Source organism: Clupea harengus, chromosome 25 (genome assembly GCF_900700415.2).
Source record: "Clupea harengus chromosome 25, Ch_v2.0.2, whole genome shotgun sequence".
NCBI lineage: Eukaryota > Metazoa > Chordata > Actinopteri > Clupeiformes > Clupeidae > Clupea > Clupea harengus.
The window spans coordinates 2,877,600-2,942,334 of record NC_045176.1 but is presented as its reverse complement, the minus strand read 5'-3'; the positions used below and the strand labels follow the sequence as shown (position 1 = coordinate 2,942,334).

The window sequence follows — 64,735 nt, the reverse complement described above, 5'->3', positions numbered from 1 at the left end:
TCAAATACAAATTTAAATAAATTAATACAAATTTGAGTAAAAAAATGTAATGAATAAGATAAGATTAGTACAACTCAGCTGGCGTAAATGAGATACAAGTTATGTTCGGTTGTGGAGTCTGATGGCTACTGGTACAAAGGACTGGCCAAGGCGTTTTGTGGTGTGCCGAGGAGGGATCAGTCTGTGGCTGAACGTGATCCCCATCTGAACTAGCTCGTCATAGAGGGGATGGGACGGGTTCTTCAGGATAGAGTCCAGCTTCCTCCTCGTCCTCTCCTCCGCAACCACCAACCACCTCCAGGTTGTCCAGTCCAGTTCCAGTGGAGACAGGCTGGGGTGTGGTCTGGGGGGAGGGGGGGCATGCTGCTGCCTCCTGGGGTAGGGGGCTGGTGGTGGGGGGAGACAAGGTGTCAGTGGGGGCACTGGTGGTGAGGGGGGACTGGTGGAGGTGATGATGGGGGCACTCAGGTGGCGAGTGGTGTGGATGGGGGCACTGGTGGAGGTGTGGATGGGGGCATTGGTGGAGGTGATGATGGGGGCACTGGTGAAGGTGTGGATGGGGCACTGGTGGAGGTGATGAGGTGACCTCGCCTCCTGCCACCCCCAGCCCACCACCCCAGCCTGCCATGCTGAGCTCATGGGCGTTGGGAGGTCAAACCTGTTGAAAAACTGGTTCAGCTCGTTAGCACGTTCCAGGGTCTCTTCAACGGCAGTTAAGAGGGGGGGCTCATGTTTGGACAGAATATACAGTAGCCTATATGTTAAGTTTAAGAGTTAAGGGGGCGCTCATGTTTGGACAGAATATACAGTATATGTTAAGTTTAAGAGGGGGAACTTGAAGGAAGTAATCAGTCTGCCTCTATATCAACACACCAAGGGTTGGATATGAAGCCTGGATATGAATGCCTCAATCTGGTGAAACCTTTAATTAGAATAGGAAGGTGCTGAAATATTCATTATTTACCTAAGCTGGTGGAGTGACTTTACCTCCTCAGTTGTCGGTCTTTGGCTCGGCAGCTCCTGGTTGGATCTGGCCGTTTGAAATTACTAAAATGTCTCAACTCAAATGCCTGGCTGTATAATGTTGGCTGTAGAATGTTGGTTGTAGAACGTTTGTTGTAGAATGTTGGCTGTAAAATGTTGGCTGTAGAATGTTGACAGTAGAATGCTGGCTGTAGAATGTTGGTTGTAGAATGTTGGTTGTAGAATGTTGGTTGTAGAACGTTGGTTGTAGAATGTTGACAGTAGAATGCTGGCTGTAGAATGTTGGTTGTAGAAGGTTGGCTGTAGAATGTTGGTTGTAGAATGTTGGTTGTAGAACGTTGGTTGTAGAATGTTGACAGTAGAATGCTGGCTGTAGAATGTTGGTTGTAGAAGGTTGGCTGTATCAACAAGGCCCGGGACCCCCACCTGACGTGGACACGTATCCCGCCCCCACACCTCAAGCCTGTGTTATGTTAACACACACTACTACATTGCACACTGCACATTGCACATCCACGTTTGCACTCCTGCCCTGCTTTTTGTATTGTAGTACTTATTGTGTTTGTGTAGTACTTATTGTGTTTGTATGTTTTATGTTCACTGTATGCACCTATACACCAGAACAAGTTCCAGGTAGGTGTACATTTATTTGGCAATAAATACTATTCTGATTCTGATTCTGATGTTGACAGTAGAATGTTGGCGGTAGAATGTTGACAGTAGAATGTTGGACTTACACTAAGGGCCAATAGACCGCAGAGGAGCTCACGACTTTACAAGACACACACAGTAACACACAGTATATATAAACACACAGGCATACACGGACACACACACACACACAGGTGCACACTCAGGCAAGTATATTTTCAAGTATAAAATGGTTTTGGATCTCAAACGTAGGCCCAGGCTCTGGCAGTACCTAGGCAGTTATAAAGTGCAGGCTCTTCCTCCCCTGGACTATAAATGGCTTGTTTGAGTAATGCCTTGGGTAAAAGCAAAGTAAATTGCATGGATGCCCAGAGGAAGGCAAAGTCTGGTAGATCAAACCGGGGCTTTTTCTGGGCTCTCTATATGCCCCTTTCCCCCGGGCAGAAGGACAAGGGGCCTTTCACTCAATTCAAATCCATTCACTTCAATTTGACCTAGTGCTGCTTCTCCACCGTATAGCCTGCAGTGCAGCTTATTAGTCTGGGGGACCTTCAAAGGCAGATCAAAAGAAACACTCTCCTTGCAGAACATGCCGGAAACTCAGAGGGAGACAGGGGGTCATCTATCACGAGCGCGCTGTACTAATGTGTGTGTGTGAGTGTGTGAGTGTGTGTGTGTGTGAGTGTGTGTGTGTGTGTGTGTGTGTGTGTGTGTGTGTGTTGCAAACATGGCACAGTGAAACACACTTCTTCAGGGGACACTTCTCTCTGGAAATGGGGGTGGGGGGAGTTTGCAGGGTGGGTTACCCCCTACTTGAGCTACAGATACTTCAGCCATTCTGAAAATAGATTTCTCTCACCAGTACTTTCTATGACTCTCCAGTGATCTTTGGATTGTGAGATAAAAAGTTAAGAGGCTGATATGAGAGATGTGCCTCATGATACGAGATGAGTTGAACATGACGTAATGTCTCCTCTTGTGCTTTCATACTAGATTTAGTACACCCACCTGTGGGCTGGTGATGAGTAGGCTTTGAAGTCTTTTTATTATTATTATTATTTTTTTTTTTTTATAAGTATGTTTATTGAGCATCGACGATACAGAATGAGGACATAAAATAGATACTGAACAATGCTCACATTTTTCCAAATTTACAGTAACCCCCCACCCCCAGCCCCCCTCCCACACACCCACACACACACCTCATACCCCTGTAGAGGTCCCAACCCTACCTGTCTCTAGGTGAAGGGAAAAGAAAAAAGAAAAGAAAAAAGAGAAAAAACTAAAAACACTAAACTAAAGAAAAACTAACATTTTGGGAAAGTTTTAGTGGTACGTCAGCAGAACTCAGATATCTGATTCCTCAGGTGTAATATCTAATGAGTCTATAATGAACAACAAGGGGTTCCAGATTTTGTCAAATTTCCTCAGAGTGCCCTTGAGGGAAAACCTTAACCTCTCCAACTTTAAGTTGTGTAGAACTTCCTTAACCCATCGAGTATAGGATGGGCAAAAGTTGTGCTTCCAGTTCAGCAAAATAAAGTGCCTAGCCAACAGAGTGCAAAAGGCCATAGAATGTCGTGCCTCAGCCGTTAACATGCTGTTGTTTGGGATACCAAAGAGGGCAGAGAGGGGATGGAGGTCAGCCACAAAATGGTAAGCCATTTGAAGGGTATCGAATATTTTGGACCAGAAGTCTGTAAGCTTTGGAAATGACCAAAACATGTGTATGAGATTGGCAGGGAACTGGTTGCATCTATTACAAGTGTCAGCTACATTGGGATAGAATTTCGACAGTCTATGATTGGTGTAGTAAGTCCTGTGTATGAGTTTACATTGAATCAGCCCGTGTCGGGCACAGACAGAAGAGTTGTGGACCAACTCAAGGACATTGTCCCACTGATCTTCTTCAAGATTGAGCCCTAGATCCTGTTCCCACAAATGTTTTGTGTGTTGTCGCACAGGTTTACCTGCAGGGAAATGTTGATATTGCCTTATCCAGTTTAGCAAAAAACTTAGTTTGAGGTAAGTACAGGAATATGCTGGAAAAGGTAAAGGAGTTTTGGCAGAACTGTCATTTTGATGAGGTTCACCCTACCGGCCAATGATAGAGGCAAAGTAGACCATCTATGAAAGTCCTCCTCAACTCTACCAAGCAAGGGGACAACATTTGTATTGAAAGTATCTTTTAGAGACCTTGTTATAAGTATACCCACATATTTAAAACAGTTATCCACTCTTTTAAAAGGAACTATGTTGTCTGGCAAGTCACCAACTAAGTTATTAATTGCAAATAACTCACTCTTTCCGAAGTTGAGTTTGTAGCCAGAAGGTTGGCCAAATTGCTTTAGGATGTCCAGAACTATCGGGAGAGATGTGGATGGATTTGATACATAGAGAAGTGAATCATCTGCGTACAGTGACAGCTTGTGTAGTGATCCAGAATTTGAAGTCTAAGAAGAGAGTTACAACTCCACAATAAACTCCCTCTTGAATTCAGGTGCAGGGAAAATGAAGCTTTGCCTCCCCTAGTGATTAATTTGTGCAACAGCAGCTGTAACACCAGACATGTCATAAGTGTAATGAGACTCATTGGTGAGCTACTCTAGTGTCATCCTGCTGTGTCACTACTTTAGTGCAGGTATTGCAAAATAAGTTAAAATAAGTTTTACATTTCAGTCTTTGATTAATTTACCTAATAAAAGACAGGATATGACATGGTTGAAGTTGAAGCTGGGCAGTGTAGTATGAAGGTGGGCATCCTATTACAGACATGTCTTGTAAGTCACATGACTGCAAGGAAAGTTTAACATAGAACACCACCCCTCCACTGTACACTGTGACCAAGTGTCCCAACCATATTATGTAAATGCAACTTAGGCTAGAAACGCATAACCTAATAGTTTAGTTACTGGCTACTATACCGTCAGAGCACTGGCATACTTCATTTGACCAGTAGTTCGTTAGTTATGGTTAGTTTTCGTTCTTAAACCGCGCCCCCCTTAACGTAACTCTGCAGCCGATCGTTACAAATAATTATTCAGAACTGCTATAACCGTAGTTCGGCTCTGCTAATCGTTTTGTTAGAAACATCAGTTTCTCATCTCATCTGGATACTTTGGGTAAGTGTTTGCTGTAAATGTCCTAAATCAGAAGTTTTCTGTGTACATTTTATGTAAACGGCTCAGTAGGCAAGGGGGTTTCACTTTCTAATCGTGTAATTTCCGTCTTAGAATTTCACTCGATTTTGGGCGATTTTCTCGTCAAAGGTCCTCCTATTAACTTTCAGTCTGTCTGCTCGGGTTTACGACCGTACACTGTAAAATTTGATAAGTTGATCTTACTTAAAGGAATTTAGGAAACCGGTTGCCTTGAACAAGTTAAGTAAATTAAACTAGAACTTCCAAGTTAGGTGTACTCTATGTCTACTATTTATGTTTACTTAAAAACATTGTTGTAGTCACTCAATTTATTTGAGTTCATACTACATTAAAATGCATGTTAATGTAAATTTTAATTTCTAAGTGTTAGCTACTCATACAACCCAAGTTAATGTGCTACCCCTGGTTGCCAGATGAGATGCACCTGGCCAGGTGATCAAGCAGGAGTTAAAGACTCCAGTTTCCTGCTGCAGGAGAGAGGCTTCTAGCTTGGGGACTGCTGGTCTTGCTGCCACTCAGCCTGGGATTTTGTTCTACAGCTATTTTTTTAATATGGTTGTCTTGTAGTAGTTGTATTTGTTTTATATTAATAAATCCCACGGATTTGGTACTTTTAAAAAGGTGTTTTTAGTAGTTAATTTGGGTCAGTGGTGGAGTGTCTGTTCGCCCCATAGTGCCACCAAAGGTTGGGGAGTAACAGTAGCATTAGGGCTGAACGATTTGGGAAAATAATCTAATTGCGATTTTTTACCAAAATATTGCGATTGCGATTTAATATGCGATTTTTTTTTTATCCTCTTTTTTTCCCCAACAAAACGTAATGAATGATTTAAATATGACCAACACAATATTAGATACATTTAGTGTAAAATATTCTTTCCCACATTTTACATTTTTATTTAACTGCTCATTACAGAAACAAGAACAACAAATCGGTGGCTTTGCCACTGTGCATTTAAGTAATTTTAAAAAAGTCATTTTAAGTATAAACACTAGGCATGCACTTTTTAAACACTCTGTGCAAAATGTACCATCTTAAAAAAAAAAAAAAAAAAATTAAATTTTTTTTTTTTTTTTTTAGACCACGTTTTTTAATCGCGAACGTTGCGGTTAGAAAATCGCGTTCTATCATATCGCGATTAAATCGCAAATGCAATTAATCGTTCAGCCCTAAGTAGCATCATATTCTTTTGCATCACATCGTATAAGATTGAATCACAATAGGGGTGAATTGTATAGTATGGCATTAGCAGTTTATCATATGTATCCTTAATGCTTCAGATCATTCGTCCAGATGTGTATTGCAACCTCGTTCTCGAAGCTCAGTGATGGAGATGCACATGCCTAGTTCCAACTGTGCCTGGTCTCCCCTAGTGATCACTAGCACCCGGGTTCCCATAGAAAGATGTGAGGGTTAAATACCAGGAACGGAGGCAATCACATCTCTCTGCATGCTGCCCTTGGAATATATATGGCCTACATGTTGCCTCCGACACACAAGGTTTTTTAATGTTGTATTGCATATTATCCACAACAGCAAATCCCAGGGGAAAATAGTGTGAGATCGTGACGCACTCACACATCTCGTTTTATTGAGCATGAGTAGATTATGAATTATGGCACTTTCACTGTTATTGCCCATCCCACCATGGAGACGTCCAGGAGGAATATGATCTGATGACCCTCAGAGCTCATCCTTTGCCAACTTTGCACCAGGGTTGACTATAAGCAACGGCATTAAGGCGAGCTTTTGCAACCCTGCTCATCGGGTAGCCTACCTTGAGTTTGTAACGACAGGTCAACGGGTTTGTATCCGATTAAGGCAGCTTAGCCCTTTGCAATGATTGCTGTTACAACCCTGGTCAATACGGGCGCATTATTTTTGGGTCGGGTTTAAAGTAACATGACATATAACATATTAACATGATTCTGATTTGAGCCTTTTATTTCCTAAAAAAAATTGTATGACTACTGATCCGGTTTTAATCCATGCCCACTGCACGTCTCAAAGCTTGCCTTCTTTCTTGATGAAACCCTTGCTTCCCTTGATTCCCACCCGGTGGTCGTGGATTCAACTGACTAGTGCATTAGGTTAGATAATATGGGTATAACTAAACCCACTATTGTATGGGGATTTTCATGTTTTATGTTTCAATGTGTGTCTCATATTTTTCTGAAAATATTAATTTTATAATTATTTTCTGTGTTCACAGGAATGGGTGCAGCACAGTCGATTCCGGTGGTCGGAGAAATCGTCACTGCTGTTGATAGCAGTGTGAAGATAGTTGTAGCAGGTGGTTGCGCTCTTGCAGGAGAGATACTAGACGACCAGGATGCTAAAGATGCTGCCAAAAAGTTTGTAAAGGATGCTGGGAATTCTTGGGTTGAATATTCCGAGAGAAGTCTAATTGTTGCTCCAGTTCGTGCAGCTGTTCATAGTGCTGCTGGTGACGAGGCTGAAGCGAAGAGAGTCCTGAAGAAGATGGGTAAATCAACTGAGCAAGTTATTGACAGCACTCCAGTTGTTGGGCACGTAAAAGGTGTAGTTCACTACGCAATGGGGGATAAGGAACATGGTCATGATTGCATGAAGGGTGCCAGTCGCACATTGGTTGTGGTGGGAGCTGGAGCTCTAACTGGTGGAGTTGGAGGAGGATTCGTTCTTGGTGGACTAGCAGGCGCATCAGGTGGTGTTGCGTACGATGGAACGATATCTGCAATTGAAAGTAAGCCTTATGGAATTGTAGAATCTATCGACCAGGCAATTGAATCTGATAAAAAGAGAGATGGTCACGGTTTCCTCAACTCAGCAATAAATGTTGCATACTCTGTTACCGGAGATTTTCTTACCGGAGCTACTGCGGCAAAGGGCACCAAGGAGTTGAACAAAGCTTCAAAGCAAAGGAAAGTGTTGAAAAATGAAATTGGAAAAGACGCCGCCAAGGATGTTGTAGACACTGGCAAGAAGTTAAAAAAAGTAATGAAGAAAGTAAATGGAGATGACCACGTTTGCACGAAAGCCAAAAACCTGGAAACAGGAAACGAAACTTACGGGACAAACAAACGGTGCAGACAAGAGATGAGAATGAATGAGTATGCCTCGAAAGGTGAAGCTAGTGGATACACCAGTAAAACAAATGCTAGGAAAGGACATGTCGGTGAATTCCCAAGAAAGGCAGGAATCCTTGAAAAAACAGCAAATGAGATGAATATGGATATTGAGCCGAAAGTAAGCAATCGAGCTCTAAATGCTTGTGCTGAACATCATGCCATTGAGAAGCTGGGTACTCACGGGCCGAAACTAATATCCGTACAACTACTGTCAAGTCTAGTAATGGGCATATCACAGCTATAAAGAGATGCGACAATTGTATGCAGTTCGACCCTCTGATGGGAGATGTGCCCACCGATGGTATTCATGGGATGCCTGTACCTACACGTCAGTTCGTTCTTGATACGTCCCTGCCCGCTGTAAAAAGCGCTGCTGGGTTTGCTGCAGGCGCAGTTGCAGTGTGTGTTGCCTGTGGAGAGAGTGATGACTGTAGCTGCGTACAATTTTGACTTGAGTTGTGCTGCACAAAACAGGAACTAGATGTATCCTTTAGTTTCCTGATATTGTCCTACTCTGTCTCTGGATTATTTCCTGTTGGCCCCTTTTCTGCAAACGTGTGTCCTAGACAGAGCCCATTCTTTCAAAAGGCATGTCCTGTTATGTAGAGCCCAGAGAAGTACAGTATACACAGACAAATATATTTTACACCATATTTTAGCGATTTTTTTTCTATATGATTTATTTTGTGTGTATTTCCTTTAAACAATGCAAGATCATACATTTGCCGAAATATTATCGCATATAATAAAGTATTATATTATCATATTTTACAGTGCAGTTAAAACACAGGGACAGTTGTAACTTAAAGGTTGAATTCTCAACTTGTGACAACTTGTGAAGCTCGCAGACAACATGTGTGATGGCATCAGCAAGCTATGTTCAAAAGTTCAGCCTGTGTCTCAAGACTGCTCCGAGTAGAGACAGATCACTCACACATGCTTACACAGAGGGAGAAACACAAACACACACACACATACAAATTCACACACATGCAGACTGATAGACACACACATACACTTACGTGTTCACATACATACTGCATTCTGGTAACAAGACAAGATCAGGAAACTAAAGGTGTCCTAGACAGAGCCTATTCTTGCAACACATGTCCTGTTATGTAGAGCCAAATTAAGCAATAGTAATTAAGTATTTGTGAATCATAAGTAAGTGTAGTTGAAAATGCTCAGAGAGTGAACAAAGCAGAACTAATTGAAAACACTGCGTAAAGGAACACTTTATTCTAAATAAGAACAAGGACTAGACTAACACGGATATATTGAAGTTCAACGACTACCTACCTGTCTAAAAGCATTTATTTTTTTCAATTTTGTACATTTAATTTGCCTCCATTTGATCACAAATAAAACAAATATTCCTTTGCACAGGTTTGACCTGTCTTCCTTCTGAAAACACAGTGTAACTTCATGTTTACGCTTGACCTGACTTCCTTCTGAAAACCAGTGTAACTTCATGTTTACGCTTGACCTGACTTCCTTCTGAAAACCAGTGTAACTTCATGTTTACGCTTGACCTGACTTCCTTCTGAAAACCAGTGTAACTTCATTTTTATGCTTGGAAGAACAGAGCACTGATGGAGAGGGGCTGTGACTGCAGATCAGAATCAGGTTTTATTGGCCAAGTAAGTTTGCACAAACAAGGAATTTGACTTGGTAAAGTGGCTCTCAGTGTGCTTACACAGAATATACATCACAACACAAAACAATACAAACAGTGCAACGGTCTAAGAAGTCTAAAAAAAGTATATTCAAGGAGGAATGCCTATATACAGGAGCTGTGAATTGTAACACAACAATAGTGCAAAGAAGTGGAGGTACAGCACACATGCATCTTAATGTCTAGCCAAAAACGTCCACTTTCATCTCATCCGACCTCAAGTCTTTCTGCTACATATTTCCACATATTTCCACATATTTCCACCACCTTTCAAGCGATAATTTGCAAAAACTAGCAGGGATACATATTTGCCTTCTTTCAGTCAGGGCTCCTGTTTTGCTGCTGTTCCAGGAATGCCGATTTTGTGCAATGCTTTGGAGATGGGCGGTCCATGAACACCACTTTCAATTTCAGCAACTGATTTATGCAGCTCAGTCAGTCAGTGTAGCAGTTGGTATCCCAATAGCCTCTCTAACTAATGCCATTGTTGTGTGGTGAGCAGGTCTAGAGGGCTGTCTGACCTACACGCTTTTCCACACTGAAATATGACTGTGCCGTCTTCGGTAAGCTCTACGCTGACAGCCAGATAAACTCTTCCTACAAATCACGACTCTGAAGATATACGTAGTCCACAGGTTTAATGATAGTAGATAGGAAGTGTAAAACTGAAATTTACAAAAGACATAGACAAATCAATTCTAGCATAAACATATAGTCATTGCATACAGTTACAATAGGTTAAATAAACATATATTGTATCTCACAAAATTCACAACAAAGGATAAAACATACCAACGATGCCTTATTAAGGTCCAGATGTATGCAGGTTAGCTGTAGATAACACGAACATTAAATAATACGCTTGAATTGGCTGAACTGATTCGTTCGTTTGTCTTATTTATAGTTATAAACGGGTCACGCGAATTGACAGTTAAGGCTTAGTTTGTATAATGACAACTTGAAATAAAAACACTTATTGAAATGCACCAACCATAACGGAAACACAATAGAATGTTAAACTGACATTGTGACAAAACATCTATTCTCGCACCTCCCAACCAGACACATCGTAACAAAACAATGACGCTGAGTTGTTTTAAAGGTTTTCATTTGGGTCTGTTTTGTGACATGTTTTACAGTACAGTGAGACCTTGTAACTCCAAACACCTTCGGCAGTAAGTGTACTGTCAGCTCAGTCATTTTACTAGGACACCATAAACAATACATGTGAGAGACAAGTCAAAAAATATAACCTACAAATGGTATTCTTCTCGTTTTCCTGCTACATGCTATAAACATTTGATTTGACACAAAGAGAACAATAATGCTAAGTCTCAGCTCAGTGTCAAACATGAGCCTGCTTTGTTCTGCAAAGCTGTCAAATTTTGCATATGGTCGTCCTCGCCTGCCTCGCACAAGTATGGCAAAGCGAAATGGAGGAGAGGTTTTAAGGCCACATCTGAGAGGTGGGGGTATTCAAGGTCGCATCAAGGCTACCGAGAAGGTCACAAGGGAGCAAGACGCTAAAAGGTGCTTCAACCTGCTGCCACTCTTCAGCTCAATGAACTGTTACTGAGATATTTTGGTCCCAACCAATTTGCCGGTAACAGAGTGAACAGTCTGTCATAAAGAGATCAGAATGGCCTGCAGTGTGAATATAGCCTTAGGCCTAAACTGCATCCTAACAGCAGTGTGAATATAGCCTTAGAACTACACTGCATCCTAAGAGGAGTGTGAATATAGCCTTAGGCCTACACTGCATCCTAACAGCAGTGTGAATATAGCCTTAGCCCTACACTGCATCCTAACAGCATTGGACCATCCGACTAGCACGGCAAATCGTGTCAAATTGGTTAATATGCTCATCTGTGATCGTCGATGGCGGCGCTGGATGTGCCCTTATAGGACATTCTGACTGTAAACAATATGATCTGTCGGATTCTGTGGTTGATGCTCCCTCACGTTGATGTTAGAGATGTTGGTTGATGCTCCCTCACGTTGATGTTAGAGATGTTGGTTGATGCTCCCTCACGTTGATGTTAGAGATGTTGGTTGATGCTCCTCACGTTGATGTTAGAGATGTTGGTTGATGCTCCCTCACGTTGATGTTAGAGATGTTGATCGATGCTCCCTCACGTTGATGTTAGAGATGTTGGTTGATGCTCCCTCACGTTGATGTTAGAGATGTTGGTTGATGCTCCCTCACGTTGATGTTAGAGATGTTGGTTGATGCTCCCTCACGTTGATGTTAGAGATGTGGTTGATGCTCCCTCACGTTGATGTTAGAGATGTTGGTTGATGCTCCCTCACGTTGGATGTTAGAGATGTTGGTTGATGCTCCCTCACGTTGATGTTAGAGATGTTGGTGATGCTCCCTCACGTTGATGTTAGAGATGTTGGTTGATGCTCCCTCACGTTGATGTTAGAGATGTTGGTTGATTGCTCCCTCACGTTGATGTTAGAGATGTTGGTTGATGCTCCCTCACGTTGATGTTAGAGATGTTGGTTGATGCTCCCTCACGTTGATGTTAGAGATGTTGGTTGATGCTCCCTCACGTTGATGTTAGAGATGTGGTTGATGCTCCCTCACGTTGATGTTAGAGATGTTGGTTGATGCTCCCTCACGTTGATGTTAGAGATGTTGGTTGATGCTCCCTCACGTTGATGTTAGAGATGTTGGTTGATGCTCCCTCACGTTGATGTTAGAGATGTGGTTGATGCTCCCTCACGTTGATGTTAGAGATGTTGGTTCGATGCTCCCTCACGTTGATGTTAGAGATGTTGATCGATGCTCCCTCACGTTGGTGTTAGAGATGTTGATCGATGCTCCCTCACGTTGGTGTTAGAGATGTTGATCGATGCTCCCTCACGTTGGTGTTAGAGATGTTGGTTGATGCTCCCTCACGTTGATGTTAGAGATGTTGGTTGATGCTCCCTCACGTTGATGTTAGAGATGTTGGTTGATGCTCCCTCACGTTGATGTTAGAGATGTTGGTTGATGCTCCCTCACGTTGATGTTAGAGATGTTGGTTGATGCTCCCTCACGTTGATGTTAGAGATGTTGGTTGATGCTCCCTCACGTTGATGTTAGAGATGTTGGTTGATGCTCCCTCACGTTGATGTTAGAGATGTTGGTTGATGCTCCCTCACGTTGATGTTAGAGATGTTGGTTGATGCTCCCTCACGTTGATGTTAGAGATGTTGGTTGATGCTCCCTCACGTTGATGTTAGAGATGTTGGTTGATGCTCCCTCACGTTGATGTTAGAGATGTTGGTTGATGCTCCCTCACGTTGATGTTAGAGATGTTGGTTGATGCTCCCTCACGTTGATGTTAGAGATGTTGGTTGATGCTCCCTCACGTTGATGTTAGAGATGTTGGTTGATGCTCCCTCACGTTGATGTTAGAGATGTTGGTTGATGCTCCCTCACGTTGATGTTAGAGATGTTGGTTGATGCTCCCTCACGTTGATGTTAGAGATGTTGGTTGATGCTCCCTCACGTTGATGTTAGAGATGTTGGTTGATGCTCCCTCACGTTGATGTTAGAGATGTTGGTGATGCTCCCTCACGTTGATGTTAGAGATGTTGGTTGATGCTCCCTCACGTTGATGTTAGAGATGTTGGTTGATGCTCCCTCACGTTGATGTTAGAGATGTTGGTTGATGCTCCCTCACGTTGATGTTAGAGATGTTGGTTGATGCTCCCTCACGTTGATGTTAGAGATGTTGGTTGATGCTCCCTCACGTTGATGTTAGAGATGTTGGTTGATGCTCCCTCACGTTGATGTTAGAGATGTTGGTCGATGCTCCCTCACGTTGATGTTAGAGATGTTGATCGATGCTCCCTCACGTTGATGTTAGAGATGTTGATCGATGCTCCCTCACGTTGATGTTAGAGATGTTGGTTGATGCTCCCTCACGTTTATGTTAGAGATGTTGGTTGATGCTCCCTCACGTTGATGTTAGAGATGTTGGTTGATGCTCCCTCACGTTGATGTTAGAGATGTTGGTTGATGCTCCCTCACGTTGATGTTAGAGATGTTGATCGATGCTCCCTCACGTTGATGTTAGAGATGTTGGTTGATGCTCCCTCACGTTGATGTTAGAGATGTTGGTTGATGCTCCCTCACGTTGATGTTAGAGATGTTGGTTGATGCTCCCTCACGTTGATGTTAGAGATGTTGATCGATGCTCCCTCACGTTGATGTTAGAGATGTTGGTTGATGCTCCCTCACGTTGATGTTAGAGATGTTGATCGATGCTCCCTCACGTTGATGTTAGAGATGTTGGTTGATGCTCCCTCACGTTGATGTTAGAGATGTTGATCGATGCTCCCTCACGTTGATGTTAGAGATGTTGGTTGATGCTCCCTCACGTTGATGTTAGAGATGTTGGTTGATGCTCCCTCACGTTGATGTTAGAGATGTTGATCGATGCTCCCTCACGTTGATGTTAGAGATGTTGGTTGATGCTCCCTCACGTTGATGTTAGAGATGTTGGTTGATGCTCCCTCACGTTTATGTTAGAGATGTTGGTTGATGCTCCCTCACGTTGATGTTAGAGATGTTGGTTGATGCTCCCTCACGTTGATGTTAGAGATGTTGGTTGATGCTCCCTCACGTTGATGTTAGAGATGTTGATCGATGCTCCCTCACGTTGATGTTAGAGATGTTGGTTGATGCTCCCTCACGTTGATGTTAGAGATGTTGATCGATGCTCCCTCACGTTGATGTTAGAGATGTTGGTTGATGCTCCCTCACGTTGATGTTAGAGATGTTGATCTTTACTTAAATCACCTTTGCATTGCAGACTCCATAATAATGTCCTTCTCCTTTTATTTAAACTCAGTATCCATAAAGCATTGTAAACACATTCATAAATGGTTATAATGTATTCATAATGTCTCATGATAGTTGACATAAGGCTATATAACTATCTACACATAGTAATAACTGCACTCTTACATTATGATATTATAGTAGAAGCCCTTATTCATTAACATTGAGTACACGTTAATCACGTAATGCTACATTAACATTGAGTACACGTTAATCACGTAATGCTAGATTAACATTGAGTACACTTTAATCACGTAATGCTACATTAACATTGAGTACACGTTAATCACGTAATGCTAGATCTAGCCTGTACTCAGTGTCCAGTTAGAGTCCTTGGTAAACATGAGGAAGGATGGCGACAGCAGAAAAGGGTAAATCGATTGTTTCAAAGTTATTTGATAAAACAGAAAATAGCACATTTTCTTTCCCCAACTGTTGTAATGAAATAAACGTGTGTTGTGGGCAGATTTATCAAGGATGGCTCTAACATTGAGTCTGTCAAACTAGGGCCTAACATGTATCACCATATTGAAAATATCAGATTACAATAAAAATAACAATTATCACAATAATACGTATATGTAATATATATTCAGAATTTGAACATGATGTATTTGAGTAAGAGAGAGAGGTCTTGGGTGTTTCAAACCCCAGTGATAAAGGACACAGGAGCATCATTTCTCTTAATTGGCTGGATAGGTTTCATGGCCCTCCGAGGATAGATGTGATTCTGTTCACACGTTGGTGTCGGCGGTGGATGGAGAGTCTGCTGGGACAAACTGCACAGGGTGCAAAGCAGATATAAGAAAAATAAGAGATTTTACAATGCAAAATAATTTGAGATGGATTAGTGAAACTACCCAGGTATTTTAGTTTGATTACTTACATCTTAAATAATTTACATGTATTTATTCAGAAGATGTTTTTATCCAAGTTACTAACAGTACATATGTACATTTTCATCAGTGTGTGCTCATGCTGTCAAATTCACACACACACACACACACACACACACACACACACACACACACACATACACACATACACACACACACACACACATGTGCTCACTAATAGATACAGCTAAAACACAGTTCACTGAAGTACCTGAAGTACCGTCTGTGCAAGTACGGCAGTCCAGACTATTCTCATTTGTAGTTCCACGTTGGTGGAATGAACTGCCTAGCACTACCAGAGCAGGGGCGTCCCTCTCTACCTTTAAGAAGCTTTTGAAGACCCAATTCTTCAGAGAGCACTTCCCGTCCTAACTGGCATTTCGGCTAGTGCGTAACTTGCAATTACAGCAGTTACATTTCTGCACTTCTTTTTCTGCTCGTAGCTTGACTATTCTCTCCCTTGTACATCGCTTTGGACAAAAGCGTCTGCTAAATGACTAAATGTAAATGTAAATGTACCTGCTCAGTGACTCCTCGTTCCAGCCTCTTCACCCACCAGTAGAGGGCAGCACTGCACAGAGTCACAATCAGAGCACCTCCAGCAATTCTGATCCATGAAGACACTGGTCCAGGAAGAGATAGATCCTGATTTTGACCTGCAATTCCAAATCATTACTAGCATTGTCTTCTGTGAAGTGATGAACAATAGTAAAAGTCTCCCCTCTCTCTGGACCAATTACATCATCTCACTCTGAACTCCATAGTGAGCTCAGTGCAGTGTGCAGTGATTGAGTATTTTACCAGTTCTACTACAGAGTGCTTTGATGTCCATAGTAGCAATTTGCCAGCTGACTGGGTTGCTGTGGTTACAGGTGATGACATCAGCTTCAAAAGAGAGGGTGAGGGTGGAGTCAGTGGAATGTTCTTCCTCTGGACAGCAGGTGCTGCAGTCACAGGTGGAGGTCAGAGAGAGGTCACGACCTTTACAGGTCACCGTCACATTACAGGAGTCACAGCTGGTCCAATTATAGACAACGGGCAGGACAGGGGACTCCACTGGATCTGAAACACACACACACACACACACACACACACACACACACACACAAAACCAACTCAAAGACACATTTAGCACCTTATGATAGAGAATGCTACTTGAAACTTGTGCTGTGCATCAGGGTCCTGTCCGTCCTGTTGGGATCTACTTTCCCATACTTACCGGTGGACTCTGCATTATCCCTTCCATATTAAAATGTTTAAAATGTAATACATCATCAGTAACACTCACCCAGAACAGAGAGCCTGTATTCAGCCACAACATATGTTTCTCTAGCAATGATCTCTCTGCTGTAGAGTCCACTGTCATTCTTTTGCAGGTTCTTCAGCTCAAGAGAGAAGGTCTCTTTATTAAACTCCACTCTGTCTTGATAGGTGAATATGGTATTGGAGTCTCTCAGAGGTGCATATTTCATTATTTTTTCTTGACCAAAGTACCACTGTATGAGATCGACATCCTCCTTCTCCAGCTGCAGGTGTCCCTGGAACTCCAGAGTGACAGATCCTCCAGTGGGTCTGAACACAGACACAGGTGACCCAGCTGTGAAAAGACAGGGAGGATGTTACACAAATAATACGTTAGTAGTTTAATAAAGATTTTGTTGATCTTTTTAGATCTATCACAGTAGATTTCATGTACTTTGGTGTCTACAGATGACAAACGTGACTTTTCCTCTTTTGCGTAAAGTAACACTATGGAGTTTCTGGAGCCGCCAGGTAGGGGGCTACTTTCTGCTGGACTATTCAGTAACTTTTTGGCTGTCTTGCTTTGTCTTGTGTTGCATTTGCTTGATGTTTGACTGTGTTAGGAAAGTTGTTGGCAAGCTAGCCAACATAGCTATCACAATAACATTAGAAAGAAGCTGATGCGAGAGCACTTATTACTAGCATCAATGTCCAAGCGTGTTATGACAAGCTTGCTAACATCGTTAACGAGATGTCTTGCTAGCGGCTAAACTTAGCAAACCTGTTGAAATTTGCTTAATTTGTTTGTTACAAATGTTAGATTCCAGTGATATTTCTCATGTCCATATAGCTTGTGTATGCCCCTCCACCACTACCAGGGCCGTAGGCCCAAATTCCAGTAAGGTTAGAGTCCTCCTGGTGCCTGGGTTCTTGGGCTGAAGGACAGTGATCGACTGTCATGGTATATGTATGTGTATGTGTGTGTGTTAGAGATTGTTATGCATTTCATTCCGTTTACGTAGTGTATGTGTGTGTGTTAGAGATTGTTATGCATTCCATTCGGTTTACGTAATGCCACCAGTTAAATTAGCCTGTGCCGGAGGCTCAGGGAATCAGATCGGAGCGACGGGGTTCAGAGCAGCACGCAGAGGAAGGAAGGACGACCATCTCCTGGAGACGACCCCCGACACACATCCGCGTGTGCCCGGCGACTCTTAGAACTCTGCTCCACTTAGAATACTTAGACTCAGAAAAGTACTTAGTGATATTTCTTGTCTGACAATAAATATCTCTGGCTCTGATCCAAACCGCTCCAGCTTCCTTGATTGCAACAACCAACTAGACCACCCTTTAGAATTAAGTGTAATAGACTGAATATAGAAAAGAATCTTACACAAACTAGTGAGTCAATAACTTTCCTAACACAGTCAAACATCAAGCAAGTGCAACACAAGACAAATGACAAACATGACTTGTCATTTACATTTACATTTAGTCATTTAGCAGACACTTTTGTCCAAAGCGACGTACAAGCTATGAGCAATAGAACCTGGTGTAACAATAAATACTACTTTACATAAGAAATATATTAAAAAAATTAAATAGAAAGAAAAAGAAGTGCAGAAATGTAACTGCTGTAATTGCAAGTTAAGCACTTGTCGAAGTGCCAGTTAGGACAGGAAGTGCTCTCTGAAGAGTTGGGTCTTCAGAAACTTCTTAAAGGTAGAGAGGGACGCCCCTGCTCTGGTAGTGCTAGGCAGTTCATTCCACCAACGTGGAACTACAAATGAGAATAGTCTGGACTGCCGTACTTGCACAGACGGCAGTGCCAACCGAAAGCTCACTAGAATAGCGCAGCATCCTGGGTGTAACATTTGCCCTTACAAGAGCATTTAGGTAGGTAGGAGCGGAACCATCAAGCACTCTGTAGGCAAGTATAAGTGACTTGAACTTAATGCGAGCAACTAAAGGCAGCCAGTGGAGGTCAATGAGCATATTGTCATAAACTTGTCATAAACAAAGTAAGCAAATTTTGAATTTGAGCTGAAACATGGAACACACACACGGACAGATGAAATGAAGATGCATGCTATGATGTTCTATAACAATTTAGGCGCGTTTACATTTATATTTACTTGTGTTTTGGATGTCAGATGCCCTTATGTCTTCCTCAATTATCGCGGACTGTCTCCTTGGCTGTGGTGGTTCTCAAATGCTTCTCCCAAACCTGAGACATTTTTTATATTATAGTATCAAATTAGATAATGACCCCATGATAAGTTACCTATTGAGACTGGGAGATGACCAGTGTACGCGAGGGAGATGAGTCCAATGACAGGTAAGACTCCCTAATGGCCACAGAGAGAGCAACCTGGACACCTCGATGAAAGGTGTGACTCTGAGAAAGAAACTTGATGTGATGCTATGTATGGCCTCATAGCATCAAAGAGGGGACTGTAAGAAATGACAGTATATCCTGTGAGTGAACATGAGATTCATGATCAAGCAGCTGCTTTCCAAAATGGTAATCTTATCATGGTAACAAAGGAAAGGTCCCCACACTGGATTTGCTCAGATACCTGGGGTCAGGAAGCAAACTGAGGTGTGAGTGACTGCAATTAATCATAGTATGGGAATGGGGTAGGCCATTGAGAACCATCTCAGACAGCAAGTCACAGAAACCTGATTTTCATACAGAACAACGAAAGGTTGCAAGACCTGTTTGCATTATAAGGCTAGCTCATTTACATTAAAAGCCTAGGAGGTGTCTTAAACAGAATATATGGCTAGAGTTGGCGATGCTTGTTGTTCAGATCTGCACAGCTGAATCCGGAGTGGCTTCCACGTGCTTTGTTACTGAACTTTACTGGAATAAAGACAGATTGCTGCATCAACCACAAAAGAAACTTCCTTTTTTCTTACAAAGACAGATTGCTACATCAACCACAAAATAAACTTCCTTTTTCTTACAAAGACAGATTGCTACATCAACCACAAAAGAAACTTCCTTTTTTCTTACACCTTTCAACTTTTTCTTACACCTTTCAGAATTGAATAGAGAATTAATGGAAATAAATTCTACACAATAGCTCAAAACAACCTGTTACAGTCTGTTTAAAACAGCTGAGAGGTATTACCTACCAGTAGGACAGTAACAAGGGAGATCCCCTAACCCGACAGACAGACAGACAGACAGACAGACAGACAGACAGCGCCAGAGATCCCCTAACACGAGAGACAGACAGACTAACAAACTAATGACCATGTGGTCAGACACTTAAAATCAAATTAGAAGCCTGTCAGTGGCGACACCAAGCAGTTTACACAGATGGTTTCCCCATAGGATTACATTGTATAGCCGTGTTGTGGTTGCCAATTACAGCATTATGACTCAATACTGGACCGATTTTGTCTTTGTTTTTGTCCCTAGTAAAATTTTTGACTCAAACAGATGGGAAAATAGGGCCCAGATTTGCTGGAATAGGGGTGCAGGTGTAGGAGTCCACAGTCTTAAGAGTTATCCATAAAACGGGACTGTTTCAGAGGGAGGCAAAAATAAGCCATTCTTTCAGAAGATCCATATTAAGACATGAATGGAAGTTGCTTAAGATATGGAGAAATGTTTTTATGCTCATATGTGACCAAAATAGAGCTTTTTGGCCAATCCTCAAAGCGCTCCGAGGCGTAAATCTAACACAGCCAATGCCTCAAGAAACACCATCGTGAAATATGTCAGCGGCAACCTCATGCTGTGGGGATATTTCTGTTCTGCAAGAACTGGAAAACCTTTTCAGAATTGAATAGAGAATTATTGGAAATAGATTCCAAACAGCGGAGAGGTATTACCTACCAGTAGGACAGTAACCCAAGGCACAAGGCTGAAGCAACACTGAGTTGCTCAAAAACAGTAAAGTGAACACTCACCTGTGGCAAGGAGGAATGGTAGAAGCAGGGGGGAAAGCAAGCAGACCAGGTCTACGGACAGCATCACAGATGTAGGGAAAGTCCAAACTCTAGCAGATATTTAAGAAATGACTATAACCTGTTTGGACACCAACCAGAAGAAGCATCACAGCAGAAAGAAACATCTCCATTTTGTGCTGAGAGAGAGTCAACATGTGTGAAGGAAGACACATGGACAACCACAGGAAGTTAACCAGGAAACAGTAATGACCCACCAAATGACACCACATGAGTCAGACATCACCACCCCTGCAGTCTAATACCCATCCCCCTAATATGTGTCGAAATAAAAACCACACACATGAACATAATCATCAGACAGCATCGACTTACTAAAGTCTGTCTTTACCATCTTCTCTTCTTCAGAAAATAATATATATATACTGTATATACAGTGGGGAAAATAAGTATTTGAACCCCTGCCGATTTCGCAAGTTTGCCCACTTGCAAAGAAATGCGTGATCTATAATTGTAATGGTAGGTCTATTTTAACAGTGAGAGACAGAATTTCACAAAAACATCCAGAAAACTGCATTTTATAACAGTTATGAATTGATTTGCATTTGATCGCAGCAAATAAGTATTTTAACCCCTAGCAAAACATGACCTAGTACTTGGTGGAGTAACCCTTGTTGGCAAGCACAGACGTCAGACTTTTCTTGTAGTTGGTCACCAGGTTTACACACATCTCAGGAGGGATTTTGGTCCACTCCTCTTAGCAGATCCTCTCCAAATCCTTAAGGTTGCGTTTTCAATGGGAGGGAATGAGGTTCACGCCCAATATTCCACGGTACATGGCCCCATCAATAGTCCCCTCGATGCGGTGGAGTCGTCCTGTACCCTTGGCAGAGAAACAGCCCCAAAGCATATTGTTTCGACCTCCATGCTTGACGCTTGGGATGGTGTTTTTGGGGTCATATTCAGCATTCTTCCCCCTCCAAACACGGCAAGTCGAGTTGATGCCAAAGAGCTCGATTTTGGTCTCATCTGACCACATCACCTTCTCCAAATCCTCCTTAGAATCATTCAAGTGTTCATTTGCAAACTTCAGACGGTCCTGTACATGTGCTTCCTTGAGCAGGGGGACCTTGCGAACGCTGCAGGACTTCAAACCATTACGGCATAGTGTGTTGCCAATATATATATATATATTTTTTTCTCATTTAGCAGACGCTTTTGTCCAAAGCGATGTACAAGGGAGAGAACAGTCAAGCTAAGAGCAATAAAAAACATGGTGTAACAATAAAGACTACTTTACATAAGAATCAGAAAAACAACCTAGAAAGGAAAAAGAAGTGCAGGAATGTAACTGCTGAAGTGCAAGTTAAGCGCTAGTCAAGGTGCCAGTTAGGAAGGGAGGTGCTCTCTGAAGAGTTGGGTCTTCAAAAGCTTCTTGAAGGTAGTGAGGGACGCCCCTGCTCTGGTAGTACTAGGCAGTTCGTTCCACCAACGTGGAACTACAAATGAGAATAGTCTGGATTGCCGTGCTTGCACAGACGGCAGTGCCAAACGACGCTCACTAGAAGAGCGCAGCATCCTGGGTGTAACATTTGCTCTCGTCCTGCTTGACTTATCAGCTGCGTTTGATACAGTCAACCACCGCATCCTTCTGTCCATACTGTCAAGTATGGGCATTTCTGGCAACGCGCACTCCTGGTTTGAATCCTACCTCACTGGGCGCTCGTTCAACGTGTCTTGGCAAGGTCAGCTGTCTGTACTTCACCGCCTCACCACTGGGGTGCCCCAAGGCTCGGTGATGAGAGCACTTCTCTTTGCCATTTACACCACCTCGTTGGGCCCTATCATCCGCTCGCATGGGTTTTCCTATCGCTGTTATGCCGATGATACTCTACTGTTTCTGTCTTTCCTTCCTGAGGACATCAATGTCTCGGCGCGGATCTCGGACTGTCTTGCTGATATATCCACATGGATGAAAAATCTCCACCTTCAGCTGAACCTGGCCAAAACGGAACTGATGGTCTTCCTAGCCAAACGGTTTATCCACCACAACATCAATATCAATAATGACTTTATCTCTTGTTCCATCCAAAACAGCAAGAAACCTCTGGGTCATTATTGATGACCAACTGACCTTCACGGCCCACATCGCCTCTGTCTCCAGGTCGTGCCGCTTTGCGCTATACAACATCCGCAAAATCAGGCCGTACCTAACCCAGTATGCCACCCAGCTGCTGGTGCAAACCTTGGTGAGTTCCTGCCTTGACTACTCCTAACGGGCCTGCCGGCTTGCGTGGTGAAACCACTACAGATGATCCAGAACGCGGCGGCGCGTCTGGTGTTCAACCAACCGAAAAGGGCACACGTCACCCCGCTACTCATCGAGCTCCACTGGCTGCCGGTAGCTGCTCGCATTAAGTTCAAGTCACTTATGCTTGCCTACAGAGTGCTAACTGGTTCTGCTCCCACCTACCTAAATGCTCTTGTAAGGGCAAATGTTACACCCAGGACGCTGCGCTCGTCTAGTGAGCGTCGTTTGGCACTGCCGTCCGTGCAAGCACGGCAATCCAGACTATTTACATTTGTAGTTCCACGTTGGTGGAACGAACTGCCTAGTACTACCAGAGCAGGGGCGTCCCTCTCTACCTTCAAGAAGCTTTTGAAGACCCAACTCTTCAGAGAGCACCTCCCCTCCTAACTGGCACCTGACTAGCGCTTAACTTGCACTTCAGCAGTTACATTCCTGCACTTCTTTTTCCTTTTTTCTAGGTCGTTGTTTTTCTAATTCTCATGTAAAGTAGTATTTATTGTTACACCATGCTTTTTTATTGCTCTTAGCTTGACTGTTCTCTCCCTTGTACGTCGCTTTGGACAAAAGCGTCTGCTAAATGACTAAATGTAAATGTAAATGTAGAAGTCCTCCAGGCTGTGCTGGCTACATCTGACACACTAACCACAGACCCTCTCAAAACTGCAACTACATACTGCCTCAACCAAGTGTGAATCTTAACTTACCCTTAAGACTTTCAGAGACCTACAGGGACATCAAGCAGTCCCACCTGACGTAAATCTATTCTCTCTGTCTCCAGCTGCTGGTGTCCCTGGAACTCCAGAGTGACAGATCCTCCAGTGGGTCTGAACACAGACACAGGTGACCCAGCTGTGAAAAGACAGGAAGGATGTTACCTATGTTTATTGTTTTGGCACTATATTGATCAAATTGAAATGAATATTGATTTGCCCAAACCAAACATAACTGTTCTGATTAACAGACATTTTTAAATTATTCTACACACTGGACACGATGTGTATGATCACATGGGCCTATATTACTGAATTCTAGTCAAATCAGCAGAACATGAGAGTAATATTTCCACTTGTGTGATGAACAAAGACCAGTTGAACCAGCAAAGACAAAGTCCTAGTTGATGTCATGTTTCTTCACTCTGCACCCTGTGCGGAACAGAGATCAACTTCACTTCAGCGTGTCGGTTTGATTTCCTTCCTGTGACACGTTCTGAAACAGAGAGTAAAAAGAAAGTTAAAACCCTCTTAAAAAATGTATTGAAGTTCACACATTCAAGTAAATATTTTGAATGTTATAGAATATTTAAAAAATATTAACAATCTGTTTATTTCCTGCCCTCTTGCAGATGCTACAGGTCCTCCAGAGCAATGACCACACGTCTAAAGGACAGTTTTCTGTGTGTGTGTGTGTGTGTGTGTGTGTTCCATCAGGGCATTAAACTCAAATATGCACTAAAATGTGAAATTTCACTGTGCAATATTAACACATTAGTCACGTTATGCCACCTCAGTCACCTTATGCATGTGCAAAAATGTTACTGTATTTATTTGCAACGTACCTCAGGGGGAGTACTTGTACTCCATACCACTGCACTTTGTTGTGCTCTTAATCTTTTTTAGCTTATTGCAGTGGTTCCCAAACTTTTTACAGTCCCGTACCCCTTCAGACATTCAATCTCCAGCTGCGTACCCCCCGTTTTTTTTATGTTTGTAACCACCGCTGCCCCCCCCCCCCCATTGTTGTGTTGTTATATGTTGTCCCTCTTGGCACCAACAGGAGTAGTGCTCCACATTTCGTTGCATGCAAATACAATGACAATAAAGGCTTTTCAATGTTTTTATTTTTTTAATTGACATTATATTATTCACTTACAGTTATATTTAAGTAATGCTGAAAGATATACTGTACATTAAATGTTGAGCTACACTAGAGAGAGAGATGTAGGGAGAGAGAGAGAGACAGAGAAAACAACATGTGAACCACACTTTGCTGACAGAACCATACACACAGAATCAGAACTATACACACAGAATCAGAACCATATACACAGAATCAGAACCGCAATGAGCTAAGGCCTCTTCATGTTATCCCGCCTTCTGCACTCTCAAAGATCTCACCAATGGACAAACAGGAGCAATGATGATGCTGCGATATGAGTTATAAAGGAGGCGGTCATAAGGACTTACTCCCCCCATCAAACACCACGTTCATACTACTGTAAGCTTTTGCGCCACCCTGGCATTTTTTTGGCCAACCAAATTAGTACACAGGAAGAGGCATCAACGTGATTAAAGCCATTGTAGCTGCACTGGGGCCCCTGTCAGATGAGTAGAGGGGCCCTCCCATACATCAACCAGGCCCATCGAAAGACGAGAGGCTAACATTTGGTAAATATTAACGAAAATTGAGCACACGCCTGCCACTATATTCCATTTCGTATTTATACACCACACGCCTCACCCGGAAAGCTACCTCGATTGCGAGTGACACCAGCCACCCCGCACACAGTCTGTTCAGCCTCCTACCCTCTGGAAGAAGGTATAAAAGCCTCCGTTGCCGCACCACCAGACTCAGAAATAGCTTCATACACCAAGCTGTCAGGAAGCTAAATTCTCTCCCCTCACTCCCCCCAGCCATATCCGTCAGTCTGACAGGAGGCTGAAATCCCCCCCCCCCCCCTAAAATCACTCAGGACTCTGCAACAAAACTGTCTCTTGCACTTTTATCACTTACGTTTACCATAACCACTTACTGTTCTACTTGCACTGCTAATGTAACAAATACATCTTACAGGATGTTTTTTGCTGCCACTACCAAATTGCCTTTTTTTGCACTAGCATAACCTCACTTTAAAGAAAACTGCTGCTGTACGTGTATCTGTATGTTTATATCTATATGTAGGAAATGTCTTGTCTTATCTGTTGTGCCTGTGCACTTTATATGTTTCACCGTGGGAGAGTGGGAAACGTCCTATCGATTCCTTTGTATGTCTTGGCATGCAAAGTAATTGACAATAAAGCTACTTTGACTTTGATTTGGTTGAACCCACATATCATTACACTGGAGCAGGATAGGGCATAATAACCAAGACAGAACTAAAACTACAATGAACTTCAGTGTGCAGAGGGCAAGGGGAAATGCTGCCACCTGGTGGTGACTGTGGAGCTGAGAAAGGCTGGGATGCTTCTGCACACAGTTTAGGGTTCAGTCCTGTGTGACATCTTAGAAGGTTCATCAAATAAACCAGGGGTGTCAAACTGAAATACACAGAGGGCCAAAACTAAAAACTGCGTCCAAGTCGAGGGTCATATTTATATTTATTGGGGAAAAAATGATATATGTTCATATGTTTAACATAGCCCTATTGAATCTGGGACAAGCAGCCTAAAGCTTAAGCCTATTAGTTATTGCCTACAAACGCAGAGATCAAATTTACATTTACATTTCTAATGCCTCTCTTTTCTGCACATTGCAGGCGCTCCATCTGTGGTCAGTCCCACAAGTTTGTTTCAAGACAGCCCCATTTCATTTACACATTTGGATACCTCTTCAAAGAGATATTTTCCCGTAGTTGTGCCATGCATTGATTTCAATCCCAAAAGTTCATCTATAATGCACAGAGTCGAGTCCACTCCACGGATGAAGATTGACAGCTGGGCAGTATCAAATGGGTCGCTGCTCTCATCCACAGCAAGGGAGTATGCAATTAAATCTTTTCCCTTTCCCATCAGCTGATGTTGTAGATCGGTGTCAAGGTCACATAGACGATCAGCAACGGTGTTTCTGCTCAGGCTCACATTTAAAAATGCTTGCCTTTGATCAGGGCACATGATGTCGCAAACTTTTATCATGCAGTTCTTGGCAAATTCTCCCTCGGTAAAGGGGTCAGGCTGCTTTAGCGATCTCCGCTACTACAATAAAGCCTTCCTTCACAGCAGCCTCACTTTGTGATTTGGCTTTTACCAACACGATCTGCTGTGACACCAGCCTTGTTTTCAACTCCTCTACCTTTTGGAGCCTCTGTTTCATGTCCAGATGTTTGTACTTGTCTTGGTGTTTCGTTTCATAGTGCAGTCTTAAATTATATTCTTTCATTACAGCCACATCGGCTCCGCACACAAGACAAACAGGTTTGCCCTTTACATCAGTAAACATATATTCTGCCTCCCACCACTCTTGAAAACGCCTGTTTTTAAAGTTTTTGCGGGGAGACAGGCCACAAGCTAAACTTTGACTTCAGGCGATAGTGGCACGGTGGCTCAGTTGCTTGCACTGCTTGCACTGCCGCCTCACAGCAAGAAGGTCATGAGTTCAATTCCCACATGGGGCGCTGTTGGCTCTGGGGGGCAGGTCCTCCCCAGAGTGCACAGTGCTCAGGTGGGCTATCTCCCGGGCCTTTCTGTGTGGAGTTTGCATGTTCTCCCCGTGTTCACAAGGGGTTTCCTCCACTAAGAATCCCAACAGAAAAAACATGCAAAACAACAGAACACATGTCCATCCCTGACCAAAGATGGACAGTTCACTTCACTTGGTCCCCGGGCGCTACAAGCTGCCCACTGCTCCTGGGGGGTCCTTGAGGAAGGACAGTCCAGGATGGGAAAAAGCAGAAAATAAATTCACCGTGTGTGTGTGTGTGTCCTGTGTCGCCTCCATATATGCACGTGTGTGCCATTAAAAACCTGACAAAGGTCTTAATTATATGAGGCTGCAGATAGTGGGGCAATGGCTTGCGGGCCTAAATTGACATAGGCTACCAACACGGTGACAGTGCATTGTGGGATTTGCAGTATTAGTGGTGCGTGCGACATACCGGCAGCCGCGGCGGGCCAGCTCTGATAGACATCAGATAATATTACACCACGGGCTGGATCTGGCCCGCTGGCCTTGAGTTTGACACATGTGGTTTAGAGGATTACCAAAAACCACAGGACAGGCTGGGCCTTATCCCTAAACAACTGACATACTGTTAATCAACGAGTGAACAGAATCTTTGCCAAAATACAATAATACATCTTAAGAGCTCATTTTTCTCTGGTAAAAACATTACCAGATTTTTTTTTTTGGGGGGGGGGGCGCAGTTTGGCGGCGCGGTTAAAATAGCACTCCCCAATGAGAAGAAAAGAGTTTGAGTAGAATATAAAAAAAAACAAAGCTTTATTTCAACCAGACACAGTGCTCAACACTATCCAATAACAACCATCAACAAATTGTAACTTTGGGCATGAGAGGTTCAGAGCAGAATGGTTTCAGAGGTTTACAGAATAAAACAGGTGCCCACACCTTCACATGAAAGAGGTTTAGAGCACAAGAGATTCAGAAAGAGATATCACATTTTACATTGGGTGTTTGACAAGAGTAGGCCCCACTACTTGTAAAGAAATGTAGCCCTCCTCTCTTTCAAGTTGGCAAATATCTCAATAACTTTTCCCTCACAACAGCCAGCATACAGTCAAGAAGTTCATTCTGGACTGTTTTGGATGTTCCCTTAAACACAGTCGCGCTCTCGAGATGCTCTTTCAGTGCACTGTCAAGTGAGGCAACGACGTCCACCAAGCCACGGAATATCCCTGGGTTATCCGAGTTCTCGCTCTCATGACCACGCAGGGCCAACTCAAATGCACCACAGAACTTCACAGTCTATTTTTCTTGAAAGAATGTGTCTGTTTTTCCTTACTTCTTCATTGTGTTTTCGAATGCCAATTCGGTACCCTTCGTCGAGCTGCTTTGCTATACTCAATCTTCCAAAGAGGCTTAGCTTCAGGCTGTTTAGATGGCTGCGGCAAGATTCGCGCTTCTTACATTTATCGTTGAAGTGCTTTAGATCCCTCATCCCCGTTGCAGTCCAGATTGTTTCAGTCCCAGGACTTTGGAACAACAGGCAGGGAAAACAAAAAAACGCATCACTCACTGAACAACCAGCTAACCAGCTCCGGTTAGCATACAGGCTTGAGGGGAAGCTACGGGTGTACGTCCTCCCGCGGTAGATGCTCTGCTGCTGCATTTTTAAATCCGGACGTTCGAGTCCCATGTCTTTCAGTCTCTTCTTACCGACATCTGATCGTCGATTGAAAGGTGTTTCACGAAGAGATACCACAGAGTTTTCAGTCGCCATACTCACAGAATCAAAGTCTCTGCTAGCTATGTTGCTCTCCTAGATACGTGAGATTTATGTGGGATGTGAGGGAATGATAAAGGTCTCTGATTCGACGAATAGTCCAGTCGCGTTGAAATAAGAAACGATGTCATTGGTTAGGGCGCAAAATTTTGCGCCCCAGGATCGAACTTTCATCCGCCAATGAGAAGCTGTCCTTGCTCAAATGTATGTGAAAAGTATGAGAGCTCCCATTGACTTCCATTTGGCCGGCGCCCCTCCAGGGAGGAGGGGCTTATCTCAGTGATAACGAATGGCAATATATTATATTTGGTCACATTTAAGTGGTTGTTGACAGGGGCTTACGGTCTCCCACACACATTTAACGCGTTAACACTTTTCTTATTTTAATTGTTTGGTATATATGGTATATATGTTTTTTTTTTTCATCTCAAAATTTTAGGAGGGGCGACGCCCTTGCACCCTGTATTGACGCACCGCCACTGGTTAAAATGAAAGTAAGAACGAACAGGGCCGGCCCTAGCACATTTGGCACCCTAGGCAAGCTTCACTCCTGGCGCCCCCCGCCACCCCCCAAAAAAATCCCCAACAGTTCTACAGTAAAGTACTGCACCTTTATTCATTGCAAGAACAAGAGTGCAAAGTGCACACTACAGAATCAAAACAAATAAACAACTATAAGCTCGGTACACCAAAACTAACGTTGTTATAATTACTCAAGTTTACATGACACAACGAAAATGACGCAAATTGCGTCAAGCTGAACTTGCGCTATGTTTTGCTAAATATAGCCTGATGACAGTTTCGACTTAATGACAATAGCAAGGAACGTCACACGACACTGGCTAGCTAGAGTTAGCTAACTAGCAAGATTACATACAATCCATTCGCTAAAGTTGAAAATACAATACTTTGATTTTCACCAGTATTCCTGACTTGTTGTCTTCCTTAATGGGTGTGCTATGCAACAAGTAAGATATTGGTAGTGTTTTTGCACTAGCTTTTGGCTTTATCTGTGCGCCCCTGGTGTAATTTATGACTGGCTGGCCCTCAATATTTTTATCATGTCTTTTTTGCCTCTTCATAGTTTCTTTCGTCGACGTTGCTCGGACACACACACTCAAACCATAACCCCTCAATGTGCTAGCATGTTATGACAACATCAAGGAGGTTCATACCCCTTTCTCTTTCGATTTTTGGCTCATTTTTCCCTTATGTTCGATTTATTTTTTTAATGTCAAAATATTTGTTGGAGATATAGAAGGGGGCACAAAAAACTCTGCACTCTGAGGGGCGCCCTAGGCAACCGCCTATGTCGCCTGTAGGAAGGACCGGCCCTGAGATCGACTCTAGATGAGAACGGCTGTATGTGTCATGTGCCTGTGCTGAGATGGGTCCGTTTCTTACAGGAGGCTTTTCATCTTACACACACATTCAACAAACTAGCTGGAGACTCAGTCTCAATGGAAAAGGTATCAAAGGTGTTTACTTTACCTTACTGAAGTACTATAACATATCAAAGCATAGATGTAGGACATGCTAAGTTTGCATTGCAACAGAAGAAAACACAACACATACACACAATGAGCAGGGACAAACACGAGGAGCGAATAGTTTGGAGCTTGACAGAGGAGCAGTGATGTCATCAACAAGCTGTTTTTTGAAAAACGATGCTAATTCAAATCTGAGGATGTAGCCGGTTTTGTCTTTACCACATGTGACTTGGCGACAATGACTTGGCGATGTCAGAGTCGGGAAACAATTCTTTAAACAGCTCCGAAATTCCTTCGTTGGAGTTCAATGAGTTTAACTGCAGTGTTTAAACACCACAAAGCCTCCGCACGCAGTGTTGGTGTGGTGCCCATAGTCACCCGGAGGTCAGACGTAGTTGCTGGAGCCGTAGCGTTGGCTTGTACCGCGGCACTAGTTTCCGGTGGTGGTAGAATGAACTGCTCTCGCCGACCACGCATTCCATTTTTATGTTTAGTGGATTGCATAGGGTGACTAGATTTGAGTTTGTGAAAAAGAGGACACTTTGTCGCAGGGGCGGGGTAATGTATACTGGCATACAGATGACCCCGCCCCCTCCCCCTTGACGAAGTTTTAACATCTATTACACATGCAGATGACCCCGCCCCCTCGACGAAGTTTTAACATGTATTTCATATGCAGATGACCCCGCCCCCTCGACGAAGTTTTGACATGCAGATGTCATGTGCTCTTGTAAACAATGCAACTGCTGGAGGCGGCAAGGTGCTCAGTGTTGCCAGATTGGAAATGGCGTATCGTACCAAATGCTCAAAATAATCGTATTAGGAGGATAATTATCGTGCATCTGGCAACACTGAGAGGGCGGTCGACCAATGACAGTTCTCTCAGTCAGAGCTCGCGCAAGAAGGTGGAACGTAAGGGAGGTACCCCTTCCAAAACTTGTAAGGGCGTAAACAGTAGTTTGTGAAAGACCCAGAGAAACACAAATATCCCATGAGGCAAAATCCCGGACAATTTTGAAATCCCTGCCGGACGCATTTTTTAGGTCTCGAAAAGAGGACATGTCCGGGTAAAAGAGGACGTCTGGTCACCCTAGCATATGCGACCGAAGTGCATTAGCTCCCATCTAGTTGACATTGATGTTTTATTTACAAACCGAACAATAAGCATGACGGTTATTCCCTACTACAGGCCTGAGCCAGTCCTTAAATGCTGGGTCTTGCACCCAGCTGTCAGAAAACTTGCATTTGCTCATGACGACGACGATGGTTGTCTGGACGTTGAAGATATGCCTAAGCAAGTCAAACATGTAAGCCAGCCAGTTGGCTCCCCAGTTTAAGCGCGCAGTGTTTAAGATGTCGAACGACTACTGAATATGACGTCAGCATCAAACATACAAAGTTGAGACTTCAGGATTGAGACGAAAGATCTTTGATTATGTGCCCAGCTTTGCTAAAGCCTGCATTTAAACAAACTAACGCGAACTTTAGCAGATAGAATTTCAATCAGAATAGGACACTTGATAGTCTGAAAAAATGATACCTATTTTTTTTTAAAATAATACCTCTAAAACCACATTTAACACTTTTAATGGCCTTAAATTTGGCAATTTTGATTTATCACCTTTTAAAACCCTGCGGACACCCTGGTTTATGAGTTATCAATCCACTCCGTGTTGCCTAAGCAAGAAGTGTGGTGAGACATCGACTATTCACAATAATAATATAATATAATATCGATAATCATATAATAATAATCTTTATTTATAGACACCGTTTGCAAAGTGCTCCACAGAGGCAGCAAAATATAATCATAACATGAAATCATGAGGTTTTAAAAGAAACCAGATAAAAACAATCAGGTAGGCTATATAAAAAAAAAAATAGAGTGGTCCACCAATACAGAGTAAAACATTTTTTTAAGGAAATAAAAGACAGTTCAAAGGAAATTAAAACTCATGCAAAACCAGGAAAGGCTCTCCTAAGAAAGTGTGTTCTAAGAAAGGACTCTAAGGAAGTCACAGACTCTGCCAAACTGATTTGCTCGGGGTTAGGGTTAGCGTCATCTCCTCTGCGCGTGTAAGACTAAGAGATCAGAGATGTTGTTTCATTCCTTCTGTCTGTGGTGCAGTGGTCAGCGCCATCATTTGACAAAATACGATCTCAAAGTACGGACCGGCGCATGCAAGACTAAGAGATCAGAGATGTTGTTAGGAGAGAGACCACGAAGAGCCTTCAAAGTAATCAATAAAATCTTAAAATCTATTCTGAAAGAATTTGAAACTTTTGTGAAAGTGGCAACTGATGGATGTAAATGGTGTGGGACAGCAGTGGACTGCTTTCCTCCTCGGTGACATTTGGCCCCATATCTGGAGTCTCCTATAGTCCTGAATCTCCTGAGTGACATTTGGCCCCATATCTGGAGTCTCCTATAGTCCTGAATCTCCTGAGTGACATTTGGCCCCATATCTGGAGTCTCCTATAGTCCTGACACTCCTCAGTGACATTTGGCCCCATATCTGGAGTCTCCTATAGTCCTGACACTCCTCAGTGACATTTGGCCCCATATCTGGAGTCTCCTATAGTCCTGACACTCCTCAGTGACATTTGGCCCCATATCTGGAGTCTCCTATAGTCCTGACACTCCTGAGTGACATTTGGCCCCATATCTGGAGTCTCCTATAGTCCTGAATCTCCTGAGTGACATTTGGCCCCATATCTGGAGTCTCCTATAGTCCTGAATCTCCTCAGTGACATTTGGCCCCATATCTGGAGTCTCCTATAGTCCTGACACTCCTCAGTGACATTTGGCCCCATATCTGGAGTCTCCTATAGTCCTGAATCTCCTCAGTGACATTTGGCCCCATATCTGGAGTCTCCTATAGTCCTGACACTCCTCAGTAGGGATGGGAATTGAAAACCGGTTCTTGTTAAGAAATCTTAATATTTGAACATGCCAATGACAGTGCTGTTTTTTTTTTTCCAGTGTATTCACCTTGAACTAAAAATCAAACTGACACAAACAAATAGTGAAAGCTGGTTTACACAACCAGCTTTCACTATTTGTTTATTTCAGTTTTATTTTTAGTTCAAGGTGAATACACTGAAAAAAACAGCACTGTCATTGGCATGTTCAAATATTATTTAGCACAGCGGTTCTCAAACTCTTGTATATCAAGGATCCCTAAACTGCCACAAATTAGACCAGAGAGGGATCCCTATTTGATAAGATTCTTTTCCAGGCTCCCCCATCTGATAAGATTTTTAAGTTAAAATGTTTTATTAAAAAAATTGTATGAAACCCATTACCAAAATCAGTCATACATTCTGTTACTTATGGTTGGAATTATAGTCAAAACAAATAATTGTTTTCTTTGTTGGGACCCCCTGGCACCCCATCAAGGAAAAGGATCCCTAGGCTATGGGTCTCTGGACCCCACTTTGAGAATTTGTTGACCTATTCTTAGGTTTGTTTTTGGTTATTTAAAACATGTACATGTAAACATACATACTGTATATGCTGTGCATCATCTATTCAGAAAATATTATATAAAAGAAAATGAATGTAAATAAACCCGTTTGTACTTTTTTTTTCCCCCTTGCCCAAAAATAATCGATAAGAGAATCGATAAGGAATCGAATCGATAAGTAGGAATCGGAATGGACTCAGAATCGTTAAAATCTTATCAATTCTCATCCCTACTCCTCAGTGACATTTTTGTGCAGATTGAATGTGCGGCATGTGACGTTCAAGTATAAAAAATTAGAGTGAAGGCAGGCTTTCCTCCTCATCTGTTCAAGAGCCCTGAATCTCCTGAGTGACATGTAGGCAGTGTTGTGCAAGTTCACACCTCTCACAAACTACAGTAGTTCATAGTTCACGTTCATAGTTCACCATTTCAATTCTGAACTAGTTCATAGTTCAGGTAATTTCATAGTTTTAAGGTGGAAAGTGAGAATGAAAGACTTAACTTGTTTTTTAAAGACAACTTTATCCATCACTACCCCCTGCCTTAAACTGCACTTTATATGTATCAATTCCTAAAATAATTATTATTGCAATTTTTTCAGGAGGACATAATTTGCACAGAAAGGTGAGGTTTTTACTGTCGGACAGTGTGTAAAAATCCCGCACATAATACTAAGGTGCATCGGATGTACTCTCTGAGTCTGCGTCTCTGTTTTTCGCTTTCACTTGCCATTTTCATATGAGGCCGAGAGCTGTGGAATACGTTGCTTGTTTGGTATTATTCATGGGTAACGTAGTGCGAAGTCGAGTTACCGTAATTTCCGGACTATTGAGCGCACCTGAATATAAGCCTCATCCACTGAATTTTTTAAAAAATAATTATTTTTAACATAAATAAGCCGCACATGTCTATAAGCCGCTGGTGCCTACCGGTCCATTGAAACAAATTAACTTTACACAGGCTAAAATGAATATCAAAAGTAATACAATAGTGATGCATATTATTAGTTTTGCCAGTTACGATAAGTGCACTGTTGCTTTAAGAGAGCACAGTTGCAAGAGTCAATCAGAAGCTAGAACGTTAGTTGAAGACAGCGAGATAGAAGAAAGAAGCTAGCTTGAAACCAGTGAGCTAAAGAACTTGAAAAGACTGGATTTGTATTGTTGTAAACTTTTTTTTTATGTTTTGAGTTGTGTTCTGTCTACGCCGGTAGACTGTGGTTATTTCGACATTAGTTAAGTTATTGAGAGATACTGAGAAATCGTGTGGAGCTAAGCATCCATGCGGCTGCATCCATGCTAGCATCCTAGCTCCACAAAGCCACCGTAAACACAAAGACACCGTATACAGTCACAGGTATCATAATCCATAAATTAGCTGCGTCATTGTTTAAGCCGCGAGGTTCAAAGTGTGGGAAAAAAGTAGCGGCTTATAGTCCGGAAATTACGGTAGTTAGTTTAGGATAGGCTACATCGTGGAAATTATATAAGTACTGAGCAACGACATGGTGCAAGCATTCGATTTAGACAGCGTCTCTCCTCAGGAGAATGAAAACATTTCATAACATTTTAGCTAGACCTCAGTGGCACCGGACCTCAGATAATATGAACGTGTTCACCGTTCAAATTTATAATTTTTCATTAAGTTACATTCAGTTCATCATTCACATAAAAATGATGGTATTCAATGAACGAGTTATTTTGAACTAGTTCATGCACAACACTGAATTCAGACCCCCTCATTTGGATCTTCACACCGTGGTTGCAGCGCAGTTCGGGGTCATTTTCCTCACTACACTTACCACTGGTGTTAGTGCATTTCAACCTTCAAGGAGAAAAACAGAGACACAGAAACACATTAAATCTCCCCACAAACCTCACACTCGCCTACAGCTTTAAGGATAAAACACACAAACATCACAACTCTACACAAACCTCACACTTGCCTACAGCTTTAAGGATAAAACACACAAACATCACAACTCTACACAAACCTCACACTCGCCTACAGCTTTAAGGATAAAACACACAAACATCACAACTCTACACAAACCTCACACTCGCCTACAGCTCTCCATTGGGAGCATCTCACTCCATATTCATTACGTCTGTCTGATAAAACATCAAAGATGAGACAGATCAAGAGTCAGACAGACAGGTCAGTCAGTAAAAGTACACACCCAGTGAGGGTCACAGTGCAATCTGGGCGCTTATAGGACTCCTGCAGTAGACTGATCCCCTCCTCCAATAGGAGACCATCAGCCCAAGTCCTAACTGAAGCTTGTAACCTAAAAGAAAAAAATATATACTTCTTTAGTCCGTCATGGATCTATCAAAACAAACATACATTCTCTCTTGCTTTCTCACACATAATATATGTTTTTAAAACTAACTCACTCACTCACACTCTCTCTCTCTCTCTCTCACACACACACACACACACACACACACACACACACACAAACACTCACACAATCTCTCTCTCTCTTCAATTCAGTTGAGCTTTATTGGCATGACTGTTTCAAAGCAGTGGTGCCAAAGCAAATACATTTGAAACACAATAATACATGTCTTTAGATTTTTATTAAATACTTCACTCTCACTCTCTCTCCCCTCTCTCCTGCATAGTGTGTCCATACAGACAACCCCTCCATGCATAGACTACATACAGAAACAGAAGATGATGTATCTCTTACTCTACTTCCTTCAGAGTGGGGCACGTGTGGATGAGGTTGAGGATCCAGTGGGCCCAGCTCTCAGTCAGGCACCTCACCCTCAACTCCACCTTCTCCAGACCAGGCAGAGTCCACCAGTCAGTGAAGGTCTCAAGAACACCAATAAAGTCACCCTGTGTCCTATGTGGACTTCAACACAAACACACAAAAACATGGCTGAATAATACCAGAGACCCATGTGTGGAAAATAGTTTTTTTTTTATCTATTATTTCTAAATGGCTTACTTTGCTCTTAAACTTGTGACATTGCAAAACTTGTGGATAAGGTCGGTAAAGCTGGCGCTGGTTGGGTTGTCGGTTTGTGACAGGGTAAGAGAAATAGGTGACATTGTGGAAGGCAGCAGTGAATTCACATGCAGTCTGAAACACAGGCACATGAGGGTTTAGTTTAGTATTTTACACATAACAATGCCCACTCTTCAGGTGCATCCTGTAACGTTTACATACAACACCATTAACAGACAGTGAAGCTTCTCATGAAGGGAGGTTTCACCTGAGGACTCTGGAGTATTTGTTCACAGTGAGAGAGGAGGGTGTCTCTGAATTATCATGAAGCCTGCCAATCAGAGCACAGAGTCAATGGAGACTGACCAATCAAAGAACAAACACAGAGTTAATTAATAGTAGGGCTAGGCTATCAGAGTACACCACAAAAACATAGAAATATACCCATCAGTAAACACACACACACACACATCAGTTCAGCACGTTGCAGTTAATCAAACTTGACTGCTATGATAATCAGTTAATTTGAGCTATCTTTCTGTTCTCACATCAGGTGACGGCACGTCTCTGAGTTCTGAACGAAGTCCAAGCACAGGGCTGCGGTGGTAACAGTGATGGTCATCACAGACAGATGGACATAACCCACAGACTTTTGCATGGAGAGAGCACTGAGGACCTGCTCCACACTCTCAGGTGAGAGGCTGCTGTAGTCCACGCTGTGAAAGAGCACATACAGACCAATCTCAATCTCTCTCTACTGGTCTCTTTATTATGCACTCACACATTATACATGTGTGTTTATGTTCCTTTTACTTCAATTCACTTTGACCCATTTGTTATTAAGATCAACTATGTCTAGGGAAGACAGATTTGTTAATGTTACTCCCCAACACTGCAAAACTAAACTGGGGAGAAACTGGATTCAGTCCTGGACGGCACAAACAGATGGGAAGACAACAAGCATATAACACAAGGGACACACAATATTAGCTCTACCTAATGTAGAGTTAAAAAAATAGAAGTTGTACAAGTTCTCTATAATCACAAATGTAAAATGATTACCTCAGTTCAGTCAGGATCCTCCCCTCCCCCAGAGCTGAGATCAGGTGAACAACATCAGCATCTGACAGGTTGTCCACAGTTAACCTTTCAACAACATGAAGACAGCAATCAGACCATTTAACCACAACAGATCAGCTCTCTCATAAACAGACCACATCACGACACAGATGAAGCTGAACGTATGAAAACACTGATGGCCAGATGTTTCTACATGGCCAGAGTACCCCATGAGTAGAATTACTCACATCCAAATCCACTGGCTGGTGTGACATTTTCTACTGAATCTGATTAAAGCAACAGATCAGTTAACAAGTCAAAGGCTCAGGAAAAGAGCAGAACTGTTTTGATACGGAGCATGAAAGTAAAATATTGACTTTGAATTTGACCTTTACAGGTAACAGTGTGAAAAAAAACAGTACAATGGTGCAGTGATACAGAGTGCAAAATCTCAAGACTCTAATACTTCCTACTCATACCCTCACCTGGTATAAAATCCATCCTCTTTTCTGGGTTTCATTTAAGAGCCCAATTGGTGCTTTAATTCCTCCAAACCCACATGTGGTGCTCTAACAGCACTTGAAATTCAGATATTAGGGATGGAATGATTACTGTTCTGACCCAGCATGACTTTGATGCTTTGTGCTGGGAGTATAAAATAGGTAGCAGACTCACTGAGATGGTGGTACTGCATTCTGTCAAAAACTGACAGGAGCAAGAGTGGCGTTCCTACTAACACCTGCCCACAACCTGACAAAACCACAAAGGTCCTTTGATGTTTTGTGTTTGGATGTGGTTATATAGGAGTCAATATAGTATATGATATATAATATCAGTATATCAATCTTTTGGAATGTTACAACAATACTCAAGATTGCATACAATGTCTATCTGGCACTTGACTGATGAAACAATTCAGTTATTCTTCTCTGTGATCACCTCTTGCATTGTTGTACCTCACAATAAGTCATACTTGTGGTGAAATGATTGCAATGTGTTTTAGTGCTGTGTGAACATATTCATTCCATTTCTCACATATTACAGAAGGCAATAGAGATTTTATATCCAGACTAAAACACAGGCACATGAGGGCTTAGTTTAACATTTTACACATTACAATGCCTACTCTTCAGGTGCAACCTGTAACGTTTACAAACAACACCATTAACACAGACAGTGAAGCTTCTCATGAAGGGAGGTTTCACCTGAGGCCTCTGGAGTCTTTTTTCACAGAGAGAGAGGAGGGTGGACTTGAATTATCCTTAATCCTGCCAATCAGAGCGCAGAGTCAATGGGGACTGACCAATCAAAAAACAGAGTAAATATTTTCTAGTCTATCAGAGAACACTACTAAAAGATGGATGGATGCATGCACGCACACACACACACACACACACACACACACACACACACACACACACAAACACACACTCCATCAGTTCAGCACCTTGCAGTTAATCAACCTTGACTGCTATGATTATCAGTTAATTTGAGCAATCTTCTCACGTCAGGTGGCGGCACGTCTCTGTGTTCTGAAAAATGTCCAAGCACAGGACTGCGGTGGTGCCAGTGATGGTCGTCACAGACAGATAGACGTTATCCACAGACATTTGCTGGGAGAGAGCACTGAGGACCTGCTCCACACTATCAGGTGATAGGCTGCTCTTTTCCACGCTGTGAATGAGCACACACAGACCAATCTCAATCTTTCACTTCTGGTCATTTATAATGCACTTACACATTATACATGTGTGTTTATGTTCTATTTACTCTAATTAAACCTGATCCATTTGTTATTAAGATCAACTATGTCTAAGGATGACAGGATGGCAGCTTTCTTAATGTAACTGCCCAACACTGCAAAGCTAAACTTGGTAGAAACTGGATTCAGTCCTGGACGGTACAAACAGAAGGGAAGACAACAAGCATATAACACAACGAACACACTATATTTAATCTACCAAATGTAGAGTTGAAAACATAGAAGTTGTACAAATTCACTATAATCACAAATCACAAATGTAAAATGATTACTTCAGATAAGTCAGGATCTTCCCCTCCCCCAGAGCTGAGATCAGGTCAACAACATCAGCATCTGACAGGTTGTCCACAGTTAACCTTTCAACAACATGAAGACAGCCATCAGATTATTCAATCACAACAGATCAGCTCTCTCACAAACAGACCACGGCACGACACACAGATGAAGCTGAACGTATGAAAACACTGATGGCCAGAGTACCCCATGAGTAGAATTACTCGCATCCAAATCCACTGGCTATAGGGACATTTTCTACTGAATATAATTAAAGCAACAGATCAGTTAACAAGTCAAATGCTCAGGAAAAGAGCAGAACTGTTTTGATAGAGAGCAGGAAAGGAAAATTAGGACTTTGAATTTGACTTTCACAGGTAACAGTGTGAAAAAAGAACAGTACAATGGTGCAGTGATACAGAGTGCAAAATCTCAAAACTAATACTTCCTTTTTCAGAATTACTCATACCCTCAACTGGTACAAAATCCATCTTTTTGCTGGGTTTCATTTAAGAGCCCAATGGGTGCTTTAATTCCTCCAGACACATGTGGTGCTCTAACAGTACTTGAAATTCAGATATTAGGGATGGAATGATTACTATTCTGACCCAGCATGACTTTGATGCTTTGTGCTGGGAGTATAAAATAGGTAGCAGACTCACTGAGATGATTGTACTGCATGCTGTCAAAAACTGACAGGAGCAAGAGTGGCGTTCCTACTAACACCTGCCCACAACCTGACTAAACCACAGAGGACCTTTGGTGTTTTGTGTTTGCATGTGGTTTATACGTATAGAAGTCATATATATATATAATTTTTTGGGAACGATACAACAATACTCAAAGTTGCATAAAATGTCTATCTGGCACTTGACTGATGAAACAATTCAGTTATTCTTCTCTGTGATCACCTCTTGCATTGTTGTACCTCACAAAAAGTCAGATAGACTTGTGGTGAAATGAATGGAAGGTGTTTTAGTGCTGTGTGAACATATTCATTCCATTTCTCACATATTATAGACGGTAGGGATGCACGATACCACTTTTTTACAAACCGATACGAGTACGAGTATTTTTATTTGTGTACTTGCCGATACCGAGTACCGATACCGATACTTCTTAGATTTGGTCTCCATGAAAGTGCAATTAATTTGGAGGCAGATTTTATTTTATCCTCTGCAGATTATGTCAAGCCTATAGTACAAAATTAACAGAAGGCTATCCCAAGCCAAAAATAAACAGAGCTTTCTGGTTTTAACACACAAAAAAAGCCTTCAAACAGACAATATCATCACATTAGACAAAATGCAAATATAATCAGATAAAGGCAATTCAATTTGCTGCATAGTTAACAACACAGTCTGCTTAACAAAAAGTGAACAGAACTATTACTGGATTAGCACAAGAGCACATTTCAGTTACAAAAGGATCAGAAGAATCTCCTGCTCAAGTACACAAACAATCACTTAACCTATGTGGCACAGTCTTTCTCTCTACCTTTCTCTCTCTCTGTGTGTGCGTGCGCGTTTTTTTCTTTTGCAAGACGTCAGTTAAGATTGGTTGCTTCGGTCTTGCGCCACTAGCATCAGTGAACTCTGTACTTAGCACTATGGTGCGTCTTCAGATGTTTAATCAAATTGCTTGTGTTAAACAGAGTACTTTCCTTTTCGCCCCTCGACACCGTAGCAGTGCAGATCTTACACTGTGCCTTACTCCTGTCGTCGTCATTTATCTTAAAATGAGCCCAAATCGGTGTTAAGGCAGCACAACGGAATTGCTAATCGCTAACGAGATGCTAGCAGCTAAATTTAGCGAAACCTGTATACTGAAATACTTTGACAGTATGACAAACTTTCCTAACACAGTTAAACATCAAGCAAATGCAACACAAGACGGCAAATAAGCTACTTACTAGTCTGGCAGAGAATGGTAGGACAGGTAGGACAATAAATCACATTTTGTGTCAGCATAGCCCGGCCAGTTTGATGCAGTGAAATACTGATGAGTGGTATCGGTGCTTGGTATCGGCAATTCAACAACGAGTACGAGTACGAGTATTTTAACGAAGTATCGGCACCGATACCGATACTGGTATCGGTATCGGTGCATCCCTAATAGACGGCAATAGAGATTTTACATCCAGACTAAAACACAGGCACACGAGGGCTTAGTTTAAAATTTTACACATAACAATGCTCACTCTTCAGGTGCAACCTGTAACGTTTACATACAAGACCATTAACACAGACAGTGAAGCTTCTCATGAAGGGAGGTTTCACCTGAGGCCTCTGGAGTCTTTGTCCACAGAGAGTGAGGAGGGTGGACTTGAATTATCCTCAATCCTGCCAATCAGAGCGCAGAGTCAATGGGGACTGACCAATCAAAAGACACACAGAGTTCATTTTTTCTAGTCTATCAGAGTACACCACCAAAAGATGGATGCATGCATGCACACACACACACACACACCCACACACACACACACACACACACACACACACCATCAGTTCAGCACCTTGCAGTTCATCAACCTTGACTGCTGATAATCAGTTAATTTGAGCAATCTTGATGTTCTCACGTCAGGTGGCGGCACGTCTCTGTGTTCTGAATGAAGTCCAAGCACAGGACTGCGGTGGTGCCAGTGATGGTCGTCACAGATATATAGACATTATCCACAGACTTTTGCCTGGAGAGAACAGTGAGGACCTGCTCCACACTCTCAGGTGAGAGGCGGTTCTTTTCCACGCTGTGAATGAGCACATACAGACCAATCTCAATCTTTCTCTCCTGGTCTCTTTATTATGCACTCACATATTATACATGTAAAATCACAAATGTAAAATGATTACCTTTGTTCAATCAGGATCTTTCCCTCCACCAGAGCTGAGATCAGGTCATCAACATCAGCATCTGACCATAAACACGCATGCAGTCTGAAACACAGCCACATGAGGGCTTAGTTTAGTATTTTACAGATAACAATGCTCACACTTCAGGTGCAACCTGTAACGTTTACATACAAGACCATTAACACAGACAGTGAAGCTTCTCATGAAGGGAGGTTTCACCTGAGGCCTCTGGAGTCTTTGTCCAAAGAGAGTGAGGAGGGTGGACTTGAATTATCCTCAATCCTGCCAGACAGAGCGCATAGTCAATCGGGACTGACCAATCAAAAAACAAACATAGTTCTTTTTTTCTAGTCTATCAGAGTACACCACCAAAAGATGGATGCATGCATGCACACATGCACACATGCACACACACACACACACACACACACACACACACACACACACACACACACACACACACACACACACACACACACACACACACACACACACACACACACACACACACACACACACACACCATCAGTTCAGCACCTTGCAGTTTATCAACCTTGACTGCTATGATAATCAGTTAATTTGAGCAATCTTGATGTTCTCACGTCAGGTGACGACACGTCTCTGTGTTCTGAATGAAGTTCAAGCACAGGACTGCGGTGGTGCCAGTGATGGTCGTCACAGACAGATAGGCGTTATCCACAGACTTTTGCCTGGAGAGAGCACTGAGGACCTGCTCCACACTCTCAGGTGAGAGGCTGCTGTATACCAAACTGTGAAAGAGCACATACAGACCAATATCTATCTTTCACTTCTGGTCTCTTTATTATGCACTCACACATTATACATGTGTGTTCATGTTCTCTTTACTTTAATTAACCCTGACTCGTTTATTATTAAGATCAACTATGTCTAAGGAAGACATGATGGCAGATTTGTTAATGTTACTCCACAACACTGCAAAGCTAAACTGTGTAGAAACTGGATTCAGTCCTGGACGGTACAAACAGAAGGGAAGAAAAAAAGCATATAATACAAGGAACACACTATATTTGCTCTTCCTAATGTAGTTGAAAACATTTAAGTTGTACAAATTCACTATAATCACAAATGTAAAATGATTACCTCAGATAAGTCAGGATCTTTCCCTCTCCCAGAGCTGAGATCAGGTCAACAACATCAGCATCTGACAGGTTCTCCACAGTTAAACTTTCAACAACATGAAGACAGCCATCAGATTATTCAACCACAACAGATCAGCTCTCTCACAAACAGACCACGGCACGACACACAGATGAAGCTGAACGTATGAAAACACTGATGGCCAGATGTTTCCACATGTTCAGAGTACCCCATGAGTAGAATTACTCACATCCAAATCCACTGGCGGGTGGGACATTTTTTACTGAATATGATTACAGCAACAGATCAGTTAATAAGTCAAAGGTTCAGGAAAAGAGCAGAACTGTTTTGATACATTTAAATTTCGTCATTTAGCAGACGCTTTTATCCAAAGCGACTTACAAGGATGTATACACACTTTACATTTTACACTGAATGCACACTGCACATCAGGAGCAATTAGGGGTTCAGTGTCTTGCTCAAGGACACTTGGACAGGGAATTGAACTAGCAACCTTCTGATTACTAAATTACTTCTCTACCTCCTTTACCACTGTCGCTACCAGATACAGAACATGTAAGGAAAATATTGACTTTGAATTTGACTTTCACAGGTAACAGTGTGAAAAAAACAGTACAATAGTGCTGTGATACAGAGTGTAAAATCTCAAGACTCTAAATACTTCCTTTCAGAAATACTTATACACTCAACTGGTATAAAATCAATCTTCATTGCTGGGTTTCATTTAAGAGCCCAATGGGTGCTTTAATTCCTCCATACCTGCATGTGGTGCTCTAACAGAACTTGAAATTCAGATATTAAGGGTGGAATGATTACTGTTATGATGCTTTGTGCTGGGAGTATAAAATAGGAAGCAGACTCAAGGAAGTGATCGTACTGCATTCTGTCAAAAACTGACAGGAGCAAGAGTGGCGTTCCTACTGACACCTGCCCACAACCTGACAAAACCACAGAGGACCTTTGATTGTTTTTGTTTTCATGTGGTTTATATAGGAGTCATATGTATACAGTGCCCTCCACAATTATTGGCACCCCTAGTGAATATTAGCAAAACAGGCTATAAAAAAATATGTGTTTGCTGTTTATCCTCTTGGTCTTTCACTCAAAATATTCACAAAAATCTTACCTTTTCATTAAAGTAAAACTATTGAAAGAAAAAAAAACTGTTGACATTAAATAAATATTTTCCCCCAAAACATGTGTGCCACAATTATTGGCACCCCTTAATTTAATGTTTTGTGCAGCCTCCCTTTGCCAAGATAACAGCTCTGAGTCTTCTCCTATAATGCGTGATGAGGTTGGTGAACACATGGCACGGGATCTGAGACCATTCCTACATGCAGTATCTCTCCAGATCCTTCCGATTCTGAGGTCAACGTTTGTAGACTCGGCTTCAGCTCATCCCACAGATTTTCTATGGGGTTTAGGTCAGGGGACTGTGATGGCCATGGCAAAACCTTTATTCTGCGGTCGGTGAACCATTTTTGTGTTGATTTTGAGGTGTGCTTCGAATCATTGACCTGCTGGAAGGTCCAACCAAAGCCCATTTTAAGCTTACTGGAAGGGGCTGTTAGGTTTTCATTTAATATCTGCTGGTATTTGATGGAGTCCATGATACCATGTATCCTAACAAGATGTCCAGGGCCTTTGGAAGAAAAACAGCCCCACAACATCAAAGATCCGCCACCATACTTCACAGTGGGTATGAGGTGCTTTTCTGTATGGCTATCTTTCTGTCTACGCCAAACCTACCTTTGATGTTTGTTGCCAAAAAGCTTTATTTTGGTCTCATCTGACCATATAACTCGGCCCCATCGAAAGTCTGACTTACATTTGGCAAACTGTAGGCGCTTTAGTTTGTAGTTGATTGACAGCAGAGGCTTTTTTCTGGCAACCCTCCAAAAGAACTTGTGGTGATGTAGGTGGCGTCTGATGGTAGTTTTGAAGACTTTCTGACCCAAAGACTCAACTCACCTCTACAATTCTCCATCTGTGATCCTTGGAGATTCTTTTTCCAGTCGAACCATCCTCCTCACGGTGCGTGGGGTCAATGTACACACACGTCCTCGTCCAGGCTGATTCTTAACATCTCCTGTTGCTTTAAACTTCTTAATTATTTCCATGATAGTGGAAATGGGTATTTTCAACTCTTTAGAGATTTTCTTGTGTCCAATTCTTGATTTGTGCAGCTCCACAACTTTCCGTCGCACATCGTCACTGTGTTCTTCGATCTTTCCCATAGTGATGAATGACTAATGGAATTTGGCCTGTGTCACCTCATATTTGTACGCCAGTGGAACAGGAAGTCATGGTTGACCTCTTAGGAGTTCCTTATCAAGCAGGTGAACTTAAAAAATGTAAAACATGACTGGAAATATACTTCAGTTAGATTTTAATTATAAGATTTGTATAGGGGTGCCAATAATTGTGGCACACATGTTTTGGGGAAAAATATTTATTTAATGTCAACAGTTTTTTTTTCTTTCAATAGTTTTACTTTAATGAAAAGGTAAGATTTTTGTGAATATTTTGAGTGAAAGACCAAGAGGATAAACAGCAAAGACATATTTTTTTATAGCCTGTTTTTCTCATATTTACTAGGGGTGCCAATAATTGTGGAGGGCACTGTATTATTTGATTGGAATGTTACAACAATACTCAAAGTTGCATAAAATGTCTAATCTGGCACTTGACTGATGAAACAATTAAGTTTTTCTTCTCTTTGATCACCTCTTGTATTGTTGTACCTCACAGTAAGTCATACTTGTGATTAAATGATTGCAAGGTGTTTTAGTGCTGTGTGAAAATATCCATTCTAATTCTAACATATTATGGAAGGCAATAGTGATTTTACATCCAGCCTGAAACACAGGCACATGAGGGCTTAGTTTAGTATTTTACACATAACAATGCTCACTCTTCAGGTGCAACCTGTAACGTTTACATACAACACCATTAACACAGACAGTGAAGCTTCTCATGAAGGGAGGTTTCACCTGAGGCCTCTGGAGTCTTTGTCCACAGAGAGAGAGGAAGGGGGTAATGAATTATCCTGAAGCCTGCCAATCAGAACACAGAGTCAATGGGGACTGACCAATCAAAGAACAAACACAGAGTTAATTGATACTAGGCTATCAGACCAACAAAAACCAGCAAAAGATATACATATACCCATCAGTACACACACACACACACACACACACACACACACACACACACACAATTAGTTCAGCACCTTGCAGTTAATCAACCTTGAATGCTATGATAATCAGTTAATTTGAGCAATCTTGATGTTCTCACGTCAAGTGACGGCACGTCTCTGTGTTCTGGATGAAGTCCAAGCACAGGGCTGCGGTGGTTCCAGTGATGGTCGTCACAGACAAATAGACGTTATTCACAGACTTTTGCCTGGAGAGAGCGCTGAGGAACTGCTCCACACTCTCAGGTGAGAGGCTGCTCTCTTCCATGCTGTGAAAGAGCACATACAGACCAATCTCAATCTCTCTCTTCTGGTCTCTTTATTATGCACTCACACATTATACATGTGTGTTTATATTCTCTTTACTCTAATTAACCCTGATCCATTTGTTATTAAGATCAACTATGTCTAAGGAAGACAGGATGGCAGATTTGTTAATGTTACTCCCCAACACTGCAAAGCTAAACTTGGTAAAAACTGGATTCAGTCCTGCACGGCACAAACAGAATGGAAGACAACAAGCATATAATACAAGGAACACACTATATTTGCTCTTCCTAATCTAGAGTTGGAAACATAAAAGTTGTACAAGTTCTCTATAATCACAAATGTAAAATTATTACCTCTGTTCAGTCAGGATCTTTCCCTCCCCCAGAGCTGAGATCAGGACACCAACATCAGCATCTGACCATAAACACGCATCCAGTCTGAAACACAGCCACATGAGGGCTTAGTTTAATATTTTACACATTACAAGGCTGACTCTTCAGGTGCAACCTGTAACGTTTACATACAAGACCATTAACACAGACAGTGAAGCTTCTCATGAAGGGAGGTTTCACCTGAGGCCTCTGGAGTCTTTTTTCACAGAGAGAGAGGAGGGTGGACTTGAATTATCCTTAATCCTGCCAATCAGAGCGCAGAGTCAATGGGGACTGACCAATCAAAAAACAAACAGTTATTTTTTTCTAGTCTATCAGAGTACACCACCAAAAGATGGATGCATGCATGCACGCACCCACACACACACACACACACACACACACACACACACACACACACACACACACACACACACACACACACACCATCAGTTCAGCACCTTGCAGTTAATCAACCTTTACTGCTATGATAATCAGATAATTTGAGCAATCTTGATGTTCTCACGTCAGGTGGCGGCACGTCTCTGTGTTCTGGATGAAGTCCAAGCACAGGACTGCGGTGGTTCCAGTGATGGTCGTCACAGACAGATAGACGTTATCCACAGACTTTTGCCTGGAGATAGCGCTGAGGACCTGCTCCACACTCTCAGGTGAGAGGCTGCTGTATACCACACTGTGAAAAAGCACATAAAGACCCATATCTATCTCTCTCTTTTGGTCTCTTTATTATGCACTCACACATTATACATGTGTGTTCATGTTCTCTTTACTTTAATTTACCCTGATCCATTTATTATTAAGATCAACTATGTCTAAGGAAGACAGGATGGCAGATTTGGTAATGTTACTCCCCAACACGGCAAAGCTAAACTGGATAGAAAATGGATTCAGTCCTGGACGGAACTAACAGAAGGGAAGACAACAAGCATATAACACCAGGAACACACTATATTTGCTCTACCAAATGTAGAGTTGAAAACATAGAAGGTGTACAAATTCTCTATAATCACAAATCACAAATGTAAAATGATTACCTCAGATAAGTCAGGATCTTTCCCTCCCCCAGAGCTGAGATCAGGTCAACAACATCAGCATCTGAGAGGTTGTCCACAGTTAACCTTTCAACAACATGAAGACAGCCATCAGACCATTCAACCACAACAGATCAGGGGGGTTTTCGTCGTAAGGGCTTAAGTTAAGTGGATCAATTGTCCTATTAGCCTGTTTGAATTACCGAGATGATTGAGAACAGGATATATCGGGTCGTCCACGGCTTATCTGCAGTCTAACCATGTTGTTAATTTGAACCAGGCTAAACTTATCAGGGCAAGTGCGCGTGCCCGCCCGCCCTACTTCAAAACGGGGCAGGGTGATGCCGATCACCAAAACCATGATTTTTTTAACGGTACAATGGTACTAAACTCAAAGAAAAAGCTTCTTTTTTTCTCCGCTGGAGATGATCATGAACGCTTATGAAGACTACAAGACCATAATCATGGCAAAATCCGACACCGCTGCAAGAGCAAGACAAGAAGCTGTGTATGGGGCTGTATGAGGGGGATATCTATGTGTGTATAGAGCGTATTCACTCACGTGACCCCTATCCATAACAAGCTTTGGCGGCCATCTTGGGTCCATGTACGGCATTGTTTTGCTGTGTTTTATGCCGCTCTGACCATCATATTCTGAAGGAGACACAATTTCAGTGCCTTGTAATTATGGTACTGTGCCTCATTGTTGGATGTGGGACTAGGACGGGTAAAGCGCACACACACCGCGAAAAGGTTAGGTTGTTTCGCGTCCCGCGTGTGATAACTAACCAGGGGGAACATGTGGAGGGACTAACATCTACTCGGCGCAGACAATGGATTTCTGCCATAAGTAGAGCGGATCTGACAGCGGAGAAGTTGGAGAATGAACGTGTGTGTGGTAAACACTTTGTGTCTGGACAGCCTAGCAAACAATGGGACCAGTTTAATGTCGACTGGGTACCTAGACTCAACCTCGGGCACAGCAAGATAGAAGAGGCCGGGAGAGCCGGAAGAGCCGAACGAGCCGAACGAACAGCTCGGCGCAGAAAACATCGTGAAGAACATCTCCAGCGTGATGTTGTCAAGAAAGTGAAAAGGTTAGAAAGTGAATCAAGGAAATGTGAGCTTGAAAATTCAGAAAAGCCTGTGTACGTGCCTGCTTCAAAGGTTCTTGCTGCTCCTGAGGGACAAGACAACGCTACTACTGGTACCAAAGAAACACTGACAACTTCACATCATGCAGAAAACCAGACTCCATCCAGTTGTACGGAACTCACAGGTACAAGCACTTCTGACAAATCTTCCCAGACATCTGAATTTAACTATCTGTTCAAGGAAAGCAAGATGCAGTCTTTTACTCAGGAGTATTTTTCAAACCGTCATGACAGTGATGACAAGGTACGATTTTACACAGGCTTGCCCAGTTTTGATACATTGAATACAGTTTTCAATTTTGTTGAGGCCCATGTGTCAAGGAGGACCAAAACCTTAACACCATTTCAAGAGTTTGTGATGGTTCTCATGAAACTGAGGCTCAATGTGCCTCAGCAAGATCTGGCATATCGATTTGATGTCAGTCAGCCTACTGTCTCAAGGATTTTCTGGTCATGGATGATAGTGATGGATGCACGACTCTCACCCCTTCTCAAATGGCCTGAACGAGAGGAGATCATTCGGACAATGCCAGCATGTTTTGAGTACTCGTTTGGTAGTAAGGTGACTGTAATAATTGATTGTTTTGAAGTGTTCATCGAGAGGCCTTCTAACCTGCTCGCAAGAGGGCAGACCTTCTCCAACTACAAGCACCACAACACTGTTAAAGTACTAATCGCTATCACACCACAAGGATCCATCTGTTTTGTGTCTAGGGCATGGGGGGGACGTACATCTGACAAGCACCTTACAGCAAACTGCGGTCTGTTGGAAAAACTGAAACCTGGTGACTTAGTCATGGCTGATCGTGGTTTCACAATTCAAGAGCCTTGCCCTACGCCAAGTGAAACTGGCCATTCCTACATTCACTCGTGGTAGCAAACAGCTTGACCCAGTTGACATCGAGCACACAAGAGGAATTGCCAATGTGAGGATACATGTTGAACGTGTGATTGGACAGTTGAAACAGAAGTACAAGATGTTACAGGAAACCTTGGAGATGGATTATGTCAGCCTTACTGGTGGTTCCACAGAACCGATGGTAGACAGAATTATCAGAGTATGTGCTGTGTTAACAAACATGTGCCCATCAGTTGTACCCTTAACTTGAATTGCAGATCCAACCATTACATGATAAGGACACTGTTTTTTATTTGATATACTGTTTTGAATTCATATTCATACTGTACAGATAAGGATAGTAATAGATATACTGTTTTTATAAACAATTTTTTATTTGATATACTGTTTTGATTTCATATTCATACTTTACAGATAAGGATAGTAATAGATATACTGTTTTTATATACTATTTTTTATTTGATATACTGTTTTGAATTCATATTGTACATATAAGGATAGTAAGATATACTGTTTTGATATACTGTTTTCTATTTCATATACTGTTTTGATTTTATATTCATACTGTACAGATAAGGATAGTAATAAATATACTGTTTTGACATACTGTTTTGAATTCATATTCATACTGTACAGCGCTAAATCAAGTTTTAGTGCAGATACTACCATACAAATTGTGACAGTGAGAATGCAGCAATGCATCTTGAATTAATTTCCATCTTTATCCAAATGACTTAGATCATTCATTGCCCCAAATAGTGATGGAATGGGGGTGAACGGGCACATGTTGACCCTTCATTTCTGTAGAGTTTTTTGTAGTGCTCAGTCTTCAGGAACAAAACCTCACAACTCCAAGGTATGTGGGGAGGGGGGCACCTGCAGCACTGTATGACTTTATTTAGCCTTGCACTGTAAACAGGGGGAAGGACAGTAAAGGTTACTATGGTAACAAGAATTACAAACAACGACATTATCGCCAGGTCAACCTCAAATGTAAAATACAAAAACTTTCCCAACCACGACGTATTTCCCATCAAACCGTTTTCCCTTGACTCTTTGTACAAAGCCAGAGACGACGTAGTTGTAAGCCTGCAGACTTTTGTACGCCTTGAAACTTTCCTGTGTGTAAAAAATTGTCTCCAGTACTAAGTACGACGCAAGATCCATTGCCTCCACTGGCGGCAGGCGATCCGCGTCTAACTGCTTATCTTGAATCAAAAAAGGATCGATTCCAACCGCTGAAATCTTTCTTTGGTAACGCAGAAGGACATGAGGTTGCAGGCCTCTCGCATAATCAGACAGCGGACACGCTAGGTCACTTCTTCTGACATTTAATAAGTGGACCCCAAGATGGCGCCACGCGAGATGCTGACGTCACGTGAATACGCCCTATAGATTACGGCAAGTGTGATCTGGTACAGTGGGTAGCGCTGTCAGTTAGTAGTTGCAAGGTTGCTAGTTCGATTCCCCTCACCTCCTTATTAAGTGTAGTTTTACATTTCCTCGTAAGTCGCTTTGAATAAAAGCGTCTGTTAAATGACAAAATGTAAATGTATTAATAAGAAATGCAATAAATTGAAGCAGTGAAAATAAATTGTTTGTATTTCTCTCTATTCTTATCATGAGTCCACCTTAATAATTTTCTACAATAATGATATGCTATGGTGTACTAATAACACTGGCATATAATTATGAGTGCTTTGTTCTCCACATCGCCGACACTACAAAAATGTACCACTCGCAAAAAAGCGCAAGACAGTCAATGCATGGCTGTGGTGTTTGCAATAAATGGCTCGAGAAGGTCTTGTAAATAAATTATTCCTTGTCGGCTGAATCGGTAGCGCTCATACAAGAACTCATCATGATGGAATAACGCATCTTGGCGTTCGCAAATAACTTTTTCCCTACGCTAATGTAACTAATATCGCTCCTTGTTCAATGGGATCTCTCCTTTTTCCGGGGGTGTGGCAAGCGTATCCAGCTTCACTTAAATTAGCTTGCGCTGGAGCAGGTTGGAGCTAATTGATGTGTTGCTATGGTGATTTATCAAAAGTTACGTCTAAGAACTGAAAGGAGAGACCTTATATTATCTCATCGTGAAAATGATCTCGGTAACTCGCTTAACGAGCTACGACGAATAGGGCCCAACTCCCTCACAAACAGACCACAGCACGACACACAGATGAAGCTGAACGTATGAAAACACTGATGGCCAGATGTTTCCACATGGCCAGAGTACCCCATGAGTAGAATTACTCACATCCAAATCCACTGGCTGGTTGGACATTTTCTACTGAATATAATTAAAGCAACAGATCAGTTAACAAGTCAAATGTTCAGGAAAAGAGCAGAACTGTTTTGATAGAGAGCAGGAAAGGAAAATTAGGACTTTGAATTTGACTTTCACAGGTAACAGTGTGAAAAAAGAACAGTAAAATGGTGCCGTGATACAGAGTGCAAAATCTCAAGACTCTAATACTTCCCTTCAGAATTACTCATACCCTCAACTGGTATAAAATCCATCTTCTTGGCTGGGTTTCATTTAAGAGCCCAATGGGTGCTTTAATTCCTCCAGACCTGCATGTGGTGCTCTAACAGCACTTTAAATTCAGATAATAGGGATGGAATGATTACTGTTCTGACCCAGCATGACTTTGATGCTTTGTGCTGGGAGTATAAAATAGGTAGCAGACTCACTGAGATGATTGTACTGCATTCTGTCAAAAACTGACAGGAGCAAGAGTGGCGTTCCTACTAACACCTGCCCACAACCTGACAAAACCACAAAGGTCCTTTGATGTTTTGTGTTTGGATGTGGTTATATAGGAGTCAATGTATATCAATCTTTTGGAATGTTACAACAATACTCAAAGTTGCATACAATGTCAGTTATTCTTCTCTGTGATCACCTCTTGTATTGTTGTACCTCACAGTAAGTTATACTTGTGGTGAAATGATTGCAATGTGTTTTAGTGCATTCCATTTCTCACATATTACAGAAGGCAATAGAGATTTTATATCCAGACTAAAACACAGGCACATGAGGGCTTAGTTTAACATTTTACACATAACAATGCTCACTCTTCAGATGCAACCTGTAACGTTTACATACAACACCAATAACACTGACAGTGAAGCTTCTCATGAAGGGAGGTTTCACCTGAGGCCTCTGGAGTCTTTGTCCACAGAGAGTGAGGAGGGTGGACTTGACTTATCCTCAATCCTGCCAATCAGAGCGCAGAGTCAATGGGGACTGACCAATCAAAAAACAGAGTTCATTTTTTCTAGTCTATCAGAGTACACCACCAAAAGATGGATGCATGCAAGCGCACACACACACACCATCAGTTCAAAACCTTGCAGTTATTCAACCTTGACTGCTATGATAATCAGTTAATTTGAGCAACTTGATGTTCTCACCTCAGGTGACGGCGCGTCTCTGTGTTCTGAATGAAGTCCAAGCACAGGGCTGCGGTGGTGCCAGTGATGGTCATCACAGACAGATAGACAATATCCACATACATTAGTCCAGAGAGAGCACTGAGGAACTGCTCCACACTCTCAGGTGAGAGGCGGTTCTTTTCCACCCTGTGAATGAGCACATACAGACCAATCTCAATCTTTCTCTTCTGGTCTCTTTATTATGCACTCACACATTATACATTTGTGTTCATGTTGTCTTCAATTTAATTAACCCTGACCCGTTTGTTATTAAGATCAACTATGTCTAAAGAAGACAGGATGGCAGATTTGTTAATGTTACTTCCCAACACTGCAAAGCTAAACTGGGTAAAACTGAATTCAGTCCTGGACGGCACAAACAGAAGGGAAGACAACAAGCATACAATACAAGGAACACACTTTATTTCTCTGCCTAATGTAGAGTTGAAAACTAGGGCTCGGCAAGTTAACAAGTTATTATCGCGTTTACTCATCAATTAATTAACGCCGACAATTATTTTATCGCGCGTTAACGCAGGTTTTATTATTTATTTTATTATTGTAAAAGTCTGTTTCTCACAGGCTTTTATGTTGTAAAAGTCTGCTGCTGACTGCTGCGGAACCGGAAAAGAAAATAATGGGCGGATAAACAAACATGGAGAAGTGCATGGACATATATACATAGACATATATTGACTGCTTCAGAACGTTGCTGCGACGTGCCATCTTGGGGAGGTAAAGACTGGATTGTAAACAAACGCAAGTGAACGGTGGAGCTGCGGTGTTTCTGGATAAAAAGCACTACAGCGTTTACATTTCTCAACCGATTTAATTGAGTCGTTTGTATATTCAAGGGTTTATGATCTACGTGGAGTTTCGTCTCCATGTTACTTAGAATCTCGAAAGTTAGGCTAAAATCGCCATGGACATATACATACATGTGATAATCGCAAATCATTCAATGAAACAGACTGTGGAGCGAGGCTTCGGCAGACTAAGTACAGCACAGTAACTGCCAGCAGTGAACTTTTTGGTGCTTCACCACACCCTAACATTAATGCCCTGGCAGTGGCAATAAGCTTTAGTTTTGTGTTTGTTTTGATAACATTGTTTAAGTTGAGAATTACACAAAGTATTTAATTTATTTAACTGCTACTATATAAAAATGCTGATGTTAAGTGTTTGCACAACAAATGTTATGGCACTTTAGTTCATATGGCAGTACATCTAAAATAATAGTGTCAAGTTCTTGGAATTGACAAAATGCACTGAAAGTGTTTTCTGGTTTCTCACTAACAGGGACATTTGGTGCTGAACATAGACTGGTTATGCTGCTCCCTGATGAAAGTAAAATGTTTCTGCTGTTACCTCCAGAAATTGCCTGTTTTAATGATATGATTGTGGCTCAGGATTTTGTGGCCAGTTTTTTTTCTTTTTCATAACGAACAGCATAACATTAATGCCCTGGCAGTGGCAATGAGCTTTAGTTTTGTATTTGCTTTGATAACATTGTTTAAGTTGAGATTTACACTGAATATTTATTTAACTGCTACTGTATTAAAATGCTGATGTTAAAAGTGTTTGCACAACAAATGTTATGGCACTTTCGTTCATATGGCAGAACATTTAAGATAACAGTGCTGCGACGCTCCTGTAAGGGAGACGCACAGAGAGTGCACATTCATCGGACACGCCCCCCATTGACACCCGGTGCAGCTAATTAACAACCGCGGGTCCTTTAAAAAATATGATTCGACAAGTGGAGAGCGAGAAAAAAAAGGGAGACACAAGTCCAGTGCAGAGAAAACGCCAGTAACATCCTGCTAACCATCTGAGTGTGGAGAGAGAGGTCCGGAGAGGGACGGTAGGCTCTTGATTTGGTTTCGTGTTGCTGTGGCCTCTGCCGTGAGCCAGCACTCCGTTGCCCCGGTGTAAATATTCTGTGGTTTTGCCGAGCGGCAAAACAGCGGAGGAGTGAATACCATAGTGGCCTAACTGTAACAACCCTCTGAGCTTGGAAGACACACGGCCCCGGTGCAAATCATACTAGTTTCGCCGAGTGGCTAGATAGGCTACTGGTAACTGACTGACTCCAGACTGGTCGAACTTCCCTTTTCATCCGTGAAATTTGATTTGGTTTTACTAACGACGGTCAGACTCAATATTTAATAATCATGGATATATTCAACAAAAATAATACAATGCAGTATTCAACAAAAAAATAATACAATGCATTATTCAATTCGGGGTTGGATAAAGTTCCATCGAGATTAAGCCAGGTTGTATGAGAGAGTAGGGGTATGAGACTGTGGGTGTGTGTTTGTGGTCGATTCCCGCCAGGTGAGTGTGATAAAGACCAACGGTCACAGTTCAGGTGGTCCGGGAATTAGCCACTGATTAGGGTAAGGTCCATGGGGAAAATATTTCAGTTATATGACAAGAATATTCCCTTAAAATGTAACAAAACACAGCCCCCTGGCTCATACAAACATTTCCCGTTCAAAATGTAACAAAACACAGCCCCCTGGCTCATACAAACATTTCCCGTTCAAAATGTAACAAAACACAGTCCCCTGGCTCATACTAACATTTCCTGTTCGCAAAACAAAAAGACAGTCTGTTGAATTTTGCCGTTTAAAAAAAAAATAAGAAATATTCCTTCATCCCAGTCCAAAAGGGGTTCAGTTTAAGCACTGTAATGGAATGGTATCATGGTGTGAAATTAAATTGAGTCCTTTGTAATGACTGACTAGTAGTTTAAACCTAGTTAAAACCGTTACAGTAAACTATACACTACTTTTGAAATTATTATTGGATTTTGCCTATACAAATGTGATTAATCGTGATAAATCGCATGATTTCCCTGATTAATCACGATTACAACTTTTAATCGTTGCCCAGCCCTACTGAAAACATTAAAGATGTTCAAGTTCTCTATAATCACATATCACAAATGTAAAATGATTACCTCTGTTCAGTCAGGATCATTCCCTCCCGTTTCTGAGATCAGGTCAACAACATCAGCATCTGACTGTAAACACGCATCCAGTCTGAAACAAAGGCACATGAGGGCTTAGTTTAGTATTTTACAGATAACAATGCTCACTCTTCAGGTGCAACCTGTAACGTTTAAATGCAACACCTTTAACACAGACAGTGAAGCTTCTCATGAAGGGAGGTTTCACCTGAGGTCTGCGTAGTCATTTTTCACAGAGAAAGAGGAGGGCGGGCATTGTTTAATCGCTGAATAAAAAATGCCTGACGAATCATCCTCAAGCCTGCCAATCAGAGCACAGAGTCAATGGGGACTGACCATCAAAAAACAAACAGAGTTAATTGGTTCTAGCCTATCAGAGTACACCACCAAAACATATAAATATATGATTCAGCACACACACACACACCATCAGTTCAGCACCTTGCAGTTAATCAACCTTGACTGCTATGATAATCAGTTAATTTGAGCAATCTTGCAGTTCTCACATCAGGTGACGGCGCGTCCCTGTGTTCTGATAAAAGGGGCCAGCGATGGTCCTCACTGACAGTTGGACTTCACCCACAGACTTTTGCCTGGAGAGAGCACTGAAGACCTGCTCCACACTCTCACTGCAAAAAAGGTTGGCCCCAATTTTAGATATAAACACTTATATCTAGCAAAAAATGATTCAAAAGTAGTGAAATTATCTGTCCATGCAGCAAGATAATTTTACTTGACAAGTTATCTTAAAATAAGCTAGCTCTAGTCTAGAATCAAGCAGTCTCTGATTAGTGTTCATGTCCTGGAAGTAAGTTCATAGATGCTAAATTCTAGATAAGAGTACTTGAAATAAGTCTCTGATTAGTGTTTATGGGCTGGAAATAAGTTCATAAATGCTAAATTCTAGATAAAAGTGCTTATAACCAGTCTCTGATTAGTGTTCATGTGCTGGAAATAAGTTCATAAATGCTAAATTCTAGATAAAAGTGCTTATAACCAGTCTCTGATTAGTGTTCGTGTGCTGGAAATAAGTTCATAAATGCTAAATTCTAGATAAAAGTGCTTATAACCAGTCTCTGATTAGTGTTCATGTGCTGGAAATAAGTTCATAAATGCTAAATTCTAGATAAAAGTGCTTATAACCAGTCTCTGATTAGTGTTCATGTGCTGGAAGTAAGTTCATAAATGCTAAATTCTAGATAAAAGTGCTTATAACCAGTCTCTGATTAGTGTTCATGGGCTGGAAATAAGTTCATAAATGCTAAATTCTAGATAAAAGTACTTATTATTAGTCTTCCTGTGTCAGAGCAACAAACAGTTAGATACTTAATATAAGAATATCATTAATTCAAACTCATTAAAACTGAGAGAAGAACATAAACCAGTTGCCTCATATTTAAATAAGTAGGCGGTAATCAAGGAAGAGAGGGCACGAGCATGTGTTCCAGACAGCAGACCAAAGCATTCATTTCCACACAAGTAACGTCACAGGGTCGTACTGAAACATGTAAGATTGTGCTGTATAATAAGGAACCACAACAAGGATTATCAGCCAACGTGTTCTTGCTTTAATTCAGGTACATTGCATTTGAATAAAAGTACGTTCAGAGATGCATATACATTCAACCAAATAAGATAGAAACAGGACATCTGTCAGTGTGTAACATGTAAGATAAGGAACAAAGGATTATCAGCCAAAAGAATGTCCTGTTTCTATCCTTATTGGTTGACTGTTTATTTTATTCAATTGCAATATACACTGGCCCTTAATTAAAAGGTAGAACACCTACCTTTAATTAAGGGCCAGTGTATATTGCAATTGAATAAATAAAAAATAAACAGTCAACCAATTAAGATAGAAACAGGACATTCTTTTGGCCTGGGAGCCCCTGGGAGAAACTGAGCTATTTCGTAGTAATTCCTTCCACTCAGTCATAGTCTTTTTATATACCCTTGTGGCATCACTCTCATGTATTTCATCAGAAAGAACCTCTGTCTGAATTACAGACAAAAGTGTTGCAATGCATTTTGGGTACGTTAAATTAAAGGCATAGTAGTACGCCATCAGTGTGATCATGCCATCGAATACGTTTTCCAGGGGGCTAACAGGAACCTCACCAATGGCGAGAATGCACACAGTGCCATCGTACAAAAGGACTGGGGACGACAGTGGACGCGTCTCCCAGGTATTTGTTGGGATCCTCGTTTCCCTACAATTGACCAAATGTGACACATGTCAGGATGTGGAGTTCATATGAGTAAAAACAAGGGGAAAAATGTGGAACACCCACAACATAATCCTCACCTGCAGAACATGGATGAGAGCCTCACTGGCATTTCCAAGACGTTTTGGTGGCAGTTTTGGTGATGGGAAGAGAGAGGGTAGTGATTGCAGAAGGGCAATGGTAAACTCCGCTGGGTGGAAGCAGAAGTGGAGAAAACTCAATATGCATTGAACCTTACAATAATACTCTACTTCCTAGAAATACTTCATTATTACTTCATAAATACACAGCAAATAATCAAAATGGAAGTTACTTCAGTTAACGACACAGATGAACAGCAAAATGTTTCCATTATATGGGATAAATCTGTAAAGACCTGGCATGAGCCTTGGGTTCAAACTGTTCCCATTTGAAGAGAATAGAATGGAAGAGACATTGGGATTTGCAGTATGCCAGATGGCATCGTACACATGCAGACAGAAGTAGGATTAGGACCTGACAAATTACAATACAGAACATACCTCCATACGTATCAATAGGAAAGGGTTTTTTTAGGACCTTCTTCCACAGACCATATAACTGCACATTGGCACAGAAGTTTTCCCCATCTGTTCTTGGTCTCATCGATGTATCTTTTGTTGGTGCCACCCAGATACGCCCAAGCTCATCGATTGCCTACAAGACAAAATTGGGCTTCAGTAGATTTACTAAGTTGGTGATTGCACTGTGGTTCGAACGGAGAAGGGCTAACAAGGAAATAACCATCAACACTGCACCTTTAATTTCAGCTGCCACCTTTGTGACCTCGAGCAAGGCAATTGGACAGAGATGCTCTGACGCTGGCCCTAAGGATGTTGCTTTGGAAAAAAGTGTTTGCTAAAAGATAAAGGGTGCAAATGGCTCACATGTCTAGGATCTTTAAAACATGGATACGCATCCATGACCTTGGCGGCCCTGTCTTCTTTCCTTATTGCGTCGGAATCGATGAAGGCCCGTCTGGCCTAAAACTCCAAATTCAAAATCTGAGCAACATCACATTGGTTCGGCTTGGAGTTAGGTCTGCTGTACATGGTACTTAAGGTCTTATAGTGCCTTGCTTGGGTTTTGCGGCTGTCCTGGTCTAAACATAGAGAAAACACCAGAGAAAAGATCAAATATAAGGACGCCAATCATGTCATACATGCACACCCCTAGAATGGCTTTCCTAAACATAAGATGAGTTCATGATAACAGCTCTTCATAAACAAAATCTTACTGTGGTGGAATATTTTAGCACTCATTTACTTCTGCATTGGCATACCTGGACTGAGCTCATCGTTGCCATCATCGCTCTCAGGCAGTAATATAGTTGAAGCTAATGACACATCGGTTGAAGGAGTTGAAAGTTCACTCTCATCTTCTGGACTCGGTTCAAAGAGTGACCTCTTCTGTACCCCCCGTTGTGGCATTCGGCCTTGCCTTTTTCTTGGGGACTTGATGTTTTGCACACGCTTGTACATTTTAGAGTATACAGTCAGCTGTGGGAAAGAAATGTTTGAGTCATTACTCCGCCTTTCCCAGCCAAACCCCAGTACATTAGTTGAAAGAGAAAAAGCACTTACATAAGGCATATCTGACGAGTCGCGCAGCATAGGGTAATAATCTATAATCTTCTGTGCCATTGCCTGGATTTCATTTTTTGAAGGGTACATCTGTTCTTGACCTGAACAACTGGCACGGAGGATAGCCACCATGCTCGTTACGGTGTTCCTTATCAGTCGGCAAAGCAGTTCTCTAGACATCTTACACTGTCTTTCTTTCCCACTGCGGAGCAGTTCAAAATACTGGCTTCTGACCATGTCTAGTTCGGAGTCTGAGTATACCACATACTCGGGAGGATCCGGCATTTTCATGGTTTTCGGTTGAATTCTTTTGGGGGTGGAGGTTTGGGGCTGGCTTGGCAACATGACACTTGTGGATGGCTGGTTGACAGCTTCATCCATTGCATTCTCACTCTGTACCTGCAATTGGGAATTAAATCAAATTTGAGGTTACTGTGTGGTGTCAAGTCATAAAAACTGTTAGTAACATCATTATATACATGGCAGGTGACGAAACTAAGAAATACCAGTGTTTCCATCAACAACATTTTATTTAACGAATAAAAATGTCACATTTTGGGCTGTAACCACCTTCTAAGTAGGGCATTTCTATGCCATTTTTTTTTTCTTAATTGGGATTCTCAGTGACATCATTCTGCCCCAATGGGTCAAAACTATATTACAGGAACACCCTAATAAGGAATTGTATCAACCCATATGTGTTAAACTTGAAGTACAAGTTATAGGTTAGGATTAGACCTAGCAGCCGATCCACCATTAGGTCTATGCTGTACCAAACTTTTGTCAATCTTCCTACGAACAGCTGTGTGATTTTGAACAATCAGGCTTTCTCTAGCTATGCATGTGGACATTTACCTTTGGATGAATGCCATCCCACAACTTCTTTCTTCTCATAAAGTGCTGTGGTCCAGGAAAAAGATCCAGCAGATCATCCCGACTGAGGGTTTTCAAAATCCCTTCATCAACCTCGGCAGCTTTAAAATTACAAGAAACATAATCAGCTTGTTACGAATGGTGGGTGATGTGAAGGACTCAAATGCACGACTCAGCACAGGGGTAGGTTGAAAGGGTTAAACGTTTTATTAGCCGGGTTCGGTACACAGGTAGGCAGTCCAAGAGTGGCAAACAATCCAAACAGGGAAAAGGCAGGAGAATAGTCGTAGTACAGGCAGAGGTCAGAAGCACGAGTAATCACATTAACCAGGAGGAAGCGCTAATCGCTAGGAACAGCGGAAAAAACAAGGAACATACCAGGTAACAACAATTTACGAAGACGCCACGAGAAACAAGAAAACAAGGACTATATATACACACAGGCAACAGATAACGAGGGACAGGTGAGAACAATCAAGGCGGGGCAGACAAAGACACAGGTGGACTAAACAAGGGGAATTAACAGGACACAGGTGAAACCAATAATACAAACAAACCGGGAGATTGGGAACAGGTGAGGGGTGGAGACACGGACAACAACAAGAGGGCACATGGCATAGACAAACAAACATAGGAAAGCACATGGCGGGAACAAGGAAGCACGAGGACAAGACAAGGGACAAACATGTGACAACACAAGGGAGACAAACGCAGAAATTAAACACGGACAGAACACAGACCTTACACAGCTTCACATCAAACCATGATTTCATTTTTTTTCCAATGCACTTTCATTTCACAGCAACTTCACATACAAATCACATCATTACTCTGCCAACTGCCAAATAGGCCTATAGTACTCATTGAATGTGCATGAAATTGGCACCACCCAGTAGCCAAAGTAAAAAAAAAAAAAAGCCCTGAATGTAACCTCAGAGGTCTGCGAAACATGCATTCATGATGCATTTTTAAGGAACAGGCTGATAAAATGGTCCAGTATGCCGAATTTGACTAGCCCTACTCTGAAGATGAAATCTGAGTTTTGAACCCCATTCCTGCAAAAGCTATTGATTGTAACATAACACAATATATTTAAGTGAGGGATAATGTATTGTCCGCAGGTCATTATCCAAAAATAAATCCAGACGGGGCGAACAGCACCCTGACGCGCAGCGGAGCGATGTTGTTTCGTCCTGAAGGGATTTATTTTTGGATAATGACCTGCGGACAATACATTATCCCTTACTTAAATATATTGTCCATGGATTTATACTGTATGTTACACGCAAATAGAACTTTTAAGTTTCAGGTGGTGTGTAGCAAATGTTCCAAAAAGTACCATTGATTTGAATGGGCCATCCTAACGTTCGCAGGTGAGTATTTCTTGATATTGACCGCTGCGAAAAGATATTGACCGCTGTCATTGGCAACGGGTTTTGTGCTTTTAATTCACATCTTTCATATCATTCGCAAGTAGTCCAGTTATTTAACGTAACAGACTCATTGTAATTTGAAGTCAGCAAGTAATGGGTTGCTACCAACACCTGAAACTTAAAAGTTCTATTTGCTTGAAGAACTATTTTTTCTTAGCAGAAATCACGAAACGGCAACTAAATCATTAAAGAGAGGTATTTTGGAGGAATGTCTTCTATCGTTTTTGGCAAGTAAGCCTATAATAAGCGTCCGTTGGTCATTATCCTAAAATAAATCCCTTCAGGACGAAACAACGATAATGACCTCAGGACAATACATTACCGCTTACATATCGGACCTGCGGACGTTCGGGTGGCCCATTCAAATCAACGGAACTTTTTGGAACATTGTGAAGAGCCGTATAATAATGAATATTTAATTGATAGATCATGTCATGCTTCTCCTTTAATTGGTTCACCCCCAGATGTAACTAATTTATAGCTTATATTTAATGCTACAACTTATATGAAGAGATAAGTACTTTGTGTGACAAGTGCACATAGTATTGGGGATGATTAGATTCATACATTGTCCATGACTTGGTGCCGCGAAAGACCCTAGAGTCCACCCAGCTAAGTGTCAGCTAGCAAATAAGACGGCTTTGAATAAATTCAAATTCAATTCGGTTAGGCACAGCGACAGGAAACGGCCAACATAAATTACCTACAAACTTTGAGAGTTCTAGCAAAACAACACAAGTAACCACATACTTTGCTCCTATATCAGCTTCTGAGAAATAGTTTCCGTAGGTTTCATACTGCACTCTCCTTCACCTTGCTAGCCTAGCCCACATTCAAGACTCGTCTTCACTCAGTTGGATTAGCACAAACCACTAATACCTCGTCTAAAATATATATATATATTTTTTTTTTACCTTGTAACACAAAACGTGTGGTGTCATCCAAGTCATCCATGCTGCATCAGCTGCTCAATGGTAGTTATCCAGCGTTGAATATTCCTGTTCCAACAAATGGACAGTCAAAAAGTTTAGGGTTGCCCACATGTAGGGTTTACCTCAAGTTAGATATGATAGCTAGCTACATGGTAAGCAAATTAGCTACCATTAGCATGGTAAGCACATCTGGTTGGCTAGCATGTTAGGGTAGCTAGCCAGTAACGAGGCTTCTATTACAGCAAATCCTTGACTAATTAGGGTAGATGGAAACAACATTATCCTAAAACATGCAATTTTGCACGATAAAGCAGCGTTACACTTACGTTTAAATTGCACCCAGTTGGAGTTGTCTTGTTCTGTTCAAATGCTCCTGCGTAGTGTCTGGTAGTCTGAAAGGCGCCAAAAACTCTTATCACTGACGTCATTTAGATGTAACGGACGGTTA

The 64,735-nt window shown here is 41.9% G+C and overlaps 2 protein-coding genes across 4 annotated transcripts; one reads left to right on the top strand and one right to left on the bottom strand.

The window, feature by feature from the left end:
* The first annotated feature begins 4,441 nt into the window (after positions 1–4,441).
* On the top strand, positions 4,442–9,090 carry LOC116219644. Of its 2 annotated transcripts, XR_004163268.2 has the most exons (3): positions 4,442–4,757; positions 7,010–8,464; positions 8,983–9,090. XR_004163268.2 is itself a non-coding variant. In XM_031563304.2 (2 exons), the coding sequence occupies exon 2, from the start codon at positions 7,012–7,014 to the stop codon at positions 8,149–8,151; it is 1,140 nt and encodes a 379-aa protein (XP_031419164.1). In that variant the 5' UTR covers positions 4,442–4,757; positions 7,010–7,011; the 3' UTR covers positions 8,152–8,725. The 2 variants fall into 2 exon arrangements, 1 of the variants encoding a protein (XP_031419164.1); XM_031563304.2 differs by lacking the exon at positions 8,983–9,090 and having other exon boundaries at positions 7,010–8,725.
* Positions 9,091–15,047: 5,957 nt separating this feature from the next.
* Positions 15,048–20,790, bottom strand: LOC105899246 (CD48 antigen-like). Of its 2 annotated transcripts, none has more exons than XM_031563165.1 (5): positions 20,600–20,790; positions 16,604–16,912; positions 16,117–16,377; positions 15,835–15,971; positions 15,048–15,198 (listed from the first exon to the last, which is right to left on the bottom strand). In XM_031563165.1, exons 1-5 carry the CDS (start codon positions 20,748–20,750, stop codon positions 15,154–15,156), a joined length of 903 nt encoding a protein of 300 aa, XP_031419025.1. In that variant the 5' UTR covers positions 20,751–20,790; the 3' UTR covers positions 15,048–15,153. The 2 variants fall into 2 exon arrangements, with proteins under 2 accessions (XP_031419025.1, XP_031419026.1); XM_031563166.1 differs by lacking the exon at positions 20,600–20,790 and adding an exon at positions 20,482–20,579.
* Between the last annotated feature and the right edge of the window lie 43,945 nt (positions 20,791–64,735).

Coding starts and splice junctions, on each gene's coding strand:
- LOC116219644 (XM_031563304.2), top strand. CDS start 7,012: ATGGGTGCAGCACAGTCGATTCCGGTGGTCGGAGAAATCGTCACTGCT.
- LOC105899246 (XM_031563165.1), bottom strand. CDS start 20,750: ATGTGGTGTCATTTGGTGGGTCATTACTGTTTCCTGGTTAACTTCCTG. Junction 15,972..16,116: donor AGCACTCTGTAGTAGAACTG/GTAAAATACTCA, acceptor TTGGAATTGCAG/GTCAAAATCAGGATCTATCT. Junction 15,199..15,834: donor AACGAGGAGTCACTGAGCAG/GTACATTTACAT, acceptor CACCCTGTGCAG/TTTGTCCCAGCAGACTCTCC.